Genomic DNA, 72,089 nt, shown 5'->3' on the forward strand with positions numbered 1-72,089 from the left:
ATAAAAAATTATAATGTCATGTTTAAATGTCGCTGATTAATTATTTTGGAGATTGCTTGTACAATAGGGTAATGCCATAATATTTAAAAATAGTTCAATAAGAGGTTAAACTTTACATAAATTTCGTGTGTCAACGTATGTCGATATTTTAAGCTATTGTAAGATTATCCCACCAGTTCTAAAAACATTGATTAATAATTGATGTTCTGCTAAGCTCACCTGTGTTGGTATATTGAATAATTAATGTATTCGCTAAAAATCAACGTGCATTTTAATACATCTTGTATTTGGTTACAAAACACTTTATGCTATTATAATCAGTTTACCAACCTTTTAAAATCCGATACGATATAAGATATTAATGGGGTTTAGATTGCTAACAATTGTGAAAATCAGAAACCTAAATCCTATACAGGTGTTTGAACTTGAAGAGAAGATACATTCACCCGAACAAACCAGTGGCGCAGATTTCTTTTTGACATGGTAGGTGGGGCGGACAAAAATACTTGAAATTTAGTTAGCCCAGCAGTGTTTGGCAACAGAATAAGTTAATGGTACTAAATGCATAGGTGAAATATGGCCCTAAAGTGGAACAATTTCGCGCAAGGTGGCCCAAATGTGGGCAGTTTTTAGTCTACAATGGCCAATTATTATAGCAGCTGTAATATTATTAAGTTTATTTCAATATGTTCGAATTACATAACATTACTTCCATGTAACATTACTTTATCCATTTCATGATCTCTTGTAACTTGTCATGGTTGGCCAAGTGCCTTGGCTGATTCGTTTATGGACCATCGTAACAATGTATTTTTCTTTACTTGGTTAGATGTGATGTCAGGACCGGATTTACCATTGGGCCAGATGGGCCCGGGCCCAGGGCCCCCAAAATTTGGGGCCCCCATAGTTGCCATGTGCATGTTAGCCCGAAAACACCATGTTTTGGACCAAAATATGCCAAAATTGCAAAATGTGCGCGCAAAAGTTCTTTGCATAGCAAAATTCACCTTAAGTTTTGGCTGAAATTGAATTGTTTTCTCATGCTTCGCGCGCAAATGTCCGAGTAAAATAAATCTTACAGTAGGCTCCATATTTGTAAACCAAAACTTAGCCACATGCGTTCCTCACAGTGAGTTTGCGGCCTCCAAATTTGGCCTGACCTTATAAAAGGTAAATCCGGCTCTGTGTGATGTAACCAGACACAGAAAGAGAAACCAATATATTATACAATCTTAAAAGATGCTTAGATACAGTAATAATAACAAATTATAAAAATTACAACATTACCCATAATGCATCAGACATATGACTAAACTCTATTCTTATTGATATCATCTTGGAATGTTTAAAAACAATCCCTATAACAATTATTTAATGTCTTTTTTGGGAGAGAAAAATCATCATGGACACAGCTTCAAAAACTGCACTCAGAGCTATATCATCCGGCTATACCGTCAAAACAAAGTATTCAACCTGATGGACCTGACTTTTCCAATAAAGCACTTGGAAGGAAGAGGGATGGTTGAGCGCTCATAAAACCGGTTTGACCAAGTTATAGAGACCTCAGTGTACACCATACTTTGAAAATAAGCTTCGATGGTGACAGTGTTGATCGATGTTCTACCAATTTCCTCAACGACACTTTCCATAGCTCTACACCAGTCCTGCCTGCCTTTATCATGGTCACATATGTATTATGATCTTTATATATTTTTAAAACTAACAGTAATAGACGCAAACTGTCTTCAAGGACATTCGGTTTTCAAATAATGTGTGGATAGTTCATTAATATATTACAATGAGTAATTGTTTCACAATTACGGTATGTATCTCCATTTCATCAATAATATTTGATTTGATTTGTTCGGGTCCTGACAACCCTGGATAACCCAAGAAAGCCTCTATTGGAGCTTATTTCCATTGGGGTCAATTTGAACACTGGGGTTAACACCCTACTCTTTTCGAAACTGGGTGCGAGATACATGTACAGGTATGGCTATCTGCACATGGGACCGACGACTTAACGTCCCCTCCGAAGGATGGGGTACTTTCATGATTCATTTACCCAATTCTAAATGAACCATGGGGAGAGCGGAAGTCTGAATTTAATCTACAGAGGTTGCCAATTAATTTCATACTTTTTTTCCAAGTCAATATCCCAACATATCCCATATATATTACAGATATTCCTTGTTTTATCAGGTCTGGCCCTCCATCATTTTTCCAGCGGTATACATCACTACACCTAGTATAAGTAGCGCGGTTAATTGAAGATGCATACTAGTTTGCTGACGTGAATAATGATGTAAAATGGAACGAGTGATGGCTGAACATGTTAAAATTACATTAACGTACCATTACTACCACTTGAAATTATAATCAATCCGACCATAATTGATTTCTAATTATCAGATTCATGCCAAAAGTCCATGATTTTTCTCAAGAAATTACCAACCAATATACGTTTTGGGAACGAATAATAAAAAAACAAATAGTATGTAACAAATGCCAAATGAAGCCGATTTTAAATGCGAGGATTCATACTCTTGCTTTTATGAGTTTTGTTTCTTTTTTTTTGTTGCCAACTCCAACGGTTAATTACACATGAATTATTTTCATTTTAACTATTTCGTACCATTTTAGCGACTTTTTTGAAGTGTTATTTAGTATTATTTATCCAGAAGTGTAAGTATGTCTAGCCTAAGTTTGATTACAGCTGGATTGACTTTTTTACCCATTGTGTGCGAGTTAAAAACAACAACAATTTAGTGTAAACCATACGGTCAGCGCCATATCACGAGAAGGTTCAATTGGTCAGCAGGCACAACGTATGTCAGCAATAAGTTGACGGATTTTCGGCATATCGAGATCGTCCCAAGCCAATATTTGCAGAAAACAAGATAGGATGATTGACATCTTAATTACAGCCCCAAGACGGAAAACATATCTCTAAAATCCCTATTTTGATCCAATGGAAGTTGCTATCTATGAAATATTTCGAGAACTCACAATTTATTGATGCAGTAATAATTTTATTATATCGCGTCCAAAAATTGCCAAATACTATTTGACAGAATTCGAAGGAATGCCATGGCGAAGAAAGGTATTAGAAAGCCGAATAAAGATATACATCAAATGACCAAAATACCGAGGACGACAACAGAGGACAGCTGGCCTTTATCCTGCTAAGCTAAGGATTCCATTCCTGTTCTGGGGTTCATGACTCCACAATTAGTAACATACCAGTTGAACCGATATCATTGTATTTTGATCGAACATTGTATTCAAACCTGCAAGTAAGGACCGGGTGGTTTGTCATTTATAGTATAGACGATGTTAAAGCCATATTATAACATTTCTATAAAAATAGATTAGTATTTATTTTCCATAAAATGTTAGCTTTTACTGCACATGTCCCCTTTTAATTTTGAGCCGAACAAGTGAGGTAAAGCATAGAAAATTGGAATTACTACTAGCGCCCATGCATGTTGATAGATAGATAGATAGATTTTATAGGCAAAATTCAACACAATATACAATACGCCAGAACATAATACATATAAAAATTGCAATAAAATACACCACTCAACATATTTATTAAAGAACATACAATGCCAAGGATAGCCCAAGAAAGCCCTACAAAAGGGCTTATTTCCATTGCGGTCCTTTACAGAATCAAACATGAATTACATACAAAAAATTGCACTTTTGGTGACACGACTGCATAATGATAAAACGGATTCAAATCAAGATAAAAAGTGGCTTTTTAACTGCCTTTTTAAATGTTACTGTTACTCCCGCGGTTGTAATACAGTACGATCCTTGGAGTGTGTGTGTATGTGTATCCCGCACGCCGTGTACGTACTGTGCATACGTGTTCGACTAATATTTCCATCGTAATAATAAAATGCCGGTTCCATCGTTTTATTCAAAATCTCGGATTTTGACAAACTACAGCACCTAAAGACTAAAGTCTTGATTTTTGCAGAGTATCTTTATTGACTAAAGTACATTACAATCGTGTCAAAACCAGTGTTCTCCTCAGCAAATGTTATAATATGGCTTTAAGTGATGAATGCCTTGACGGGGATGTTCTTTGACTTCGTTCGAAATACAATACAGTTACAAAGGTTTCCATTACAATCTGCCGTTGTATCATATGAGGTGATGAGGTCACTACTTTGTCAGCGAAATCACTTCTTTGTCAAACCAAGTCAATAAAGTGTTCACCTTCAATGTAAACACACAATGACTAAAAATAGTTTTCATTTCATTTAACCCTTCCTTACATTCCCAAGTGAGAGCATTAAAGGTATGGTTCATACAGTCATGAAACATATAACACCGGTCATCTCTCAGGCCCTTTGGCTGTCGCTTATAAAACCTATTGTGGGGATCACCGAACACCAATTTAATATGGTCATTATTGATGGTCGATACTATTCCCCGTTAAGGTGCTGTGTTAAAAATTGTAGCGCTGGAAATAAGCAAAGAAGATAGACCTACGATTAGCTTTAGACGTTGGGGCATGAATACCCACGTTATTTATGCCAAATAACTTTAAGGGGATGGGTACAATGTGGAAGACCAAGGAAGAGGTGGGCAGATTGAGTAAAGAACGTGAGTAAAACAAGAGATGGGATTACCACATTTCCCCACGACGCTATCAAAGGCATCAGTGGTGGATAAAAGTAAGGTAAGAAGAGGTACAATGTGATCAGACCGTCGTAAATTTTATTCAACAAGACTGGAGCATATTCACATTTTGACCCCCGCATGACTTTTCGTGACTTTTGGTGGTCACCAGGGATCAAATTCAACTTACCCCTACATCTAAAAAAACCAAAAACTTAGGACCGGCTTTTATCACAAAGGTTTCAATGCTTTAGGCTAGCAGCTGCAAATATACGTAATTTGAGATGATAAATGACAAAGTCTAGCCAAAATGTCTTTTCGTTACTGTCAAGTAGCGTTATCGCTACAGCTGTAGCTTACCAAAAAAGAACAAATCCCTTCATAACAAATCAATTCTTTTAGACATCACTTCTTGTCGCTTTCTACATTTGACTTAAACATCCGGCCTCTCTATCAATTGTGTATCAGCAGACGTATCTATATCCATGACGTTTTTGCCTCGTGGTGCTTGGAGATATATCTCTGTCTGTGGAAACTAATAATCGGGTATCACAAATCTACATTCTGTTTTTTTCTCATTCCATGTTGAAACTCATCGATGTATTAGCTCTTTCATCAAAACATGCAAAAGCAATCTGCGAAATTTTTTCCGAAAGTATGGTTGTAAGCTAATATAATCTATTAGACCCATATGAATTTATGCATCATTTTGGGCTACATACGTCCCATTGAATCTTTTGAAATGCTGGCATTAATGTCAATGCACCAGACACATTGTCAGAGCGTATAGCCTATAGATATTGTACTATTAAAAAGTAGATTCCAACAGGCTATCTACTTGTCTGAAAGGTAATCCAATTTTGACTGACGATATGCAAAACACCCAAGGCTTTATAGCAAGTTATTACATGGATATCAAGATGTGCTCATGTACTCAAAATGTAGTAATAACTTGAAAACAAATTACAGATATCAGTGCGAACTAGGACAGGTCACCCACCATACATCAGAATATTGGCGATGTTTCAATATAACATTGGTTAATTTGGAAATTATGTTTAAAGCTTGAATGGCCATGCCAGAATCTAAGACGATTAATTTAATATTCATAAAGGTTTCCTGATTTTTGCGATGTTCGGAATTGAGAAAGGAAGTTATAATTCAATAAAGAGAAGACGTTCAGTTGCCGCCAGTACATACAAACACCACCATATAAGATGTGTTATAATTTCAAAGCCACATAAGTACAATGAACCTTTATTATATAAATATCTACATTTTTTTACTAACCATAATTATTAAGGCAGAACAGTTAAGTGTATGGATAAAAAATATAGGTTTGTTCCACGGGAAATCCCATTTCTCCAGTTATTGCCAACCTGGTTATCGAATAGTATTACAGCATACACATGTCAAGTTGTACCTCCACGACTTTGGTTATGCTACGTAGATTATTATTAACAGATACGGACAGGGCAATTTTTCACACATACTAACAGTATTAGCGATAAAATCAAATTCTCACAAAAGAAGTGCACGGACAACTAACTCGCATTCCATGACTGCCATGTCCAGATTAACAACGAAAGCTCGCAACAGTAGTTTACCGCAAGCCGAACCACAGTGATCACTGCCTACAGTTTGGGTCACACCAACCACTCGTCCACATACACACCCTTCTCTGAAACTATCGTAAGTGAACAAAGTGAAGTTTCTCCTGAGAAAGAGGAGCTCTAAGGAAGTGTGGTTATCCTGACTGGACCTTTGATCAGGCCAAAAGATTTAAAACAAACACTGAAAAATGCTTAGTGATCCCGAAGGATCTAGGAAGATTATAAACAAACCGCTCGTAAAACCCTGATAACTATCCCCTATTGTGCTGGTGTCTCCGAAAAACTCGGCAACCTTGTAAACAGGCCAACCTTGTTTACGGTTTTAAATGTGCGATCCGACTGAACAGAAGCATATCTAGGTGAAACAAAACAATCTCGACTTGGACAGCATGGACGTCCTAGTTGTACTGACTAGCGACCAGATCCCGCTATATACATACTCACGCAAAAACAACCGGACACCAAATTGATACCGATGATTATTATCATCAAAATGTGGAGAGGGGGTTTGAGAAGCTATTTGGGAACGAGTGGATAGGCCATCAAATGAGGGGTCTGAGTTTCATTTGCATAGGATTAATCAATATTCCTTGCCGACTGAGACGTGACTAATCTCCGACTACGATCAATACAAAAGAATCTTTGCATTTGCAAGATGAAGTCCAATAGAATTTGATGAAAATATGCCAAATTTGAAAGGTCAGTCCAGTATTTTATTCATAATCAACCTTCTTGTTATCGAAAGCGTCGGGAATTGCACATCACTTGGCTGTCTGTTTCAGTTTCGGACATTTTAACAAATTCAAAGTATAGAAAGGTTTTACTGGAAACAGTTTGACCTCCTCAGTTTAAACAGATATCTATTCTATGTACTTATTTCATTGTTTTCCACGCAACTGTAATTGTGCGTTTTGCTTTTGATTATGTACCTACAAGATACAAGATGGCGGGCATGTGACCTCTCATTGATAACCTCCATAAGAATGTTGTACAGCAACAAGAAGCAAAATGAAATCAGGTATCACCCTGCAAAGCAGTGGCAGCGCCACGGGGAGGGTTTTTGTTGGTACTCCCCTTGTTAGAACTCTTACCCCGCAGTAAAAGCCTCAAAATACGAACATTTCCACTTTTCTGGCGAAGTTTTGCCCAAAATTGATTGATTTTGCCCCCTGAGATTCACTTTGACCCCGAAGCCCCCAAAAGAAAATCCTGTCACCGACACTGATGCGGAGCATAATCATCAGATGCACATTTTGATGAGTAATCACTACCATTGATGTTTTCATTACATGACTGTTTACATAGCATAAAACTGCCTTTGAATCTTATTATCGTGTATCGCGTTAACGAGATTGATTTAATGCATTATTACCCGAGAAAATATACAATTAGCACTTTTTATTTTCATATGGAGATAAGCGTCATTTATTGTTGTTAGAAAATTGAAGTATCAGGTATCAATCTGGCAAGTATTATAGATTATTAACTATTGTTCGTGTTTAAGTCGTTGTCAGATTATTTATTATTATATTACTGCTTCGACGGGTATTATAATGTTCTAAAACGTATCGAGTGACTATTTCATTAAGATTGAAAGAAAGTACAGTACGTAAAAGAATACATTAAAACTAGTACAGCTAAATAATATTTGAACCTAATCATATCATATTATACCATCTAGGTAAATGAAATAAATGGTATTATTCTATTACACGAGAGACCAGCCACCAACACTCTTATTCAGGAATAAAGATGGCGCTACGACCCTTTAAATGTCCATGATGGTTCTGTTCATCTATTGTAAGATTTCTCGTTTAACAAGGAGTAAAAAGATGAATGCAGTTTCTGATATCATTCAGAAAAGCTTTATGCAGGTAGTCCCGGTTTGTACGCATGTCACTGATGCAGGCATCTGATGCTGGTGAATCGAGCAATGAATTTGTTCTAGGTTGCACTTAGATTAGGACGGTTATCTACGGAAATCAGCGATATCAGAAGGAACGTGTTTTTTTTCTGGCCAGTACAACACCCTTGGACACCACACCTACAGCAGCTGTGTGCATGGGGATACCAGAGACCAAATTGTGTGATTGTGGCAGAAAAGGAGTAAACAGCCCGTAAACTTAAAAGCTTAGGCAATCATCTCATCGGTCGGTAATACAAGTGATAAACCCTCAAATATCTTTCATACTAAAAGTAAAAGTTAAAAATATCTTTGAAGGGAAAGTCGGAAATGAAATATCAGTATTCATTGATACAAATCAAAAATTTGGGTTGATGTTACGTATCTCAATGAGATTTTCGTGCTAAGAAATAAGTCTTTACAAAACTGTCACCGAGGCACGTAATATCAACCCACATGTGGAATTTGTATAAAAGAAAATCTGTTTCACTGACAATCAGATGAACTTATTTTCGGAACGTTTGAATTGTTGTTGTTATTCTGATCACTCACTTTGTTGTACTTTCGAATACGATCGAGCCAAACTTTATAGTTAGTACAAGACATGTGAGGTTTCACTTGCTTTTACGGAGGGTAAATATTTGCTAGCTTAAAGCTATATATATATATATGGTCTTTACAGTTTAACCAGAGTACATACTTTGATTTAACATAGCTAGACAAATGGAACAGTTCTTTCTAAAGGCAATGTTGTTTCTTCTGATGATTCCCGCATGTATATACTTTTGATCAAAATCACCTGGTGTTTACCATTCCCGTATGCATTGGCTACCTGGTTGCTAAAATGTGTTATGCTTTGTCCGTCAAAGTGTATGGTGTGACAGAGCACTGGGGCTATATTGAGCCTTATATATGTGCCATCGTAAAAACTGAATTCAAATTTTATCGTACCATGTTTTGTGATCTGTTTCAGGGAGCTGTTTGAGTATTATGCTTTCCTTGTAATCGAATGCTTAGATTCCCGAATAATTATTTGTCCTTGTGTACGTAGGTTACTTCCATTATCGCTTCAGAACTCTTGAGGTATAATAATTGTTTCTTGGTATTGAGACAAATTACTGGAACCAACTTGACTTGACTTTCAAGTAAATGTGGTCGTTATCCTTTTATTCTATATAAGTGGACAGCGTACGATATGTCTAGATAAACTTAACACACAGTTTATTATTCATATACTTGTCAGTGACAACCTGTCAACATGTCGACCAGACACAAAAGGGCGCCAACGGGCGATTATATATCGGGTTGTGCTACAGTCTGCTTCCAAACTCGACTTAAAGCAATAATGTGTGATTTGCATAAAGAATAGATTCCTATTTAAATGTTTGTTTTCACTGATCACATTATCCCCTTTTAATTTCGAGCCAAACAGATGAGGTATAACGAAGAAAATTGCGATTTCATTCCAGCGCCTACAATGCGTGTACTACGCTCGTCGATCGTAACATGTAATACTGCACAGAGCATCGCGCTCGACGTGTGTACACATACGCTGACATCCACGGGAGATATTAGCAAGCAGTCGATCGATGAACTCTGAATAAAACCGGGTCGACCCGGTTTTAATATAAAAAGTTGAAACAAAGCTTGGATTCTTCCACTTGTCAATTTTCGCTATGAAAATATTTTTCTTACTCTGATGATCTGGATAGTTTTGCATTAGATTTTCCTGTTGCATTTTCCTTCAATCAAAAAAATAATCAATCAGAATTTGTGCATTCTTCCGCCAAATCTGTCAAATTTGTAACTTTTGAAACAGCATCATTTGTCAAAATAACATTATACTTTAAAACAGGTGAATTAATGTCGAATTAAAAAATCTATACAGCCGTTGCAGTGACTTGTTTTCTGCGTATATTGAGTTGAGCTAATTTCAGATGTCCCAGCAAACACAAAAACGTTTTTAAAACGTTTTAAATAAGTTATATTTTGGCTTTTGGTTTAGGTAAAAACGTTTTAATAACATTAAAATGTCGGGTTATATAAAGGTCATGAAAACGTTTTAAAACGTTTTGTATGAAAACACACTATAACAATATTTCTAAAATGTGTTCAAAATGGTATTGTAAACTATTTTTGCAAACATTTTGTGCCAAATATTTTGTCAACACTTAAATAACATTAGCACCCAGCAAACACAGAAATGTTCTTAAAATGTTATTTTCAAAACCGTTACGTTTTAATAACATTTAAATATCGGGTTATATAAAGGTCATGAAAATGTTATGAAAACGTTATTGCAAATATTATGGGCAAATATTTTTCGCAAAATATTTTTTCAACCACAAAATAACATTCTGTTTAGAATGATTTGTATATCATTTTCAAAAATGTTTTTGGAATATTATTAAAACGTTTTTATACCCTTTATATAACCCGACATTTAAACGATTTCTGTAAAACATTTTGTGTTGGCTGGGCAGTGGATTATTAAAAATGTTTTTTAATGTTATGAAAACGTTTTATACCCTTAATATACCCTCTATATAACCCGACATTTAAACGTTTTCTGACAACCTTTTATAACCTTTTGCGAATGATGTCGAAAACGTTTTGTGTTTGCTGGGGTGTTAGTTTAAAACAGAATATTCCTTCACTCTGATCTGGGTTAATGTTTTCTTTAACATTTTCCTGCAATTTACACAATGATCAATCTTTGTTGGAACACAGCTTGGATTCTTCCGCTTGCCAATTTTCGCTATGAAAAATATTTTCCTTACTCTGATGATCTGGATAGTTTTTGCATTAGATTTTCCTGTTACATTTTCCTTCAATTTAAACAATAATCAATCTTTGTTTGAACAAAGCGTGCATTCTTCCGCTTGTCATTTTAAGCATCGAAGAAGAGAAGAATACTTTGTTAATGTAGACAGACCAGATGTAAAAGTATTAGTAAAAAAATCAAACCATTATTTTACAGATCCGTTAAACATTACTAGTAAAGGCACATCAATACATTATGTGAAAATATTATTTAAGCGTGATCAACTGTTAGATTATCTGGTAGTAGCTGACATAACTGAGCCAGTGGTACGTTATAGTATATTATGTGGATAAGGGTATGTGCTCCTACTGCCCCCACCGTTAATTTCTTAACGAATCCTCATCCGATGTGCTTTCAAACCATTTGAATCGACAAAGCAGTCAAAATACTGGGACTGTTTCTTTCTCTTCCGTTCTCTTGTTTGCTTACTTTAAGTAGCAAGATTAAAATCTCTTCAAAATATTTCGCGAAGGGTAAGTAGGGTAAAAGTTTGGTTATTTAATGTCAGGTTTAGTTGGTTTACGAGTTTAAATACATTTTAGCTGTTAATGATGATGTTATCAACTCCTTGTTTAAATATAAATCATGACCTCTTTCCTATTTTGTTTACATGGTCGATGGGCCCATAAAAATCTCTTCCTCGTGCATTATAGCGGGTTCGGATAGAGAAAGAAATTAGTTATCTCGGTTAATTTTAACATGGAAATAAAGTCAATCAAGATCTAGTTATAACTAGTTATAACTGGGTAAATTGGTTATTTGATGGGTGATTATACGAAGGGTGATTTTAGTATTCCAAACACTGATCTTTACACTGTAAGCAAATCAGTGTTCAAATTAACCAACCTTATGAACCTTAGGAATTCATTGATGTTATCAGACATGTCACTACTATTACGAACACGTTTACATAAAAGATATACTGCATGGAAATAATATACACACGATGTGTAATCCTTGTAGTTTAACTTGGGGATCATTAACATTACATAAAGATCGCAAAAAAGGGAAAAATCACACTTATTGTAGGCGTCAACTTTAAACCTGATCGTGTTACGTTTTGGGAAATTTCGCCATTTAAAAGATCATGTGAGTGGAAATGGCGCCGTGACAATCGAGTGCAAGGACATATCGATCGCAAAGTGTCAGTGAATTGGAGCACGCAGTGTATTTGATTCAAATCTGGACGTGCATGCATTGATACAATTTTAAATTGATCAATTTCCTTTTCTTGTTATTTACACCATTTGAGAATTCCAAATACAAAATACGTTAATTTGGTTTCCAATTTTCAACCAATCACGGCAATGTTGTTTGGTTACTCTTAACAATATCTTCTCGCGTAATCTGTCAAATTTGTAACTTTTGAAACAGCATCATTTGTCAAAATAACATTATACTTTAAAACAGGTGAATTAATGTCGAATTAAAAAATCTATACAGCCGTTGCAGTGACCTGTTTGCTGCGTATATTGAGTTGAGCTAATTTCAGATGTCCCAGCAAACACAAAAACGTTTTTACGTTTTACATAAGTTATATTTTGGCTGTTGGTTTAGGTAAAACGTTTTAATAACATTAAAATGTCGGGTTATATAAAGGTCATGAAAACGTTTTAAAACGTTTTGTATGAAAACACACTATAACAATATTTCTAAAATGTGTTCAAAATGGTATTGTAAACTATTTTTACAAACATTTTTTGCCAAATATTTTGTCAACACTTAAATAACATTATGTCAAAATATTAGCACCCAGCAAACACAGAAATGTTCTTAAAATGTTATTTTCTAAACGTTTTAATAACATTTAAATATCGGGTTATATAAAGGTCATGAAAATGTTATGAAAACGTTATTGCAAATATTATGGGCAAATATTTTTCGCAAAATATTTTTTCAACCACAAAATAACATTATGTTTAGAATGTTTTGTATAAAGTTTTCAAAAATGTTTTTGGAATATTATTAAAACGTTTTTATACCCTTTATATAACCCGACATTTAAACGATTTCTGTAAAACATTTTGTGTTGGCTGGGCAGTGGATTATTAAAAAATGTTTGTTAATGTTATGAAAACGTTTCATACCCTTAATATACCCTCTATATAACCCGACATTTAAACGTTTTCTGACAACCTTTTATAACCTTTTGCGAATGATCACTATGATGTCGAAAACGTTTTGTGTTTGCTGGGGTGTTAGTTTAAAACAGAATATTCCTTCACTCTGATCTGGGTTAATGTTTTCTTTAACATTTTCCTGCAATTTACACAATGATCAATCTTTGTTGGAACACAGCTTGGATTCTTCCGCTTGTCAATTTTCGCTATGAAAAATATTTTCCTTACTCTGATGATCTGGATAGTTTTTGCATTAGATTTTCCTGTTACATTTTCCTTCAATTTAATCAATAATCAATCTTTGTTTGAACAAAGCGTGCATTCTTCCGCTTGTCATTTTAAGCATCGAAGAAGAGAAGAATACTTTGTTAATGTAGACAGACCAGATGTAAAAGTATTAGTAAAAAAATCAAACCATTATTTTACAGATCCGTTAAACATTACTAGTAAAGGCACATCAATACATTATGTGAAAATATTATTTAAGCGTGATCAACTGTTAGATTATCTGGTAGTAGCTGACATAACTGAGCCAGTGGTACGTTATAGTATATTATGTGGATAAGGGTATGTGCTCCTACTGCCCCACCGTTAATTTCTTAACGAATCCTCATCCGATGTGCTTTCAAACCATTTGAATCGACAAAGCAGTCAAAATACTGGGACTGTTTCTTTCTCTTCCGTTCTCTTGTTTGCTTACTTTAAGTAGCAAGATTAAAATCTCTTCAAAATATTTCGCGAAGGGTAAGTAGGGTAAAAGTTTGATTATTTAATGTCAGGTTTAGATGGGGCACACATAAGACGGTTATGTCTGGCCTTATTGCAAATAAAGCGTGACTCCAATCGCATTACTATATTGATGGCTAGAAGAATGTGCTATCCCACTCTCTCATTCAATCGAACTAGGGAAGTTGTGGTCGACCATTACACGAATTTAAGACAGTTAATATTTGTTTTATATCACTCATACATAAATTCTATTACTTAACAATACTATTTAAGATAGGGAATACATATTTTCTTCAAAATAATACCATGTTTTGGCGTGACATATTTCACATTTTGGTGTCCACCCCGTAACTAAATCGGCGAGTCTAAAAGTCAGCGCACGGCCTGGCGCAGGCGCAATACTGCGCAGCACTATAATGGTAAAAACTATCACACGGAGAGGCTGATGGTAAAAATGATAAATGGCAGTCAACCAATGAACTGTCTAGAATGTATGTATGAGTGATATAATATAATACTGAATATATAGTTAGCTCAGAGTAAAAAACTTATGAAAGTCAACGAGTAACTAGTAACTCGTATCCAAACTAGTCTCCAATTCCCAGATCTTAGTTTACCACAATGATACTGGTACTGACTGGTATTGGTTGTGAATTGCATTGACCTTGTCAAGTTCGATCACTGCGTTCAACGTTATTTTTGGTCGAACTAATCCAGCAAACAAACAAACAAAGAAATAAACAAACAAACAAACAAACAAACACACAAACAAACAAACAAACAAACAAACAAACAAACAAACAAATGTTTTTAAAACGCTATAAACGCGTTTTGGTTTTGATCAAAAAGCTTCAATAATATTTAAGTGGCGGGATATATATGTCATTAAATATTTTTGGGACGTTTTGTGTATGTGTTTTAAACAACACTATAAGTACATTTTTAAAATGTTGTAAAATGTTATTGACACAATATTTGTTTGTCAAACAATTTTGCAAAATATTTTGTCAACACTGAATAAAAGTAGGTTTTTAACCATTTCAATCTGTTGAATTTGTTTTAAAAATGGTAAATTAAAGCCAACTCTTTGAATCTAACGTGCTAAACAAATTGTCTTTCCAATTTAATAGAGGCCGACTATTTACTACGTTTACCTAATCTGTATAACCTCAATGTTAAGCTGAAAGATAATTACCCCGGTTTACGCAATCAAACTGGATCTATAAAGATAAATTGAATCGAATGAATCCACAAGCCTGCATTTAGTCAACATTATGGACCGTCAAAATGAGTCCTAATTTGATCATGCCTACAAACTGCTTTTCTTAGTTTACCTGAGGACATGAAAGAAGATAATTAAGTTAACCTGCAAGGAAAAGCAGGTCTAGTAGTGGCTGGTACAAATATGTGATGTCATTAAGTTAAATGTGGTGTTTATTGCTTTTGAGATGTGGCTAATAATACTCGTATAGTATTTAACTTCTTTTGTATTTTACTGTTTTCAGCAACACTGAAACTGTAAGTCCAATTGTGGTGGTCGGAAAATAGCACATAAAATGGTAAGCTTGCACCACAACTAACTCACTACTAAACGGTGGAATTGAATTGTGACAAGACCAAATCATTGCTTTATGTGAAATGATCAATTTTGAATATAACTTCTTAAAGAAATGGAATTTCTACCAGGGACTATATAATACAGTTCATTTTAAATGACAGCAAAAAGTTTACCATTTTCTTTTCAATTATTATTTCTTAGCTACCCTGATTTTCATCAGTACCCCTCTTCTTTTTTTTCTTGCAAATTTATAAAGTACATAAATATGTTCATCACCTCATGTCATGAACTTAAAATATATCTACATACAAAGTGTTTTTAAACCATTTTAGTAAGTCATTTTAGCCCTATATATTTTCTGTTAACTGTATCCTAGTAACTGAGATGTGTGTTTCATAACAAAATAATTTTATTCTATTGAACATGTCCAAGTAGAATACATGAATAGAATACATTAAATCCTTTGTTATACTATCTATAGAAATGTACTCACTGATTATAACACTGAATAAATTAAATACGCCTAGTCTCTTCCACATAGACAATTTAATACTACACCATGTATGTATCTTCTATAATGTGTTGTTAGGAAAAGAGATTAAAAAAGGCTATAAGGTCATCAAAGGTCAGGTTATAGGTCAATTGGTTCAGGTCAAATTCAGGCATCAATTTTGAATACATGTGATAGTCTGTGATATCATACATGTCATAATGAGGCATCAATTTTGATATTTTGTCTGTTACTGGATATATAATGGAAATGTGTGAGGTGGATATACTAAAATACCTTGGGATGTAAATGGTGAGTACAATTTAGATTGCCTAGTTGAGATGGACTGGGCAAATAAATATAAAATAGTTACCAAAATCACAAACATGAAGCTTACGGAAAACTACCTAATATGGTGGTATAGGTGACAAAAAATACAATCTTTATCAACATTGCTGTAGTGTGGTTGTGGTAACCTGTTACCTATGGCTTAATTAAGTTTCAGTGAAATAGTGTCGCAAGTTCAAAATACAAAATATAGCTCAACATTGAAAATAGAAGCATTTTAACCGGTTCGTTTTTTGATAGTTGTGGAGCACCAAGTTCATGAAGTCATAAAAGAAATCAGGGACCACTTATTCCCATTTTACATATCAACATTATTCCCCTAATGTGTTAGCAACACATATCCAAAATTTTAACGAAATCCGTTGATAGTAAGCTTTCCAAAATGAAGTGAATTTAAAACATCACTGATGTGCCACTTTTTGGCTTATACCATTAAAAGTATGTACGCGTCATTGATACTGATGCCACCAATTGAACGAGACGATTTGCCCCTTCATTTTGCATACCACTTTGTCCAATTTCTTTTTCTCATTTCTTCACAAAATGCAAAAAATGCAATGGGTGTTAGTAGTACCCCCTTAACTATTGTAAATAGTTGTATTATTTCTGGCTTTCGAAAGAAGTTACATAATTTCCGTGACTACATGTGTTGTTTTTTAATTTGTTTCCCCCATATCAAAATGGTATAACTTACTTCTTCATTTCAGTCATTCACATTATCAAGGTATCCCCATGTATTATTTATTGATCCTTGATGTGTTTAGTTCTTTTCTGTTACCTACTTTCTGTCAATAAAAAATGGCAGATGTAAACTGTTCCCAGAAGAAAGGATTGATCGGTGAAACAACACCGTTTTGGAAATTGTCATCTGTTCATTTTGTATTCAAAGGATATAATACCAGCTGTCTTCATGTCTACAGTGGACTGGATAAGAAAAAATACTTCACTGGAAAAGAAAATATTCACTGGATGGAGTGTTGTTTGTTCCGTATTATATTATCTCAGACCAACATGCACATAAATGTGCAGGCTGTCAATCCGGTATGTCTGTAAGGCCCCGGTGATTTGTTTGGACAATTCGTTGAATCTTAAGTGATGAGTGCCTCGACTGGGATGTTCTTTGCTTTAGATCGAAATGCCTTAACGTTACAAATGCTTCTAGGACAATATGCCTGTATCATATTGGGTCAATACTTTGTCAAAGAAATCATTTCTTTGTCAGTGGAGAGTGGCCTGAAATGTAAGCAAAAAATAACGAAATAACTAGTTTTCATTCAATTGGATCCTTCTTTACATGCAGATCCGTCACTATGTAATGCACCCGACGAAATAAGTATTTTATCATAGGTTTAAAACTACCGATCACTTCCTTGGAGTACATATACATATAATCCTAATCACATCTTAGTAGATACTTGGTGCCCACATTTACCATCTAGGTAAGTGCAAATGAATGGTAGTACATTTTTACTTGAGCAAAATTCCAAGAGACCAGCCACCAACACTCTTATTCAGAAATATAGATGGCGCTATGACCATTTTAAAATGTCCATGATGCTTCTATTCATCTATTGTAAGACTTCTCGATTTAACAAGGAGTAAAAAGATAAATGCAGTGGTATCATTCAGAAAATCGTTAGCTAAAATTAGCTTGTTTTACCACGTTTTGGTTGTAACATTTCATTCAAAGCTCAGCAATTCACCAGGTATTTTACAGTCGAGGATCTAAAGTATGCTTGGGAAAAAATATGCGGACGGGTTGTTGGTAAACCATGGTCTAGGTAGTCCCAATTAGGCGCAAGCCTCTGGTGCAGGCATCTGATGCTGGTGAGTTAAGCTATGAATCTAATGTATTCTATAGGCGGGACCTGGGTTAGGACGGATCCCAGCAAACACAAAACGTTTTCGACATCATTCGCAAAAGGTTATAAAAGGTTGTCAGAAAACGTTTAAATGTCGGGTTACATAAAGGGTATATTAAGAGTATAAAACGTTTTCATAACCTTAAAAAACATTTTTTGATAATCTACTGCTCAGCAAACAAAAATGTTTTACAGAAAACGTTTAAATGTCGGGTTATATAAAGGGTATAAAAACGTTTTAATAGCATTCCAAAAACATTCTTGAAAATTTGATACAAAACATTCTAAACAGAATGTTATTTTGGGGTTGAAAAAATATTTTGCGAAAAATGTTCGCCCAAAATATTTTCAATAACGTTTTAAAAACGTTTTCATGACCTTTATATAACCCGACATTTAAATGTTATTAAAAGGTTTTGAAAAAAACATTTTAAGAACATTTCTGTGTTTGCTGGCTTCAAATATTTAAACTAAATGTTATTTAAGTATTGCCACAATATTTGGCAAAAATGTTTGCAAAAATAGTTTACAATAACATTTTATGAAAACATTTAAAAATATTGTTGTAGTGTGTTTTCATACAAAACGTTTTAAAACGTTATCATGACCTTTATACAACCCGACATTTTAATGTTATTAAAACGTTTTTACCTAAACCAAAAGCCAAAATATAACTTATTTAGAACGTTTTTAAAACGTTTTTGTGTTTGCTGAGATATCTCTACGTGTTAAATCAGTAATATCAGAATCAAATGAAGTATATTCACAATACCAAGACCGTAGTCAGTTCTAGCTTTGGTTGTCAACGCAATTGTACATGCAACGTAACAAGAGCATAATACAATTACAACCTGAGGCAAATATTACCACGGGTACTGATTGAACTCAAGAAAAGTTTTTGGACTAGTACAACACACGTGCACACTACACCTACAGTAGCTCGCCAGGATTATGTGGAATGATAAACTTGCTGGAATTCCAACATCCACCACAATTGATATGCCTGCAGCAGAATGTCTTCCACCGGAATTTTCAGTATCCGTTTAAAACAAATCATAGGCAATATTGTCTCTTTATGCCAATTTTTTGACACTAGGTCACGGAGCGGAATGATGCAAGAAGCGTTGCAGAATGGTGTGGTGTGTAAATTGCATAGCACATACGATCTCATAACACGAAATTAGTTCATTTTTTCAAACCTGCTTTTTTGTTGTTGCATATTTGTAATGTTAACACATGTCCCAACTGGCACCGTGTAAAATATGTGACCGGTAGAAAAATTTGTCAAAAATCTGTGTTGGATCACAGAATTTTCAAGGATTTTTCAACCGATCACAGATTTTTGTCTCCTAGTGAATTATCAGGTTCTACAACAGTCAGGTGTTTTAGTTTAAAACCGAATATTCCTTTACTCTGATATGGGTTAATGTTTTCTTTAACATTTTCCTGCAATTTGCAAAATGATCAATCTTTGTTCGAACAAAGCATGTGTTCTTTCTCTTGTCATTTTGGGTTATGAAGAATATTTTCCATCCAGTTTAAACAATAATCAATCAAGCGTGGATTCTTCCGTTTTTTATTTAAGGCTTCGAAAAAGAGAAGAATTCTTCAACAATCAAGGCTAGGTAAACTATTATATACATAATAACCATACGCAAAGGAGGGGAAAGTGCTACATCCAGTCAAGATTACAAATGCGATGTCATATCAGGTATCCAACCTCACCGTCATGGACTTGTATAATTATGAGCCATTTATTATGTCAGATCCTAGAGAAGAACTAAATTTTGTAGGAACATAGATTTGGCAGTGACTGATCGATCTTATTGGTTATCAATGTCATAACGACATTTTTGGTAAAGTCATAAAGTAGTGGTTCGCCTGAGCCGTCCCTGAAGAATTGTAATTGAATAAGTCCGTTATTTTCCGTTATAAACCAACATTAATTTGGTGCTTTTTGTGAGTGTGTATCATTTAATACGAAAATAAGAAAACTACTAGATGGCACAGTTGTGTGTGAGCAACCACGAATATCTATGCTTGTGACCACCTCCACCCCCCTTACACCTCCACCCACAACGCACCACAAATCCCTCAATCCAACCATAGGTTGATCCAACCTAACACCCCGTAACCCACCGAAACACAAGCTTTCTTTATACAGGGTTAGAACTGGCTCCGTTCCTCTGACCGCGGTGCCCCAATTGCGAGCGCGAAGCGCGGTGCCCCAATTGCGAGCGCGAAGCGCGAGCGCCGCGAAGCGGCGGCGAGCGCGATGGTTTAGGGAGTTGGATTGTCATTATCATGAGCACGTAACCAGTGCTATACAGGGTTACAACATTCAGTGCCTAGCACTGTTTTCCAAGAAGGCCCTGATTTACAGAAATATAGGTACAATTACAAATACAAAGTTCATTCCAAGTAATTGCAGACCTTGTTCTAATACATACTTACATGTAGCTAGTAATATTAATACATAATAAACAAAAAATTCATTTGTCGGCTGGTGTAAACAAATACTCATTCCATAATTAGTGGGCTGTATTCCAAAGTGGCGTATCGTGGGACACGGCAACTTTTCGCAAAAATCGGGTTTTAAGAAATATCAAAATCGAGTTGTGTAAATCAGACATTCATTATATGATATGATTGATTTTTGTTATAAACTAAATATATTTTATGTTTATATAACTTTCAAAAGAAATAAAGATACAGTGTTGCTGGCAAATTAAAAACAATATATACACAACGATACGTCACTATGGAAAACACGCAAAAAGCAATACACTATAGCCTAAACTTTATCCTGATAACCTTACGCCGCCTCGGTCACCGTGAATCTCTACGGCGTTAATTTTCGTCGACTTTATTCCATAGTGGCTCATCAGTCCGATACGCCACTATGAAATGTAGCGAGGTGAAACGACAATGTTTTGCCGATTTTTTATTATAGTTTGTTTACTATTATTGATGTGTATAAAATTTAAGAGTAATACGCCACGCCAATAATTTGCGGTTTAACATCATGTTATGTTGTATTTCACTTACCGATCGAATAACTGGAGAAATGAAACAAGTTGAGCTTTGTTCAATGCCATTGGTAAAAAGGGAAGTGTTGTTCGTGTTAGATAGATAACGACAATTGTCGCCTGTAGGTAGACGACCTATAAAATGTTTCGCGTTAAATGTCTAAAACATTGGACATAGAAATTCCTGCAAAGCTTCTAGGTATTGGATTATATCCTTCCTCAAATGCCAAACTCTCAAATACACAAGTTCTTTAGCTTCAATGTAATATTACTTTAAAATCACCGTTTCAGTATAGAAACTCACAATATGTTTTACGATTTTACTAATACGATTTAGGTGATTTGTCATTCAAGTGACGGGCATTTAAATGTATTACATTTCTCTGGGAGCCCACTGGGTGTCTGTTGAACCCTGCGACCTTTTCTTCTCATATAAAACATGTTTCGTTTTGTTTTGAAGTACCAAGGCACGTCAGTGAGCTAAAACAGGACCAAAATATTGATCCCGAGTAAGCAGTTGGACAACCACATCTTGAAAACATTTTATGGGCATTATCCAATATGATACAATATGATCCGAAGGTCCCAGGTTCAAATCCTGGATGGTCAGTGAAATTTTTTCACTGGCTGTCATTTATGTATGTGGAGACTTGTGTTAAAAACCTTTCTCAGAACTACAATATGATGTTTACTAATCTTTTGGCTTCAGTTTTTAACCGTTTTCGATGTACCAACTCTGTTTCGCTTTAACCTTCTTAACAATCAAAATCCCCTTTTCATCAAATATAAGAGTATAATCATGAGTAATGTCAACTGCCTGGAACTTTAATAAGATAACAGAGATGTGATGATGGCGGTAGAACTTTTTGAATGATCCTCGTACTTTAAAACCGTTTTATTTATCATTAAACAAAGATGTAAATGAAAAAAAGTACAACAACGTTTTTAAAAAGTGTTGTCAAAATGTTATTGCAAAATATGTTTTGGAAACGTTTTGCACAATATTGTTTCAACACAATCGTGTTCTTTACCATTTTAATCTGTTGAACTTGTTTTGAAAATGCCAAATTAAAGCAACAACAACTAAACATCTAAAAAGAGTAACTAACCCCCTAAAGCAATGGTCATTATTCAAAAAGGGGTTATTGTATTTACATCTGTTAAATGCGTTGGAAGCAGATATTATTTCTGCGCGTTTTGACACCTCATTTGATACGATAGCCTAGAAAACAATAAAACACCGGTCAATTTAATAAAGTGAGGTCCAGATTAGAACTGGCTCCGTTCCTCTGACCGCGGTGCCCCAATTGCGAGCGCGAAGCGCGGTGCCCCAATTGCGAGCGCGAAGCGCGAGGGAACTGGAAGTTTAGCAGTGATTTTTATTACCCTCAAAACTGGCTACTAAGTGGGCTCCTGCTGTGGCAATTTGTCAGTCACAAATCAATTTCCTGCATGACCCAAACATTGCAACTCGAGACGACCCACCCACCGTGTTGGCTTGGGATGCTAATTAGCTAAGGCCACATAAGGTCAACTAGGTAAACAACAGCGTTTCATATTTCATCTGCATGATGACTCATGCTTACCGCTGGGTCTCGGGTTGAAAGGTCACTGGGCCAGACCAGCTGATAACATTGTGAACAATGGCGACTGCTGCTGATGTTCGTAAGTGTTGCGTGTGCCGTGAGCATATAATCACGAGAAATTATTCTTCTCTGACTTGCTTCAAGAAGAATACCACCGAGGAGATCAGAAAGAAGAGACGGCACACGCTTCACGTAATAGAAAAGGTCCTGAATCTGGCAATATCAGCGGACAGAACGGCTTTAATTTGCCAGAGATGCACGCGTGTGGTAAACAACATCAGTGTGAACTGGAAAGCACTCGTTGAAGCGCATGGTCATCGTCATGCTGATGATCAAGAAAACACCGTCACGCCAAAGAAATCGCAAGGGGACGGACGTCTGAAAAGAATGGCATCAAGAACCCCATCACAATCTACCGGTACTTCCCCCTCATCAGCAACAGCACCGCGAACCCCTTCTCGGAAGAAGAAGACCCCAAGGACTGCCCTGTCTTTTGGGCAAGAAAATACAATGATGGATACCACTCAGTCTCAGTCTGCTACACGTCCTGTTTATGCCGAGGTAAGATTTACATTTTGATTTTAAAATCATCATAATGACAATGTCCGAGGCTGATTTAAACTCGGAAAATACATGTACAAGTCGAATTTTGCTTTGCGGAAAAATAGTAATTTAAAGGGGGGGCTGGCATTTTCTTCAGAGGGGAGGGGGGTGGGGTGGTCCCAAATGCAGGGCCGGATTTACCTTCCTGGGGGCCCTGGGCCAAGCCAAAATTTGGAGGCCCCAACTCACGTCCGTGAGGCCTCTCTTCAATTTTTCTGGGGGGCGGAGCTTCTGTCTACCCCCATCATGTCCCCCCCCGTAGCGCCTCCACTGTTTCCACAGCCCCTCCCCAATGGATTAAGGGCTGTGCAATAATTACGAGCCCGGGGTGGTAAAATTTCAGAAACGCTCTCCAAAATTCATATGCATATTCAAGCATTTCCGTACTGTTTTCCTAAGCCTTTTTAGAGCGTAAGGCGCCCCATGAATGTGTGCCAAGAATCGCTTCCCCCCCCCTTCTCGGCTTGCCAAATATTGCCCCCCCCCCCTTGGGCTCGCCAAAAAATTGGCTCATAAATTATTGCACAGGCAGCCCCTAATCTAAGCCCTAAACTATTTAGCAAAATTAATGTGCATGCAGGTGCCACGAAGCCAATTATGTCGCGCACTTCATATATTTTCACAGTATAACTAAAAACCACGGGGATGAGCAATTTTACGTAATACTTAACTTCATTCATTTGTAATTACCTACGCAAGATCATTAGTGGTGCTGAAAACGCGGTCGTTGTTGGGGGCGGTATTATATTGAGGCTAGTTGTAAATGTTTACTCGAAGGTTGACATGTGCCTTCACCAACAAAGTAGCAAAATGACTCTCGTGTGACGTCACTTCTACCATCGTGACGTCACAGGTCAAGAATACAGAGCCAATTCAAGATCACTCGGCCTGATGATGCGTCATGGATATGACGTGATACCGTAGCCATCATAAATAGTAAGTCCAGTTGAATAGAATTATAATTTAGTCAACTATTTGATCTACCTGGATGATTGATAATATTCATAAATACATCGGAACTCATTTTGGCAAAGATTGCCTTAATTTGACCCGTGATTTGGAGAAGACGTCGAGGAAATTGGCCGATTATCGTAATCACTTACGGTTCAATTTGAAGTGCCTACACACGGACATTATACCCCGTAGTTTGTGGATAAAACCCCTTGTAAGAGGTCACAGAGCGGACAAAATCATCCTCAGAGCACAGAAAGATCTGATAAACGAGCGGATTAGACAAACAAATTATACCATCGATGTTTTGAAAGGACAGATTGAGAACATTTCCAAGAAATTACATCAGTTGTTGCCTAGCGACGTGTACAAACAGGTGCAAGAGTTTACGACCCGAGGTCAATTAGATCAACATCGGAAGGTGAAAGAAAGGCAACAAAACAAGTATTCGCGATTGCATTTACGCAAATATTCACGTGCCGATAAGGACAAAAATTGGAGGAATAGCGATGGATTAGATCAGGATGGAACAGTAAAAGATCGCTGGGTTAAAATCTATCCAGCAGAACTTTGTCTACGGCAGAAAAGGAGGTTCTATCGCGTGGATTGAATTTCGCGGTGACACCGGATAAGCTTCCTCACGTGGAAATAATTACTGCGACTGAGTCGGCAATACGCAATAACAACTTGGACAGCTGTGCTGCAGAAGAACTTCGCACAAAGGTAAATTCTTGTCTTGTGAACGCTAAGCTTCCCCATTCAAATATCAGCAAGGAACAGCGGGAGGCGATTGTAGCTCTAAACCAAGATTCTGACATCTTAGTACTACCGGCTGATAAAGGTAGATGCACAGTAGTTATTGACAAATCTGACTATGTAAACAAAGCTAACGATCTTTTGAGTGATACCAAAGTTTACCAACCACTCAAGAGAGATCCTACTTCTGGTTACAAGAAGAAAGTTAGTGATTCCCTCAAAGCTTTGGAAGTATCGGAGGCCATCGATCGTGCGTTGTATTACAAACTCAGCCCATCTGAGTCAGTGCCTCGTTTCTACGGCCTACCAAAAATTCATAAACAAAATGTGCCTTTGAGACCAATTGTCAGTTGTATTTCATCTGTGACTTATAATCTCGCAAAGCATTTGGCTGGTATTATTGGGCCCTTAGTTGGCACATCTTGTCACCATGTTGTCAACTCTACCGATCTTGTGGACAAATTGAAGGACATTAAGGTTGAATCAGACGAAACTATCACCTCATACGACGTTTCGGCCTTGTTCACTAGTGTCCCACCGGAGGGCGCTGTAAATGCAGTCAAGGAAGCTTTACACGCTGATAATACCCTAGGTCAACGAACCAACTTGAACGTGGACCAAATTTGTTCACTTTTGGAATTGTGCCTCAATTCAACTTATTTCGTGTTTGAAGGGAAATTTTACAAACAAAATCATGGATGTGCGATGGGATCCCCCGTTTCCCCAATTGTCGCGAACCTTTACATGGAACGCTTTGAACAGACCGCACTAGACTCTTACAGTGGTATTTCACCGTCGCATTGGTTCCGATATGTCGATGACACTCTCGTTAAGATCAAAAAGAGCGAACTAGATCCGTTTTTTGACCACATTAACTCTGTTGACAGCAACATCAAGTTCACCCAAGAAGGTGCGGACAATAACCAGTTACCCTTTTTGGATTGTTTGGTCAAAATTCAGTCAGACGGCACTCTCACAACATCAGTATACAGAAAAGCCACACATACGGACCAATACTTACAGTTTGATTCCCATCATCCACTTATCCACAAACTCGGTGTGATCAAAACGCTCTTTCACCGCGCGGAGACCATCCGTCAACGGACGAAGCTAAAGCTGGTGAACGCGAACATCTGAAGTCGGCCTTAGGTACTTGTGGGTACAAGGACTGGACGTTCCAAAAAGCTTTGAAACCGCAAAAGGACCAAACATCGTCCAAACAATCTTCCACCACCGCTTCGAGCACCCGCAAGTTCGGGATTACTATCCCTTATGTCTCAGATGTTTCTGAGAAGTTAAAGAGGATCTTTGGACAGCACCAGATCCCGGTCTCATTAAAACCTTGTAACACTCTGAGACAAAAGTTAGTCCATCCGAAGGATAAGATCCCGCAACGCAAACAAAGCAATATTGTTTATGCGATTAACTGCCAGGATTTGGACTGTGAGAACTACTACATAGGGGAGACAAAACAACCTCTCCACAAGCGCATGTATCAACATCGTCGCCCTAGTTCAACAGGACTTAACGACTCTGCGGTATACACGCACCTCAAAGCAGCCAAACACAACTTTGAGGACAAGGACGTGATTGTGCTTGATAAAGAACACAGGTGGTACGAAAGAGGGGTGAAAGAAGCGATATATGTTCGCAGGAGGAGCCAACCTTGAATCGCGGAGGGGACTACGCCACAACTTGTCCAAGAGTTACGAACCGACCATCAGGAAGATCTCTCGACGACTCTCGTGTGACGTCACTTCTACCATCGTGACGTCACAGGTCAAGAATACAGAGCCAATTCAAGATCACTCGGCCTGATGATGCGTCATGGATATGACGTGATACCGTAGCCATCATAAATAGTAAGTCCAGTTGAATAGAATTATAATTTAGTCAACAAAATGTTTGTAGTAATGTCAGCCGTAAGTAAATCTGTTACGACTGAAAATAAACAAAATACGGAACACGATCGTGTTTTCAGCAATGTTTTCAATATATTTACGGTCAAGTTAAATACCCACAGAACAGTATTTGTGCTTCCAGGATGAGCGGTGGTTTAGGGAGTTGGATTGTCATTATCATGAGCACGTAACCAGTGCTAGTCCAGATTTAAAAGTTGCACTTACATACAATACAAAAACACTCAGATAAACAAGTTGAGCTTTGTTCAGTGACATTGGTAGAAAGGGAAGTGTTGTTCGTGTTAGATAGATGAAGACAATAGTCGCCTGGAGGTAGACGACCTATAAAATGTTTCGCGTTAAATGTCTAAAACATTGGACATAGAAATTCCTGCAAAGCTTCTAGGTATTGGATTATATCCTTCCTCAAATGCCAACCTCTCAAATACACAGTTCTTTAGCTTCAATGCAGTGTTACTCTAAAATAACCGTTTCAGTATAGAAACTCACAATAAGTTTCACGATTTTACTAATACGATTTAGGTGATTTGTCATTCAAGTGACGGGCATTTCAAATACGTTTCTCTGGGAGCCCACTGGGTGTTTCGACACAATCATTGATCCTAAGTGGGTAGGAATAGTTAAAGAATTATAAAAATGTTATAAAATGGGGGAATATCGAAAACAGATAACTGCGATGTTAATAAGTATTAAAATCTATCGATTTGATTCAACCCATTTTTGTAACAAGAAAAAAAAAGGTTCATGCAGTTATACGTTTTTCAAGGTGCTATAAAATCATTTTTGTTGACACTAAAATCGTTGTTAACTTGCAAATGCTACTCTTCAAAGTAAAATATAAAGGGATTTCCATATGCCGACAGAAAAAAGAGGGGGGATGATCTTCGTGGCTGACAAAGTTAGATATGGGAAGTTTCACAGCAAAGTTACATGATTCAACTGAAAGCAGAAGGCGTGCATCATCTGTATTGATCTGGTAGCCGTAGTTAGTTCATCCAATGGAAAATGGTTGATGTTCCTATTGCTCTGTGATGCCTCCACGGTTGATTTCTTAAAGCATTCGCACCCGGTGTGCTTTCAAACCATTTTAGTCGACAACCCAGTCAAAATACTGGGACTGCTCATTTCTCTACCGTTCTGTTGTTTGCTATTTAATCTCGCAGAAGTAGGGTAAAAAGTTTGGTTATTTAATGTCACGTCAATTAAATAGAGGGGCATACATAAGTCAATTATGTCTTGACTTACTGTAAATAAAGCGTGACTCCAACCATATTACTATAATAGTTTGAAGAATGTTCCCCTTCTACCCCACTCTCTCATTCAATCAAACTAGGTAAGTCGTAGTATCGCGGTTGAAGTAACGTCTATTAAGGAATGAGGTTGAAAATTTCGGGTACGTGCCTGGTTCTTATAGTTTTACCATCGTGAAGCATTTAATTAGTTTCCCCCAAATAATTGTGGCATCTTTCTTTCTGTTTCATCGTTCTATAATGTTTACAAATATACCAGTACCGAACATATAGTTAGCTTAGAGGGCTTAGAGCAAACAACGAGTGAGTATTACCTGTATTGGACATCATGTATGTAATTAAATAACTTGGAATGACAGTGAGTTGTCATTGGGAGTCATTTAAGTGTTTAAAAAAGCAACGCATGAGTTCGTGCACAACTTTCTTCGGGCAAATTCAAGTATTCTGTTGCTCATAATCATATAATCATTCTCCGTGAGTGGCAATACCGATAAAATGTCAGCCTGCAATGATATTGTATTCATTTTTATTTAATCACCACATCAACCTTTTATTGAGTAAACGTTTTGTCCTGTTTTGCTGTTACTGTAACAATTTAGTGGCAAGGTAAAGGATGATCTTGTTATAATTTTTTAAATGAACACGTGGATTGCTTATCTTCAAGTAAATGGCCAGGGAATAGGCAACGGCTATATCGTTTTGTCATATCAAAGTGAAAAATTCATAAGGAAGGAACTACCAATGTAATTCACTTTGAATGCATGCTAGAGTCATTTTTAACGTTCTACCTCCATCATCATATCTTTGTTATTCTACGTGCCATGATATTGAAAACACCCATGATTATACTCTTAGCCCTCGAACTACAGCGCCATATTTTGTAACATGGACACAAATGTCCCATTAAAAACGTCATATACCGTTATATTTACCAATGTGTAGCTATGGCTCTCTTCAGGGAGCTCAAATCGTCGGCAGAGTGCTAGACTATCGTAAGTGACATTTTTGGCCAATTTGAGATGTTGACGAATTATGGAAAGCCATATAAAACCACACATTTTAAACCAGGTTTAATAAAATATAAGTACAATGCAATTTTATTAATGCCTGCAACACTATCGTATGTGCCACTTACAAAAGTCTTGCATGCTAATTTTGTTTTTCCATCTGCTGCAAGACCATCGTATGTGCCACATACGCTACTTTCTTGGATGTAAACAACAAAATAACGGAATGCTACACCATTGTAAGTGCAAAACATTCTCTAACACATCACCTACTGTGCGCTGACGGCTTTAGGCGTTGTCACCAAACTGACTAAGTTCATAGCTCCCATAACTGGTAATAGAGACGACAAATCCGGTGTTTTAATTCTTAGATTCAGTAATAAACCTTGACAGATAACATTGGGGCAAATGATGTCTTGCTATTGTAAATATGCGCCGAAATAAATTAACAGTTGTTAAGTAATTCCATATGTTTTGGAGTTTCTGAGCCGCCCCTGTTGCTTTCCCTATCTGGAGTTTGATATCATCTGTGCAGGATCCCTGTTGGTTGATTGTACCTCCCAGGTAGGTGAACTTTTCAACCTGAGCAAGGTGTTTCCCATTTATATTGATGTTAATTTGCTTTGATATTCTGCTGATGATCTGGACTTCTGTTTTGGCGATGTTGATTTTTAGTCCAAATGCTGAAGTGTTTGGAGATCTTCTTTCTTCTCTGCAATAAGTGCAATATCATCATCAAAACGTAGGTTGTTGATGATCTGGCCTTGGACAGTAACTCCTTTGTCGTTCTCGTGAAGGGCGCATTGCATTACTAGTTCCAGCAGGATGTTAAATTGTTGTGGAGATATTACACAGCCTTGACGCACTCCTACCAGTGTCTTGAACCAATCTGTTAGGTCGCCATTTACTCTTACCGCGCTTGTGGATTTCTGATAAAGAGCCTTCAGGAGTCTTATGATTTTGCTGGAGAAGCCGAAGAAGCTGAGTGCTTTCCAAAGCCCCTCTTGCCACACGGAGTCGAAAGCTTTTTCAAAATCGATATAGCAGCAGTAGAGGTCTTTCTTCATCTCAAGGTATTTTTCCATTATCTGACGAAGTGTGAAGAGCTGGTCGATGGTTGATCTCCCAGGTCTGAATCCTGCTTGTGATTCAGAAAGAATTTACTCTGTTTTATTCATGATACGCCTTTGAATGATGAGGGTATAAAGACGTTGCATGCGTGACTGAGAAGGCTGAACCCTCTGTAGTTGCCGCAGTCCAACTTATCTTCCTTCTTGTAGATGGGTGTGATAATTGCCCTCCCCAGTCATCGGGAAAGGTTTCAGTGTCCCAGATCCTCTTGCAGAGTTGGTGGATAGTTTCAATTCCTATGTCTCCTGCTGCCTTTATTTCCGCAGCGGAGATGCTGTCGTATCCTGATGCCTTTCCTTCGGAGAGCGTCTTTATAGCACTTGTCACTTCATCCCTTCGTATATCTGTTCAGTGTTATTTTTTGGCAGTTGGGGGAACACTGTTTGCAGTGTTCCCGTTGATTGGATTCATTTTGTTATAAAGTTCTTGATAGTTTTCCTTCCATCTTGCTTTGACTTCCTCCATTTCAGTCAGGATTTCCCCCTCCTTACTTTTGACGGTTTGAATCTTGGTTGATGCTTTCTTTGTGATCTTCTTAATTGTGGAGTACGCTTCCTTGGACGTTGCAGCTTGGTGTGCGTTGTCAACTTTGATACACAAATCCTGTAGCCATTTATCATGGCATGCTTTCGTTATCCTTTTGATTTCTCTACTAAGGAAGTTATATCTTCTTTTCAAACGTGGTTCTCGGATCTTCTGCAGCTTTACTTTGCTGCGTTCATTTGCAAGTTCAATAACCTCGTCGCTGATCCATGGCTTTTCTCGCTTTGCTTTCTTGTATCCCATGACTTTCTTTAATGTTTCTTGGGTTACATTGTTTTAAATGTACGCTGTGACGTCAATATTTAGTCAATTGCTACAAATGAGGTGTCGAGATGTGCAGAAATAAATTTTTGAATAATGGTAATTATTTAAGGGGGGTTGGTTATTTTTTTGAGATGTTTATTATATCGATATAACTATTCTCTTCACATACTTAAGCTCGCTAACTGCGCTAAACAAAATTGTCTTTCCCAGTTAACAGAGGCCGAGCATTTACTGCATTTACCCAATCTGTATAACCTTATTGTTAAGCTGAAAGATAATTACACTAGGTAACGCAACCAAACTGGATCTATAAAGATAAATTGAACTGAATGAACCCTTTAGCCTGCAGTTACGCAACATTATGGACAGGTTAAAAGAGTACTAATTTAATCACGCCTACATACTGCTTGTTCTTGGTATACCTCAGGGCGTGAATCAAGATAATTAAGTGAACGTCAAGGGAAACGCAGGTCTAGTAGAGGCTGGCACAAATGTATGCGACGTATTCAAGCTGAATAGTATTTAACTTTTATTGTCCTGAGCAACACTAAAACCTTCAAATCATTAGAGCAAGAAAAGGCTCTAATTAAAATAATAAGAATCGTAACAAATCCAAAAATAGTGTTCAGACACCCGGATTAGACATGTCTCTACAAAGATGAGAGCAGACAGTTTCCAAGTTTCTTTCCATTATATTACTTACCGTAATATGCAATATTAATTAATATCAGGGCATGGTCATTATTCATCTGTATCTCATTCGCACCACGTCTTATTTGAGGTCGATGTCAACTTGTGCGATTATGTATCTCTGGAGTTCATCAAGGTCTGCAGGAGGACTTGTGAAAACCTTTTGCTTTCAGATAGCCCCATAAGAAGAAATCCAGACGTGCAAGATCAGGATATATTAGTGGCCATTCCACTTGGTGCTTCAAATCAACCACATGATTGCCAAACAATTCTACGAGGTGCTCTGTCAAATACTGTAAGGAAAGGGGTGAAACTGTGATTTACATGTTATCTTGATTGACTTCGCGCAACTGCTTTTTACACGGCCCACAACAATAGCCGCTGAGTCCTTATTAATGGCCACACACCAGTGATTTTACAGTTGTTGGAGGACAAGATGTTGATTCATCTATCAAACAAAGTATTTTGACCAAATACGTTTTGATCTAGTGGCATTTTTCGAACTGTATATTTTGATACACCCTGTGAGTTAATATACCATGATTAGCAGGTTCAGGTTGTGTTTTTGTCAAATCACATTAAATGTTTTACGTAACCTTTGTATTGAATTTAAAAGGCACAATAAAGTGGAAATATGATATATTCCACAGGAGACATTTTTTCAATGATGAGGAAAATGCTGGCCTTGAACCCTTGGGCTATAGCAATAGCAATTTCAACTTTGAGAAATTATTCTTTGAAATTCAATGAAGTTGTTTTCGGACCACCCGGTATAATGAAAATATGACGGGAAAATAGTTTTACTGATCATATACTATATTAACCATTTTGTTGTGCCGTGTTTATAAAAAAAGAGGCACGATTGATAGAGAAAACGCTGTCTTTGAGTCGGGCGTTGAGCATGTTGAGTGTAGGCACATATATATAACAGTAGCAATACTTTTTACGGGTTCGGTATACGACGGACGTTATTGAAACGTAACCGATTTGACTTCAAAATTTACCAGAAAGGCTTGTGGATTTTTTGATTAAATGTCTATCTATCCGCCAATTTTGGGAACAGAAACACCAGACCATCAAATTTGATAAAGTAACAGTGTGGAGTACGAGTTACGTAAAGTATTTTATGCACAGATTGCTAGTTTGTATCGATATTTGAAGCTTTTTATTACATCAATCCAACTTTTCACTGCATTTCTTCCTCTGAATATCCCACATGCATGGTGATATTCAAAACAGAGTATATAGCTTTCTTTTTCTTTTATAGCTTTCCTTTTCACATTCAACGTGCGAGTTTCAATGTTATCCCCTAAGGCCAGCGTAGCGATGTCAAGTTGCCGTTGATGCTCTCATTCACGTGGATACTGTCAATCCTTTCCCGAAACCGATCACTTGCACTACGAAAGCCGAATGCTTGTGGTTCATTGTACCACATCATCATATGCTTCCGCTTAGCGGTGTAAGTTTTAGGTTTGCCTTCAGGTTTCAATGATGCATGATAATTGTCAACGGGAAAGGAATTGTTTGTTTAAGGAACAGAATTAGGTCATGGTGCCTATGGGACAAACCATCAAATTTGCCGGTAATTTGAATGTTCCAAATTTTAGTAGCTATAGTGCAGTCCGCTGTAACATTATGTTGCTTGTGATTTACTATGTTTGTTTTAAAAATGGCTTAACTTCTGGGAGCATTGGATAAGGATACTTTGCTGATCATCATTTACATCAAAGACGGAAGAGACATTGGTTTTTTGTGTTCAATCGAGTACGGAGGAATCTTTCGGCAAAATGTGGATTGTGGAAGTGGATAAATTTTGATCAACCTCACCAAAAATGGTTGAAATTTGTATCAAAATCAGACTTTTTCATAATATCTGTGCAAAATGTAGCATTTGTCAGCCATTTGTTTGTTACGTGACCGAAAATAATTGATTTTTTTCTAATCTAATCTCAATACAGGGTGTATCAAAATTAAGTATACAGTTTGAAAAATGCCGCTAGATTAAAAAGTATGAGGTCTATGGTCAAAATTCTCTAGTTGATAACTTAATCAACATCTTGTATTCCTATAGCTGAGAAATTACTGGCGTGTGACCAATAATAAGGATTTGGTTGCTACTTTTGTGAACCGAGTACAAAAAGCAGTTGCGCGAAGTCAATTAAAATCAAAACAACATACAAATGTAAAAAGTCTCTCCATTTATTTTACTGTTTACAGTTATTGACAGTTTTAGTCTTCCATATGCCCACATTTCTTCTGTATGCAGATTTCGGCTCTTCTCAACATGGCGTTCACACCACGTATAATGAGAGGTCTGCCCTGCCTGAGAATGTAAACTTGTAAACTCTGCTCCATCGCTATTTATGAAATCTTCCAGGAAACGTAGAGAACGGGCAAGAAGCCACTGAGAGACCACAGTGCGACGTTGGTGATCTGCATGCTGAAGTTGATGTCTCCTTATCGTCTGATAGGGATGAAATCGCAAGTCATAAACGAGTTATTCTGTTAAAGGTTATCCAGTTATCTGATACTTCGCAACATATTTGTAACTTTGCGCCACGTGAAGGGGGCGTACATTTGGGTACTGCTGACGGAATCTCCGAAGCACTTCTGCTGGACTCTGGGTGCGTTGATACACTGTAACAAGGAAGGCCATTTGCTCTGGTGTGTACTGTGGAGTATACATTTTATTGTTGCTATTCTCCTTGTCAAGTAAAACCAAGCATATTGTAAGGAGGTAGTTGCCTAGATTTACCAAAAGCCACGTGTTATGTAACTCACACATGCATAGGATCGGAACCCTAACAAAGAGGACAAATGATCTGTACACCTGCATGTTTCTCTTGGCTGCACAGTAATAACACGCACCGGGCATTTAAACCCAATTGACTTCGCGCAACTGCTTTTTGTACTCGGCTCACAAAAGTAGCCACCAAATCCTAATTAATGGTCACACGCCAGTGATGTTTCAGCTGTAGGAGGACAAGATGTTGATTAAGTTATCAACTAGAGAATTTTGACCAAAGATTTCATACTTTTTAATCTAGCGGCATTTTTCAAACTGTATACTTAATTTTGATACACCCTGTATTAATAAAGATAATAATAACCACGGGTATTCAAAAAACATACGCATATCGTTACAGGTAGTTCATTGAACGCAAAACATTGCTCTAAATAAATGTCATCTGGAATTATCTTTTATTTCACTATCACAACGATGTAGGTAAGTTGGAATTTTGCTGTCGGCAGACACTTTCAAAAGTCGTGACATTTGATCTAGGAGTCGTCACTAGAAATTATGTTAACTACGAGCTAGATATAAATATAAACATAAAACCAACTTTTCACATTGCATTTGAAATGTCTCTTGAAAGTCCTGCATATGTCAGTCAATCTGTCAATGTGTCTTCCTGTTTTATACATTTCACATTTTTAGAGATCATTGTCAGATTTTAAATATGACCCGAAATACGACCAACAGGAGGCAGTGATTTGGAAGTCAATGCCCGGAATCAACCTAGTTTGTCTTTACTGTAAAGTATGGGTGACTGTCGTTTAGCTACGGCTGGCGGGACTTCTGGAGAAAAAAAGGTAAAAAGGTTTGAAAATGCAGGATAAAAGATATAGGTGAAATCACAAATAGTTTGTTCGAATATAATTCACAAGTTGTCCTTGTTTCGCGTTCAACATGTGTTCAAAGACACCAAACCTCCATCCACGATATCACGAAGAAATTTAAGCCACGGCTGTAAACATGCCCATCCCCCTACACTCACACCCCCACACTCCCCACCACACACACCCCCACCTCACACTTTAATAATTATGAAGTCCTGCATGTCATCGCTGATCAAAGGGGCCCGTGCGTGCATTTTACCCACGGGCCTGAAATGCCTTTCGGCAGCACTGCGGAATACCTTGCTTTTTGCCCAAATAAAGAACAATTTTATAAATTAGGGTAGGCCTATGCTGAATGCAAATATTTTGTCTGGCAAGCTGTATTTGAACCCTGTGACCCTAAAAAGACCCACCAAACCACCACATGATCATACAGATACAGGGGGCGAAAATGAAATATGCTCCGAACTAAAAGTTTAAGAGATTCAGTAAAAGAATAGTTTTTACTATATATCTGCGATGTGAAGTTCAGAATTCACATACTTTTTGAATTTTGACAATTGACCACTCCGTTTTTGAAATAAACGAATTTTATGAAAGAACCTCATTTTCAATTCGTTCTTGCTGATAATCCATGCTGTATTTTTTTGTTTTCACTTGATGTTCAAATAAATTGATTGAGCGCTATGCAACCTTAAGTAACATCGAATTAATTGGCAAAAGTTTGACTTATTTTAACTCATTCCATAAAGAAATATTGCCACCGAAACCGGTGGACGAATAGTAGACATTTTTGGTTACGCGCCAACCAATGGCATGGCTTTTTCCAACGTGTGTCTTTAGTTGTTAATATTATTGAATTATTTTAACGACCGTGTTTTTTACTGATATTAGGTATGATACCACCATGTACAAGATGAGTATTTTGCATCATAGTTTGGATTAATAAATCCTTAATCAGGATAAAAATTTCAACAACAACTTAGTAAATTAAGTAGTGAAATGGGCACTGCTACATTTGTATTCCCCTGGCGTGCGTAATATGTAACTGATAGCTGTCAAATATGGTACGTAACACACCGCCTCTTCAACTATTATCGTTCGATTTTGAATCCGTTTTATCGCTAAAAACAACCAACCAAGACATATGTATAATTAGTTGTATATAAATTAGGATTTCGAAAAAAAAAAATCCGAGTTGGTTAATACAAAGATACTCAATAATATTATTGAGTATCTTTGATTAAAACAATGAAATCCGAACAATTTGACGAATGCAGTATAGGAATTCAAAAATATAAAGTATGCGCCCAGAGCGTTAATATATCAGTCACCGTGATGGAAGGTATTGTTATAAAGCATGATATTGAAGACGTCGTGGAGATGCAATGTCGAATGAAACAGTAGCAAAAGAGTATCTCATTTCAGTTTTTTGTTTGATATAGAATGAATGTAATGAAAGTTTTAATGAACAAAGCTATCAAGATCCTGGAAAGAAAGGAATAAGAGACAGGTAACAGCGTGGTATCTATTGGATCTTGTATTCAAGAAGACGTGGTTCAGGTGTGTCTCTAATGATTTAGTCACAATATTGATATAAAACGTTGTAATGGTGGAGTGTTATTCTTTGGTGGGATCATTAACCCAGTTTTGAATAATTTCTATTCAGTATGAATAAATATCTCAATTTTAAAAATGTTTAGAATAATAAAACTTATATTGATTTATCACAAGTTTCTCGGTATAATGTGCATCTCGCATGAGTCGTGTAAAGTCTTCGCGCTACTTAAAACATTCGTAGACATTCCACGAGAAGCATAATAATTATAGAGAATTCGAGGGAAAATATGGCAACCTTTCAAAGCGCTATGGTATTATGATACATATTTCTTCACAAAGGGCCAAGACTAATCTAAAATGGGTCTGCATAAACCGCACGCGTTAAATATATTTATTGGGGTGTGTTAGGAGATGGAGCCAAATAATTTTTGATAGAAAATGTCCTTTCCATGAGTTTACATTATTGTGCTCACAATGTAGTGCATTTGCCTAAAATGGCGGATTTAAGGAGGCTGAATTTGAGCAAATGCACTACATTATGAGCACCATAATGTAAATTCACGGAAAGCACATTTTCTATCAAAAATACTTTGACACCATCTCCCGACACACCCCAATAAATATATAACCCGCGCGGTTTATGCAGACCCATTTCAGATTAGTCTTGGCAGTTCGTGAAGAAATATTCCATACTAAATGTCAAGTCTGGTAAACCTTTACTAGATCTGAAAATCTGATCTGATGGTTTTTAAAACGTTTTATACCCTTTATATAAATCAACATTTAAACAAATTCAGTAAAGCGTAGTCATTCGTCTTTTTAGCTTAAGGGTACACGATTGTTGGTCGGAGCAAAAAAAAAAAAATCAAATTTTGCCAAAGCTCACTACCGTTCGCAAGATGCTGTGAACTACCAAATCGCAACACTTTAAAATAGTTGCTAGCCTCAAGAAACTGCTTAGCAATGACTAGCTGGAATCAAAATCACAAAAGGCAAGAGATCAACAAGATTAACCTTATTACAGGCAGCCCTGATGCATTAGTCACTTTATACTCAGAAAACGTATATCACTTTGTCAAACACAAACAATCTTTGAAAAATTAAATCAGCACTAGTACCTCTTATAGCCTCAATAAACTAATAAGTAGTCTATATTACCATAGCACCCCTGGTTAAGCTGCATTAAAAGAGTGCAGAGCAGTTTTTGTAAGCCCTTAAGTGAGGCAATATTCACAGGTTTAGGGTCACATCACCTACTATTGATCGATTTAAAGAGTAAACCTATACTAAAAGGCTCAGCGATACTAACATTTACATGATTTATTATGCGTTTTAAAGAAAATTCCCGTTAATACATTTCATCCATATAGATATTTTAAAAGTGGACAAACAAGTGGGTTCAATCAAAGTAAAGTGACTTGGGTTCTTTTTATATTTTCAGTTTTCTTTTTCAGTTTCGGATCTCATTGTTATTTTGAAGTGTTTGACTGTTAGGTGTGGTAAATCCTTTTATTCTAGGCAGTCTGTGCCTCTCTGAAAAGTTGAAGGAAGTGCATTTTCGTTTACGGTTTCGTGGGTTATGTACATTTCTGATATAAAAACTGGAGTTGAGAGGGTTACGTACTCATCTAAATAAAGAAGTACCCCAGATTACGGTCTAAAAATTCGAAAAAGTTGCATTACCATTGATTTGTATTTACTCAAGCATAGACTGGAGTTATTTTTAAATATAGTCGAAATCATAATTCTACCCGTGATTGCAAAGAAGTGTAGTCGGGATAATGTTGCGTCAAATCACGAAAAGTGGGTCATATGATTCTCTATGGTGTTGAAATGGGGACTGATGTAGACCAATAGAGTTCCAAAGTCGCGTATGTGGTGGTATACAACATAAAATAATTGCATTCAATTGCTATTTCTAATCTGTAAAATTGCTTCAGCCTAGAATGCCAGACTTGAATTTATTTTTATTTTATTTTATTTTATTTTTTGGTGATTTTTTTTCGTTTTGTTTTTTTGGACGAAAGCGACGAAAGGCAGACACTCTGCCCGGAAATTGATTTGACTTACTTAGTGTTTTTGATTAAAGCGAAATAATCCAGACGCCATCCATCAACAAAATTCAAACAGATAAGTTACCGATACTTACTTACTGCTTACTGCTCCCTTAACCGGCTTGGTTGTCGGGGCACCACTGATGACTTCTTAACAATCTCTCTCCATCTGTTCCTGTCTTCCACTGCCCTCTGCGAGGTGGCAACGTTCAGGCCAGTCCATTCTTTTATATTATCTTCCCATCTCTTTTTCTGTCTTCCTCTTTTTCTTGAACCATTCACTGTACCCTGTAGGATTGTCTTTGCTAACCCAGAGGAGCGATAGATGTGGCCGTACCAACGTAGTTTACGTTGTCTGACTGTTGTTAGTAGGTCGTCATAGGGACCAATGGCTTGTTTCACCCTGGTACGTACCTCCTCGTTGGCTGAGGTTGGCTGAGATGTTGGGGATCTTACGGAAACACCTCAGCTCCAGTGCTTGTACTCTCCTTTCCAGGTCAGCTGTCAGTGTCCACGATTCGCAAGCATACAGAAAGATGGATATGGCAAGGGTGCGCATTAGTTTGATTTTTGATCCCAGAGAGATGTTCTTGTCATTTCACAATGGCTTTAATTTTGCCATGGCACTGGTTGTTTGTGCGATCCTGGAGAGCACTTCAGTTTTTGACCTTTCATCTGATATCATTGCACCGATACCAGCGTATTATTGTAAGGCCAATCTATATTTTCATATTTACAGCTGTTTCGTATTAATTTGATATTCATCAAAAACACCATAATTATGCTTGTAGACGATGTTTTATGGTATATTGGCTATAACTCTTGACAAATGATATTTCTGGCATGTTGTAAACTAAGGTTTCAAACTAAATAACACCGGTTTGTAGATTTGATTCATACAATCTTTTGGTGTGTCAACTGTCTTAAACAAATATATATTTATATCTCATATTATTTTGGTAATACGAAGATCACTAATCAGTGATTTAAATCAAATTGCTTAAACTTGCTTAGTACGTGTTAAAGAGAGGTTTATTTAATCAATAGATAACAGTTGAACTATGATAATCCCTACCCAATCCTGTGTAAGGCAGGAAACTAATTGACCCATGCTGTACTCCATCTGCTGATCCAATGATGGAAGTATATAATGAAATAAGTTAGGTTTGGCCAATGGCGTTGGTAGAAATGGAAGTGTCGTCCGGTTACATAGATAACGCCAATCATAGCTTCTGGGTAGATGACCTTTTAAAATGTCTCACTTTAAGTGTCTGAAACACCGGACATGAATAATTTAGCAAAGCTACAAACCTTCCAAATATTGGACAAGGATATTTCCTGCTTCAAATGCCAACCTCTCAAACACACATCTCTTGAACTTCAACATTTCTATATTATTAAGGCTAGATAACTTCACAACAGCTTTCACGAGTTTGCTGATACATTTAGGTGACTGTTAAGGGCTGTAACGGGTAGTTTAAATACACGTATCCGAGAGCCTCACCGGGAGTTCTGATCCATTTGTTTAAAGGTACTGTCGATCATTCCAGCGATAGTGACAACAAATTAAACTAGGCAGGTATAGCTAAACACTGAAGTATTAGTCAGTAAAAATGTCAATATAAATCATGTTCTTTTTATATCATGAAAAAAGGCAAAAAGCAAAAAGCAAAAAAAAAAAAAAAATACACACACACACACACACAAAACAAACAGCAGCGCATGCTAAATTATGGATCTTAAATCAATTAAATGTACATTGCTCAAAAAGCTGTGTTCAGTGTTATGGTGTGTGGAATAGACCAAGAGCGGCAAATATTAGGCGATTATGTTAAAAACTGCTCGTTGTATCTGTGACAATAAACCCTTTTTGAATAATGGACTTTATTTAAGGGCGGTTAGTTACTTTTTTGAGATGTTTACGAAATTAAAATAATTACGAAGAAGGCGTCAGTTAAGGTAACTTTAACACCCATCCAGTTGACCAGGCAAACTTACACGGCCAACCCAATTAAGTAGGCTTAAAATATAATCAAGTCAATGTTCACCTCTATACCAACAAACTCTACACAGCTCCCAACTTAATGTGTTTTCCAGATATTTGGAGTGGCCTTTAAGCAAAATAATCCAAATATTACCGTTCTGCGTTAATATTATAGTCTCCATCAAATAACTACAGTTTCATTCTTCCTGTACATGTACCCTCTAACTCCCTAAGTTAAAATGACACTGGTTAAGAAGAAAAGTTATCAAATTAATCACTGTTTAAAGTCACGTCTTTCAACTGGGTTGTCTATAGGCTCTAGAACCGACAATCTGCAGATTGTTTAAAAAACGTCAAATCCGTCGAATATAGCGGATTGGTTTAAAGTTTTAATCCATAGGCCTAGTTGTATGGAAACAGCGCAGTGATGGCAAGTCGACGACTTGTGTTTGCTATTTTTGTTCTCTTAGAAATCGTCCAATTACATATATGTTAGAGAAACTGAATGTTCTACTATACTTTTAGATGACTTCATTATACCATCTGTTTTTAATTTTACACACTCCCAGCAAAATAAGCAATAGTCCGTCACAGGATACAAATTGGAATCACACAATTGGCACTTGTATGGCATACGGCAGACAGGTAAACAAGACAGATAATGTTTACCTGTCTCCGGGACATATAGACTGCTATAGACCCTTTTTCCTCTTTCCCATCATGCACTATTCCAGGGGGTATGAGTGTCGAAAAATGCATCATCTCCCATGTTCGTTACATTCTGGAATACGGACATTTCGGCTGGTGCCTTCATCACAAAAAAGGAATTACCGATATTCATGATAATGGCGCACGATCACTAATGCCTTTCGGGGGCAAAAAACAACATTTATATGCCTTATTGACATGGTGTCGTCGCGAAAAAAAAGTGTCCTGTTATTGAAACCTAACTTTGTATATATTTTATAGACCTAGAGGTGAAAAACTGATGAAGGGACACGCAGTGAAATTTTGTCGGCATCCTTTTCACTTTTTTCGGAGGTAAAAATAAAACGTAAACAAAATCTCTTACACAGATGTTCTGCATCGCTCCGTAATTGCATCATCACTCGTGTATTCAATAATTGCATAATTAGTAACATCGATGGCCTTTACGATAATTCGCATATATGGAATCAGTATGCCCATGTTAAGACAAATTATTGCTGAACTACCCCCCTGAAATAGTGCATTGTGGGATAGAGGGAAAAAGGTCGATTGAAAATAGCCATCACAGAGAAACGGAATAGAATTGAGTAAGAATTGTTGTTTTGATGCAGGTGTAAACACGGATAGGTGGGCAAAAGATAGACATTGACAACATTGTTTGATTATCATGTCGTCTACCGCGCAATAATTGACTATGCCTGTTCCAATGTCAGTGACAATTATTTCAAACCCGGTTTCAAGGTTGCATGTACCAATGCAGAGTTAAAACCTGTTGAGCGCAGTTATTTTGATAGTTAGTAACGTAGAACGATCAATCAATCACTGGTCAAACGAAAGCAATAGTATCAATCCGACAAAAGTAATATAGCATTCAAGAAGATAAAGGTGTTCTGACTTACATATTTGTGACGTCCCATGTCAAAACCAGACACTTTTGGGCAGGATCGTAAATAGAGAAATAGCCAAGAATCTGCCCGGGTGATTTGTTCACAATTTGGGTTTGTGATGTTATTAATGTTTAAAATATTGTCTGATAAGTTCAGATCGGAATATAACTGGCATCTTGTATTTTTTGAGACATTTTTCAAAGTAATTCCTACTCTCAACATTGTCAATAATGTTTTTAAAGGTCTATATCTGAATTTACAATTTTATAATACCATAACTTACGAACTCAATATCTTCGCTTAGGAATGTCCGATTTCATTGGGGAAAACGGCGTTGTGGAGCATGGAGCAAAATATCTCTTTAGTTAAGATATGTAAAAACCTCAAAATTGGTAACCTGCCCAAAAGTGTCTCGTTTTGACATGGGACGTCACATTTATCCTGGACATTCTAAATAGAGCATTAATTATTATAAACATAATATTGATCTACCTTTGGACTATCATTCAATTTGACACGAGTAACACGAGTAACAGCTTTGCTTTTGAGAAGAAGTCACATCCAATGTTGTACAACAACATACACAATTTTGACAATATGTTTGAATAGCGACCATGCTGCTCGCAATCTAGACGGCTCTTGAGCTTCCGTTATCAGCTGGTCGTTGATGGCGACTTTCCTCTTGGCAGGGTAGGTTTAAGCCCTTTTTTTCTCCTAAAATTAGGAGAATATGAAATTAATAGCTCTTTTTCCCATGTAAGGTCGGGCTGAATGAAAGTATTAGTATTGAGCTAATGTTCATCCAGTAATGCACAACAATATTGCGTTTAGTTCTTATAAACTCGTTCCGGATTATTGTGACATCGGCAGTAGAATATACATGATGAGAATCTCAAATATAAGGGAGACATAGGTTAAACTTCTCATGCCCTATTTCGTAGTGTCACGTTTATTATTAATTTTATCACCGAGGGTTTAGCACTGGCATAGACGAGTAATAAAAAGTCTTTGAATCTGAAGATATATAAGCAAATGTGACAATAATAGTTAAGAATAGCTAAGCGACTGTTTGTTATAAAAGCCCGATGTAGCAAACCAAAATACAACCTACTTTTAGAACATTAGGCAATTTATAACATTCAGTCTATATAATGTATGACTAATCACGTGTCAACTGCTAAAAGCTGCAATAACACATCAGTATATTATGAAGCTTACGGGTAAACAGTTTATCGTTTGATTTACGCTGTTAATATTTTAGTCAGATGTAATAGCTCTAATAGTCTAACGAGACAAATGAGAAAGAAAAGGAAGAAAAGGAGAAAGCGTATAATTAAAGCCGAACTTTCTTTATATAATATTATAATAACCGGAAAACTGGGTCGTTTAGAAATAAGGTAATCACAATATTATTTAGGGCCAACGGGTGGTGTTGTCTTTTTAAACGGTTGATTGATATTTTTATAACCATTCATATTTTTATAACCAGTGTTACGGATAATAAAACAAATTAGGCTAAAGCAGTATACAGACTTTTTATTGTACGTACAATATTTGATGACGTAAAATCGATAATATATTTCTGCTAGATATTGTATGTAACATATTATCGATTTTTCGTCATCAAACATTCGTTAGAACTTAAACATTACTGGAAATAGAATGGCAATAGATTAAATAACGTACACATTGTACATACAATATTGTACGTACAATACTCGGAGTCTGAAGCGCGCTTAAGAAAACGTAACAACTGTTTAATGAATATTAACCATATAACTACGAGGGGGGGGGGGGGTGTACCACCCTAATATATCTATCCGTCATAAAAAAAACAACGAACGTTCACGCCCAAACGACCTAAGCTAATTGTAGATCCATGCAAGTTTAACCCCAGCACCTTATCTGGGGGTAGAACCGGCCATCAAACAGTAGACTTCGGTTATATATATATAAATGCGCTTTTATAAATGCGCACGTGACCAGATGGCCAGCGCCATATTTGCATTACATCACTGTCAATCACTGAAATGGCGATCATTGAAGGAGTGGCTACAGTTGTGACCTTGTTTCGTGGCTAACACTGGCAAGGAACATTGGCTGGAGGTTCGATGCTATAAATTTGCAAGGATAAATCATGGATATCAAAGGATCATGATTATTGCACAGCACCCCCATGTACAAACATAACTAATATTTATTTATTTATTTTATTTATTTATTTATTTATTTATTTATTTATTTATTTATTTATTTATTTATTTATTTATTTATTTATTTATTTATTTATTTATTTATTTATTTATTTATTTACTTATGCGACGAAAAACGAAAACCCTGTTCTATTTTGAACAAATTGGGAAAAAATTTTTTTTTGTATTTTCTCAAATTGAAATTTATTTACAAATTTGTGTGATTGTTTGGGTTATTTAAAAATTTAAAAAAAAATACCAACCGACCGACCGACCCTACTTGAAAGGTCCGTTCGCCCGTAGAACAGAGTTTCTCTCTTTCTCGCCTTACTTATAATTTTATAAATATTATTTGTCCCCCCCCCCTTCCCCCAAAACCACACCTCCCCCCTTTTACCTTCCGTGTAAAGTAAAACTTTATAAGCCGGTTGAATCAACCTGAACAAAATTGACGTATACAATTACAATATAATACCATGACAATAATGTGTATGACGGATCTAACTTACTAGCTGAATAAACCTCAAACCATGCATCACATACGTGATTGTACGTCAAATTGTCATATAACGTATGAGCGTGATGTATAGTATACGAGTCTTCCTCAACATCTTCCAGCCGGGATGATTAGATCATGTACAATCATCTACGTGTTTATACTCTAAATTGTACGTCAAAGGGTGACAAAGGGTGCACAGATTACCGATTTAGCATGGGGGACACAAAAAGGTGCTTAAAAACACATTTTGAATTTGTTTTTTGTCCATTTGCGAGCGAATGAGTAAGTTAGAGTTGAGGAGGTCGGACGGGAACATCTAGCCTATTAGTTTGAGAGGGTCATTATGCCGAAAAGGGCTAAAGTTATAGTTTCCTCAATTTACGTTATAATTAGAGTTAAAATTAGGGTCAGAGTTATGTTCATTGGCGGCACTACGGGGGGGGAATACTTATCTTGACTCCCAAATAAATAAATCCATGACCCCTTCCTTCCGAAGAAAATGACAGCCCCCCTAAGTTCCCTACGTGCAAACATTATCAAATAACATCATCGGCAGCTACCCAGTTCTGACCTTAATGCCAGTAAGAATCACATTTCGTCATCAATATGGCCAATTGCCACGCCCATTTAGCACGGAAATAATGAAATATAACTTTTTAAATCAGCTATATCTAGCTTTTCCGTCATAATTTTTTTTTCCATAATGGAAAATCCAAATAAAGAGTTTATGTTTCGGGTCAAATTATTTTGCCCTTTGCAATGAATGCCACTATTTTGCAAAGCCAATTTTCCTTGTAACCTGTCATTTTCGCCTATACTTTTGCGTGTGGAATTTGTGCACATCCGGGTACCTTACATCGTTGAACACGGTATGGCGAAATTGTAGATGTCATGTGCGCATTTATATATGCGCATTTATATATATACCCGAAGTCCACTGTCAAAGATGGCTATAGAGGAGGTAGTTGAGGCATACCATTTGTTTCTACAGTAAAATCAATGATTTTCATTTCGCTCTTGTAAACATTTTCAAAGAGCTACTGGCTTTTTACTTGTTAGTAAACTTAAAATAGTCAGTTCCTTTTATATTGAGGAGAAAATCAATTTTGCTTATACTTTTGTATATGTCATAGCGACATTATGTGGGGAATGCTTGTACTTTTTTAATATCACTGGATAGAGGAGACCCATAGTTATACATTAGTATCAAATAAAACGGTATCTGACGTTTATAATTGAACATATTAGGAATATTAGAGCCCTTTCGTAGTTCGTGTTGCAAAATATGGCTCAGTAGTTCTTGGGTTAAAGACATAATACTCACAATGTATACTTACAGCTTTCTCTGTTTCATTCAGTGTGCGAGTTTCAGTTTTGAACCCAAAGGCCAGCGTAAACGATGTCAAGTTGCTTTTAATGCTCGTAGACGTGTATACCAGGAAACCATTCTCAAAATTGTTGTACCAAGTGTCGCACATTGTTTATCGTGTCACACCAACCGATTTTTTTAAAGTGGTGTTAGGTTCGCCTTCTCGCGGCAATTTGACAGGATTGTAAATGGAGCAGGAGAAACATATTTCGGTGATACAGAGTGGTCCAAAAACAACTTTACCCCATCAAAGTTTCATATCTCAAAATTGAAAAGTTTGTTTCAAATTGTTGTTACAAATTCTTAATTACCATCTTTCCAAGAGTTTTCGATGAAAAATTAATGAAAAAGAATTTAAATTGCAAATGTGGTGGCAGTTTTAACTCAAAGGGTACAAATTTGCCAAAGCTGCAATACCAGACAAGTCTAATATGATACTTACAGGTCACCGTCTGTTGTTTAATAAACGCGTATCAAAATAATTATATCGTTTGATTTGCGCTATTAATGAAAATACTGCCAAAAAGTAACAAAGCCGTTATAAATACGCCTATAGTTTCAGAACTATTAATTTTCTTCACAATGTTTTGACATAGAAAGAAGGACGGTGTATTCGCGCATTTTGATACCCCATTTGTCTAATATTGTTCAATATCAACAACACAGTAGTGCTGTTCAAGAAAAATACACGAATTTAAACGTTACAATTACACTGATGGAAGATGATAAACTCTGTGTGGAGTTTCTTTTTTAGTTTCCGCTCTAGACCAATTTTACCTGTAAAATCAATCAAATAAATAAATTAACAAACCTTGTTTGCTTACCTCAAAAAGCAAAGTACCTGATTGGAATGAACACAGTTCTTGACAAAAACTGAAAATTTCTGAATGACAACCAGAATGTTTTAATATGATTTGTTCAATAATAACTACACGTATTTTGGGAATTAAGCACTTTATGTCAAATAAAGCCCAATAAAACCCTAGATAGTGTCCCATGTTACATATAAGGAAACCATTGATGAATACTAAGTCTACATTTATTTACACACACTAGTCGATTTGTTGATATTGTATATTTAATTTGTTCTGGTAGAATTGACTAGCGAAGCGACGTTAATGTACCTCCGAGTATACGTTTGCTGCAATGAATTTGAAACCAGCTGTATATACTTATTGCGAAGAATGTGTTACCACGTTGCTAATGCTTAAATAGATTCAGAATGTATTCGTGGTTCATGATGTAGCTTGCCCTGAATGCCAACAAATACTAATTTCCCTTCAATGTCCTTAAATAAACTGAGCTCAAAAAGAAACTTATAATTTTTCACAACTTGTGAATCAGACGGTCATATCTTAAAATCCTGTTCATCAAAATGAACCACAATTACACACATGATTACGTTAATACTCATGTCAGTTACCAAGCAGTTGTCCAACTGACACAACAGCAAAATACACTGACACGGAACAGCTTCCTGGACTACTTTTAGAGCCCAATATTTGCCACCCAGCACAATAAATCTGTGAGAATGCATACAAAATCCTTGCACAGATGATAAACGGTGCTGCTTTCTGCTTTTCACGCACTTTCTTCAAGAAACACGTCTTGTTTCACACTGTTCCACTTACTCTTTGGAAATTATCATATGTGCAAGGATCTTGTACTCATTCTCACAGATTTCTTGTGTTGGGTGCCAATTATTGGGCTGTGAATGTGGTTCAGAAAGCTGTTTCATGTCAGTGCATTTTGCTGTTGTGTCAGTTGAACAACTTCTTGGTTACTAACATTGTGTTTAGAATAGAGTATTGAAGCAATATAGTGTGTAATTTTGGTTCATTTTGATGGACAAGATTTTAAGATATCACCGAGTGAAAAAAAGTTTCATTTTGAGCTCAGTTTATATAATAAAGCAGAATAATAACGTCTACAATTCCTGCAACTGCAAAGCATAAACCATCTCACGAAAAATTGGACAAACCAAAATTGTATGTTAGGCATGGTCACATTCTAACATGTGAGGGCGGGCTTCATTAAGCTTATTGTGATCCAAGATCCTGCCTTAACTGTGTAATCCAATAGGAAAATGAAGAAAAATTGGATTTTGACCCTCAAAACTCCAACCTGCAATTTTTTAGAAAAAATGCATCTGTGGAATACTATTTACTATCAAGTAGTGAAAACCACATTTCATGAAACATTTTTGTAAAATGGCCCTTCGTGCTCAAAAATTTCGTGCCATAAAATACATACACACATGTTAAGACATATGAAGCCATTGATAATGCTGGGACACGAAATTTGGGACATTCAGGCGAGCATACTTTTTCTCATAACATTGTCAATAGTAGGCCTACATACATGATTGACCCCTCATTTTTTAAGTTAAATGATTCTCTTTTTAATGAAAGCAATTTTATGAACATGCCTATGTATGTACCTGATCGTATTCTGTATTCTCTATATTTTACTCTGTTTTAACTTTTTAAATTATGGAATACTGATTCGGGAGGGATACATGAAAAACATGCTTAGATAAAATTTTGAAATTACAAAAATGCGTTGTGAGGACAATTATAGTAAATGGTCATTATAGAAGCCATACTGCTCCTTTATTTACCAACTACAATATATTACTTCTTGCAGACACCTACAAGCTTGAAATGGGGGTATTTACATGTATGTACAAGTGCAGTAATAATGAATTACCTGGCGTATTTGATGAATTGTCTACATTACGTTCCAATATTCATAATTACCAAACAAAAAACGCCCGTAAATTCAACGTAATGATGAATAATCAAACCTGGTCCTATATTATGTAATCCATTGCCAAACTCAATAAAAACGGCCAATTCAGTGAAACATTTCCGAAAAATCTACAGACGTGATCTGATTTTAAGTCATTCATAAATCTTAAATTATCCGTTAAAATATGAAACTAAGGATTTTCCTCCACATAATTGAAACAATAGAATCTCTAGTTATGTGAAAGCACATGATATCGCCTGCAATTAATTCATGGAAGAACTTGTGTGCAAGCTTGCCAGCTACACTGTTAGAACAAAACTAAACAAGTTGTTGAACATTTTAAACAACTGCTGTTTACCGGGTGCATTGCTCAATCTTGTTTAAGAATTCAACAACTTGTTTACCAACTAAATAACTTGTTTAAAAGTTCAAGTAACATTAATGGTTTAGATTTCTAAACAAATCTGGCAAGTTGTAAAATTTATAAACAACATTGTTTAAAACCTTGTTTTTAAACAAGGTTTTAAACAATGTTGTCTTAAAAGACAACATGTTATAACAAATAAACTGAACAAAAAACCTGAAGAATGTTGTTTATAACTTCAAACAACATCACTTCAAACCAAAACAATGTCTTTTTAAACAGCAAAATTTAAAGCAATGTTTTAACAGTGTAGCGAATCCTCCGCCCATACGAAGAATGCATTTTCGCTACATTATTTGAAACATTTGACATTCTTTTAATGGCTCTTGATAACTCGGAATATATATTGATCGCGATTGGCATAAACATGTTTAACTTCGTTTTCACTATGAAATCTATCTGGAGTATTTAACCTGTCTATTTTAGACATTTTATACTCGCTATTGTGATGATGTCTTCAAGTACTCACCGTAAATAAACACATATACACGAATATAACTAGATCAGCATATACATTATATGAAATACATAATTGTAAGCAAATAAGAAACAGTAAACGAAACGTATGTATTTAGGGAGTTTTCATAAATACTTTGGTGGGGTGGAAGAGTTAGAACCTCCGACATGAAAATGTTAGAGACTATAAATATACTCCCACCATTTACCAGCGGCATGGCATATTCCCACTTAGATCTTTTTGTTAATTTAACTTTCTACGAACGTGTTTTTTCATCCAGTAGTATAGATATACCAACATGAACATTTTACATTATATATTGGTTTAATAAAACAGGAGGAATATCATATCACAGGTATAAACCAAAACGCTATCAAATGAGTAGTGAAATACACTGTAAGTCCAAGTGTTTAGGGTTTCTGTAACACTTTTTAAACACTACAAGGTGTTTAATTTTCCATTTACACAGTAAAGGTATAGGACACCTAAACACCTAAAAACAACAGTAAACACATAAGCACAAAGAGTAAACACGTAAGAGTATTTAGATTCTAAACATTCAACATGTTTACTTTCATATTGTTCGGAATATAAATGCACATGTGTTTACTTTGTAAAAAATTGGTGTGTTTACTTTCTAAACAATTTTGAAAGTAAACATGTTGAATGTTTAGAATCTAAATACTCTCATATGTTTACTCTTTGTGTTTATGTGTTTACCATGTGTTTGCTTGGATTTACAGTGTGGGCGCTGCACTATTTTGATCCCCATTCATGCGAAATAAGTAATAGCTGTAAGATCTGGTACGTATCACACCGCCCCTGCAACTTTTATCTTGCAACCTGAAATCCGCATTTTAATAATACAGGGTTCAAAAGAAATAACTCCCCCCTAAAATTACAAAACATTTCTTTGCATAACTTGATATTTATTTTAAAAGGTGTAAATAGAGGAATCGTTTTTCAACCCTCACAAAGTTGTTTCATTTGCAAAAGCAATATTTTTGGTCAACAATAATCACATTTCCCAAAAATGATGCTTTCAGAAAAAGTTGTACTTTACCAAATTTTGTACAAAACGTTCTCGATATTAATGTTAAGGTTGATTTAATTCTTGTTTTTGTCCTTCACTTTTCTGTCTCTGATCCTTCAGGCACCCATGCAACCACCATTCAGTGCAAAACAAAGATTTGTTGAACTTAATTTTGGCGTAAAATGAGATTTTCTTTGATGTTTTTAATCAGCAGTTCAAAATGATAAAATCACTAGGAAGGAGAAATGAGCTCTCCACGCATAAATTTGAAAAAAAAAGGTGAACATTTACCTGTATTGGGTCAGTTGAAGCATCTTGCATTTTGATTTAAAATGATGGCTTTCTTGGATAAAGTATATCACTCATGATGTGGCCACAAGAGATTGGCTGCATGCAGTTAATTGGCTGGATGCTGACTTCCAACCTCCAATCTTTGTTGGCCATTTCTTCATTGTCATGTACGCCTTTATTCAAAAGAGCCGTTGCTATAGGTCTTTGCAACCGTTTCAGTCTACCATTTGCAAGTAAATTTTTCATCTCTTCTAGCCATCGAAAGAAATAATCATCACACTACAAACCATATTAAATACTCCTATAGTGATTTTACGATTTTTGAAGCACCGACTGAAAACCCCATTCATGTCAAAATCCATGTCAATGAATCATTGTTTTATACTGAAAGATGATTGCATGGGTGACTGGGTAATCGGATACACAAAATTTAAGAAAATGAACTAACAATTAAATCAATCAAAACATTGATCACGTTGATATCGAGAACATTTTTGTACATTACATGTATAGGATGTTGAAAAGTGCAACTTTTTCTGAAAGCATCATTTTTGGAAAATGTGATAATTTTTAACCAACAAAAATGATTTTCCAAAAAAGTAAATTGGGAGGGTAGCAAAAGATTCCTCTATTTACAGGTTTTAAATTTTTCAAATCAACTAAATGGGGGGGGGGGTATTTCTTTTGAACCCTTTATATCCGCACATATATGGTCGAATCCAATGAAAAGTGTACACGGCATGTTCAGGGCCATAACTTAAAAGTATTAATCAATTGGCATTCGTTTTTGTATTGTGTTTATTCGCCTTGATCATACACTTCGCGCCATATAATAAGACCCCCTTCTGTGAAAAACTTAGACACAGAGACCCCAAAACATGCTATTTTTACCAATTTTTTCAAAATATTTCTTAAAGTATTTTTAAAAACGTCTAAATCAGTTATGAAAAGAAGTCATTGGATTGAATCTAAATTGATTTCCTGAAAGGCGTGTATTCAAAGATTGCCTGTTCAATTTTTCACATATTTGTACATAATTATGAATTTTTTGTGATCATTTTTGAGTGGTATTTTTTACATTACCTACGAATACAATTTTTCATAGCACTAGATATATCTTTAAAAATGGAAATCACTAATAAATGCGCAATTGATACAAGCTTTGATATGTCCAATACTGAAATGCATTGCATTCGGGCATCTTTATTATTATTGTGTTTAGCTGCCAGAAATTCTAAATGGCACAAAGGTAGGTTTGGTAAAAAATATGCATTACCTCCGAATACATGTTAAAAGCTGTGTCATTTCCACAAAGTGAGAGAATAGTAAACAATAGTTAAGCAATAGGTGCAGGGTAATACACTCTTTATTTCTACCAAGTTTCAATAGCCGGCGTTTAAATATTTCTGAGATGTCAACAATAAAAGCAAGTATTCGTAGGTAAATTTCGGTAACCGAATGTTACCTACGAATACAATTTGACATCATGACAGTATTGTGAAACACCGCCATTCATGCCAATGCCCATATTGGTACATAACGAAGGCCTGTATGTTTGCTATCAAATCGTATGTCAATGAAAGTTGCGAATTCACATACATGCCCACCATGCAAAACTGAATACGGCTTAATTGTTGAAAAATATGTACTGAAATAGACGACGGTCTGCTCATTTGAAAGAAAAATCAGATTCAAAGAAGATTAGAAGGGATAAATACTTGGATTTGTCAACTGTCATGTGTGCTTCATTTTAAATGTTTACCGACCTTCTGGTGTCTGAGTAATTTGTGTCCAAATTGATTTATTCGAAGGTAACTTTTGACGTTTTCGCTAAGGTTACCTACGAATACCATGGAAAAAAAACAACTGTTCTCATTGTCTCATGATCTAGACAACATAATGATGGACCCTGGTATAAAGCTAATTGTAGTTGCCCTCAAACGAAAGGCCACAAGACGTAACTGACTCCAAGATGGACTTCACAAGTCTGCAATAACGGTTTTGAGCGAGTTGTGTGCAATTAAGCAAATTAAAGTCACTTTAGTGCCTTTGTTTCTTACTTCAATACTCTTTCAACCGCTGTGAACCGACATTATTAATACATGATAGGGTTTAAAGCATCAATAAACGCACATAAAGAAAATGATACATTCAAAGTGCTTTATAAAATGAAGTTTTGATTGGGATATCCACCAAAAGTCTAATTCTTACCTACAAATACTGAAATGTTACTTACGAATACAGCATAATACATGACATGTGTAATGAAGTGTCGCTACCAATGGAAATTAATTGTCAAAATTTAAGCGGTACCCCAGGACACTATTATTACCCATATACGGATTCATTCAACAATTATTTATTATGTAAAATTGCTGATTAACTACTTGTATATCAAAATGAAGTGGTCAAAATCTTGCTAAAAGCATCAAAAATTTTTGATCTAAGGTAATAGCATTTATTCATTTGGACGTACCATCTGAAAGAGATCTAAAACTACCATTTTATTAATTCATTACCATAATAGCAAACTTTAAACCTCTAAACTCAATATAGATATTGTTAAATCGCTCATGTTACCTACGAATACCCGGGTTTGTTCACCTTTTCATTGTATAAAGCGTTAGGTGTATGCTTATAATTCCTAATATTCTTGAAAACATATATCCTACTCGTTCTTATACAATGTGTTAATTGATTCATACTCATTTGATAAATAAAATACAGAAACTGACCTAAACTTCATTTTCAAAAATAAACTAGCATAAATTGGCTAAGATCATATTGATCGCGTTATAAAAATAAAACAAATATTTTCTGGTTGAGCTAGCATTTTCCTGACACCCTGTGGTCTACATTACACGAAAAAAGCGTTAATGGGAATATTCCATTTGTTTTAGGTTGATTAGTATTGCGATAGTGAAAGCATCCTAGTGGTATTCGTAGGTAACATTGGGTTTTGATATCACATTTACTATCACACGTCCTGGATTTATTTTTCAAGATTAGTAATGGCACTTTTGGTTCCTATAAGGCCAATATGTCATCAATCAATGGGCAAAAGGAAACAATTGTGGAGACATTTTTATTTCGGACTTTTATTTTTGGCCCGTGGACACTTTTGGTTGGATTCGACCATATACAAGTAATCGTTATGAAACAAAAGATTTACAAATATTGAAAATGTCATAGAGCTGTTATGAAGAATAAAACAGTACAGAAAGATTAGCTCGTAAAAATGTGTTGCTTGATCAATGCTACGTACCATATAAGGATGTAGGATGAATGTCATGAAAATATTAATGAATTACACAAATCAAAATTCTGGGGATAAATAAATAAGAGACAGGTGTCAACGTGGAATATATTCAAGATTCAGGGATTTAGTGACAATGGCGATATAAAACGCCGTAATGGCGGCGCGGTATTCTTAGGTGCGATCATTAGCTTAATGTTGTATGATTTGCCTACAGTATTAATGCATATATCATATTTGAAAATATAGCAATAATACACAAAACAACATTAATATATGACAATTTATAGTCTGCACAATCACTTGAGTCTTACCCAAAGAGAAAGCCTTTTGGAATTTGCACACTTGCAATAACGCTTTGATATTATAATTATGATGCCTTGCTTATGCGATTGAATCATCGTTTTTTCGTCCATTTTGAAGGCATATCATGGATATATTCATCAGGTTTGTTCAGTAAATAAACATTTATTTACATTTGGATATGTTTTAAGTTATAATATGTGATAAGTGATAATATGATAAAGTTTAAATCAATACCTTTTACAAAAAGTTAGCCGAGGTGGGAGCTTTTTAAACTTGCTGCTTTGTTTATGTTGTCAACGTTTTTTTGGGTAGATTTGATTTACCACGTTGCTGTAATGTAAAGTATTTTGTATGACTATAGAGGGGGTAATCATTGTTTTCAGCACGGAAATTCAAGTTATTCAGATTACTGGGTTTTGACTGATTTACAACCTGTTATAGTTTATATATTTAACTGTTTTGAGCTCGTACGTGTTTGCCGGCAAACGAGGACACATGCAAGACAAATTGCGGACTTACTTCCAACCGAGGACAGTCATCAGTCTCAAACTAACTGCAAAAGACCTCAAATGCATACCGATACCGTTTCGTATTATAAACAAACAAATCCGCCATTTTAGTCCACGGTTAGGCGATGAAAACACGATACACACGTCCTCGGTTAGATAGCAATACACACTGTCTTAGGTTGGCGGCAAACACAGACAGGGGTGTGTTTGAGTGTGTTTCGATGTCAACTTATCCTGAGAGCTCATCAAACACACCAAATTGCATTCTGAATAGGGAGAATATCCTTCTGATATCAATTTTTTTTTTTGAAATTCGCGATATAACGTTATGGCAAATTATAAAATATTGATATATATTTTTTTGTTGAATATTTTACGAAAGATCAAAATTTTCATATGTTCCTTCCAGTTATATACTATTTAAAGGGGTAACCCTATTGGTTTTGGATATGGATGGTCTTTAAAACTACATAATAATATCAAATATCGTCCCCTTTATGCTGCTTCGTGAAAAAACGAGAGCATTTTCAGCGTAAATGTGAATAAATAGCAAAATTGGCAATCCAATACCTTGGTATGCGTGAACTGCATTCTGGGCAGGCAAGCAACAACAACATGTGCCGTAATTCCCTTCGTCATGTGCCGTGCGTGCGTGGTGCACTGACATGACAATCAAGCTCCACTAGTCACGTTCCGATACTAAGTTGTGACACTAGTTTTAATAATTATAATAGGCCTACCACTAACCACAACCAGATTCGTCTTTATATCGTTCATGATAGATTTTTGTGTATAAATGATGGCAATAGCCATGCCATTATCGCCGAAAACAAATCAGACCTGACGACAATGCTGCAAATGCACGTACATGTATTGAACGGATTTTTTTTGTTTTTAACTCTTTTTTGTACCATTTCAGAAAAACTTTGGGTTAAAAATGGAGAGGAAAAAGAAAACTATTACCGGGTATTGAACCGGGTACCTCATGGGTAAAACGTAACGCGCTAACCAATTGAGCTATTTAGCCCGTTTTGACCATGACGGAATTTTTAGAGATTATATACTACCGCCGTAAAGCTGTCTCCCGGGGAGTCTCCTCAGCAGTTAGTGTGGTTCGCTCTTTTCACAGAATGAGAATGACGCGAAACAAAAGTAGCTGTTGAGGAGACTGATTATTCATTCATAATTCCCTACCCAGAAATTCGAAGTACTATTTGGTATTTAGAAATTGGTAGCCTGTAAAGGCCGATGTTTTTCATGATTTCTCCGGAAATACATCGACTTGGGCGTCAAATTTCAGGATAGTAATGAGAAAAATAGTATCTATTATGTGATACCAAAACCTCATCAACAATGAAAAATATCGGGTGGATGATGCTGTCGATCGGGTTACGGACCTTTAAGTACATATCATTGAATTTATTAAGTTTACTTCAAGGACTGATAAATATAAATAATATAACAAATAAAAATTTGTAATAATTTACCATAAAAATTTTATTATATCGCGAATTTCAAAAAATCTAAATTATTTGATATCAGAAGGACGTTCCTCGTATTCAGAATGTAATTTGATGTGTCTGATGTGTTCTTATGTTCCACAAAAAATACTGTGCAAACGTTGCTATCCGATCCCTTTACCCTGGAATTATATGGAAACAATTGGGCCTCATAACTGCTAACTTGTTGGTCTAAAGTATAGAAAAGTATACATATTTAGAATGACACATACTTGACAAATCTATTAGTTATAGGTCAAAGTTGAGCAAAAGTGATAATACCAAATTGGTTGTGAATTAATTTCGTGTCAGATCTCGATCCTATCGAGTTGCTAAGAACGACAAGTATTCAGAATAAAAACAGTTAAATATTGACCAACCCAGTACATCGACAATCCGTGATTTATACCAATCAGTCAGTTAGTGCGCAAGCTTTTCTGTGTACGTTAAGTTGGACTGAACTAAAGGTATCAGTATTAAACTAAGTGTCATCTGGCAATTCGCGATGATATTTTTTTTTTGAGTTTACATAAACTATTTATGTTTTTTTTTTCAAATCTGGAGAAGGCTCTACACGTATAATAAAAATGGAAGAAAATAGGTTAAACTGTCCCATTTCGTGATGGCATGCCTATTATTAATTTCATCACCAGGAGCTCTGAATAGCTTAGAGCATTAGCAAGTGTGACAATAATATTTACGCGTAGATAAGCGAATGTTTGTAATAAAAGCAAAATACAACCTACTTTCAGATCACCAGTCTAGTTATCACATTCAACCTGTCTATTACACGAAGCCTCATGTGTCAATATTTCAGTTGCCAGAAGCTGTAATAGAACGTCAAATGTGGATCTATATTAAACAGTATATAAATTTAGTTTTATTTACAACTAGTAGTTTAATTTCAGGTATGGGTTGTCTAATAATCTGATGATATTTCCAATATTATATCGATATTTTTTGTAACATTCCGTCGATTTTAGGAACATAAGAATCAGACCCGCCAATTTTCGCACATTACGTAACGTACCGTATTTTATGCCACTCTTTTTTTATCGATAGTTGGAAGATTTCATTTATAATTATATCGCTACCTTTTCTCCACCGTTTTCCCCTCTCTGAATATGTTTGTATTGCATCAAATGTAATACGAAAGATAGACTACTAATGCAATGTACTTACAGTTTTCTTCTCACATTTAGCGCGCAAGTTTAAATTTTATACCCTTAGGCCGCATAAACGATGTTAAGTTGCTTTTGGTGGTCTCATTGACGTACAAACTGTCAATCCTCTTCCGAAACATATCACTTGCACGGAAACCGAATGGTTCTTTTTATCGTGCCATAGCGGTCGATAACTTTTAGGTTTGCACTCAGGTTGCAACATGACAGAATAATTGTCATTGAGATAGAAATATATTGTTTGAGAAACAGATTTCGGTCATGACCCAGTTCTGTAAACTACAGCGCTGTAACTGTGTTTGGGATTAACTATGGAATAAAATGGTTTAACCCTAGAACTACTGAACCATGTTTTGTAACATGGACTAAGAGGGGGAGGGTGGACGTCATATATCATTGTATTTGGTACTAATGTATATTGTATAACTATGAGTCTCCGCTATGAAGTGATACCACAAGAAGTACAAACATTCCCATTATAATGTCGCTATGTAGAATATAAGCGCACCCTTTCAAAATTAGGACATTTTGGATATGTACAAAAGTATCAGCAAAATTGATTTTGGCTAAAATTCTACGAACATGCGATTTCCACCGAGTTTTCTCCTAAATCTAAAAAGGAAATGACTATTTGAAACCTAACGTGGTATTATTTCTTAAAATAATGTCACAAGAGCGAAATGAAAAACATTCATGACGGCATTACAACACGCGAATAACATCATAATTATAGGAGGCAAAATAGCACTATTAGCCACCTATTGTATATACCCGGGATATGTTATCCGAATCGTCACGTGGTTTCAGTATCGCCCATCCCATTATAGAAATCCCTGCTTAGGATTGTCAGACAACCTGAACTTGTCAATGAAGAACGAACTCCAAGATGAAACGTTGAAATGCAGGAAATGAAAGATACCACATGCAACAATAGCAGTTATTTGAAGGCAGATGTCTAAAAATTAAATAAAATGAAAAAACGTTTGATTTATTTTAGACTTGGTAAGTCACACATATATTACTGAATCTGGACAATAGATGGCTAAAAACTAACATTCACATTTTGAGAACGTCCAGTTTTATTGGAATCTAACATCGATACGGGACTGAATGACCACATACTCTGCAACCCAATCCGCACAAGACACAACCCGCACTGCAACCCAAGCCTGACATCTTTCGCAAATAGAAACACATCACAAAACTGGCTGCAACCAACCCCATGATGAGGATGGTACCTGAGGTTAGTCAGTCAGTTAGTCAGCCAGGTTCCAGGGTTCTACTTTGCTTAACTCTCTTCACGCGGGAGTCGACTGCAGACGACAAGTTTCAATTGTTTTTGAAAAAATTCAAAAATTTCAGAAATGTAAATTTTCATGACCATGTTTGGAATCAGCATGAAAAATGCATTAAAATGAGTACAAACAAGCCTAGTATTGATTCAGTAGTTTTTAAGATAGCTCTTGATATTTTGAGAAAATGTTTCAAAACGTTTCAAAACAAAAAGTAACGCAGCTGTTATAAATACGCCTATAGCTTCATAACTAATAATAGTTTTCACAATATTTCAGCATAGAAAAAAGGGCGATTTATTTACGCGCATTTTGATACCCCATTTGTCAAATGTCGTTCAAAGTTAACAACACAGTAAGGCTTTTAAAGTAAAATACCAGAATTTAAAAGTTGCAGTTTACAGCAATCAATGGTTATTACACAAGCATTATGGGACATAAAGCCCTCCATTATCTTCGCGCTGACTTCAAATCAATACAAATAGCTGCAACTTTTAAATTCGGGTATTTTTTCCTTTCAAAACAATGTTTTGTTGTTAATATTGAACAAAATTGGACAAATAGGGTTTCAAAATGCGCGTAAATAAATCACCCTTCCTATGTATTATGTAAAAATACTGTGAAAACAATAATTAGAGCTGAAGCTATAAGCGTATTTATAACAGCTGCGTTACTTTTTGTGCAGACTTTGTATCACGTATGTCGTTTTAAATTTTCAACTGAATCAACAAATGCATACTAAAGGCCCATTCATTGATCCCAACACAAGTGTGAACAAATTTAAGACTGGTCTGCTGTATAAATCAAATAAGTGTTGGCAGACTTCAAAAAATGATTTTTCTTCAAAATTTGTGCATGGATGCACCTTGGGTCAAAGTCAACAGGAATGACATTCATGTCGCCTCTGCACCTTTGGTTGCCATGGCAACCGCCAAAATGTAAATTTGCCCAATTTTCAGCATTTTCACATGTAACAAAATGTAGAAATATCAGGTCAGATTTCAGGATGAAGGAAATCATGTTCAGTACCCTTCTTTTATACAGTGAATAAGATATCCTTCCTCTCTATTAACATTATGTAAACACAAACAAATCTCTTTCAGAAGTGGGTGAAACCATTAAATAAAATAGGGGTGTTTTTCATTATTTTCGGCCATGCCAAAACTTGTGTTGGGAAAATTGATGTAACCCCCAAAGTAACACTTTTCTCACAATTATCTGCTCAGGGTAAGTAGATAAGATGTTGGTCTAGTAATATCATGAAAAAAAAGTTTTGGTAATTTTCATATGTGGGAGCAGTGTTGCCAGGAAAATTGCACAATTTTCAGTTTTTTAATATAATATATTATGAAAAATAAGGGCTTTTATCCACCTAGGGGATGATGATGCATTTTATGATATTAGTATGAAGACATTACCAACTGTAGTGCATGAGTATCAAGTATTTCTGCCTAAGTGTTGCCAGAAACCTCACTTTTGTGACGTTTGAGATTTTATTTACAATGGAAAATGCTGATTTTAACAGACAACTCTCTTGTTAATTTTATGCAACACTCTAGTATTGTTATTTGGATTAAGTACATGGTGTGACATGATTTACATTGGTTTCAACACCAGTGTTGCCAGTAGCGTTGCCTTTTCAGGTTCTGTTATAAAGTAATTTTCATACGTGGGAGCAGTGTTGCCAGGAAAATTGCATAATTTTCAGTTTTATAATATATTAAAATAAATACCTGAAAATTGTGCAATTTTCTTGGCAACACTGCTCCCACGTATGAAAATTACTTTATAACAGCACCTGAAAAGGCAACGCTACTGGCAACACTGGTGTTGAAACCAATGCAAATCATGTCCCTGTCACACCAACATCTTATCTACCTACCCTGAACAGATAATTGTGAGAAAAGTGTTACTTTGGGGTTACATCTATTTTCCCAACACAAGTTTTGGCATTGCCGAAAATAATGAAAAACACCCCTATTTTACATAATAGTTTCACCCATTTTTGAAAATGATTTGTTTGTTTCAACTGCTTGAAAGTGATACAAGCTGGAAAGTGGACAGTGCTGAAAACCTTAGTGTTGATCAAGTTATTCAGCTATTAAGCTTCTGCCTCAATACTACGTACTTTGTGTTTAGGGGACAAAATTACCAGAAAAAAGATGGGTGTGCGATGGGCAGCCCTTGTAGCCCGTTGGCAGCGAATGCTTACATGGAGCACTTTGAACGTATTGCTCTAGCGTCTGCTCCTCACCCACCGCGTACGTGGTATCGTTATGTGGGCGATACATTCTGCGTAATTAAATCGGCGCATGTGGAAGAGTTCACAAATCACATAAACAGTCAGGACCCTAATATCAAATTCACGCGCGAGGAAGAGGGAGACGGGCAACTCCCTTTCCTCGATACGCTAATTTCACGAACAAAGGACGGATCGGTGAAAATCCAAGTATACCGTAAGCCTACTCACACGGATCAGTATTTGAACTTTAGCTCGCACCATCCGCTGGAACACAGACTGAGTGTTGTGAGAACTTTGTTATACAGAGCGGAGACGGTTGTTACTGATCCTGACGACAGATCTAAGGAGATAAGACACGTGAAGGAGGTGCTACACGAGAGCGGCTATCAAGACTGGACATTGTTCAGGGCTCGTCCAAAACAGAAAGAACAAAATAAGGACAGCGACGAAGATAGCAATAAGAAGGGCATATTTGTTACCTTGCCTTACGTGGAAGGACTTTCGGAACGGCTGCGCAGGGCTTTCAACTCTGCAGGTGCTAGCACAGCTTTTAAACCTCAGAATACTCTGCGCAGAGCTCTTGTCTCCCCAAAGGACAAAACTGAACAAGAAAAGCAATCTGGTGTCATGTACAGCATCCCTTGCAAAGACTGTGACTCCCTATACATTGGCGAGTCTGGACGCAAGCTCGAAAAGAGGCTAACAGAACATAAATCCAAAGCGGCCAGTTCCAAGTCAGCGATCAAGGAACACGTTGACAGGAGCAAAGGACACCAGATTGACTGGGAGAACGTAAAAGTGTTAGAAAGGGAGTCCAAGGACTTCCCTCGCAGGGTCTTGGAAGCAATCCATATCAGAACTAAAATACCCAGACTGGACCGTGACAAAGGGTTGGACATCGACCCTGTCTGGGACAACCTCCTGACGCCCCGGAACCAAGGGGGCGGCACAACATCTTCAAGTTAGACGTCATCAACATCTGTGACGTCATCGGAGGTGTCCTAGTACTACATCACTAGCAACAACAATCTTCAGAGCAATAACATCCGCTGAAGACGCCGGTTGACCCGGTGAAAGCGTTCCGGTGAGTGTACCAAATTTGAGTAGCGTAGAAGTATAAATTTGCTTTCTATTTACGTTTACCGCTACGTATGAATATACATCATGATTTGTTTGTGTCTTATTCACTGTATAAAAGAAGGGTACTGAACATTATTTCCTTCATCCTGAAATCTGACCTGATATTTCTACATTTTGATACATGGGAAAATGCTAAAAATGCTGAAAATTGGGCAAATTGACATTTTCGCTGTTGCCATGGTAACCAAGGGTTTAGAGGCGATATGACTGTCACTCCTGTAGACTCTGACCCAAGGTGCATCCACACACAAAGTATTAAGAAAAATCATTTTTTGAAGTCTGCCAACATTTTTTGAAAATATTTGATTTTTACTGCATAGTGTTCTTAAATTGTTTATAAATTGCTTTAGAGTGAAGGATAAGTCATTAAAATTGTCATTTGATATTTTTGAAATGAAAAAATTGGCAACAAAATGAAGAAAACAGCAGTATTGACGAATTCAAATACATATACTGTCAGTGTGTAAATTACAGATTCATGTAAAATGTCTTATTTTGCTTTAAATATATGACTTTCCACTAGCAGACTATGTTAGCACATCTATGACAAGGACAAAAAGGTACCAAAATCTGAATTATGATGATTTTTATGATCGTCCGGATAAGCAAATCACTGAATGGGGATTTCATTTGTTAGCAATGAGAGAATGTGAATAATAAGGAAGATATGGAGGGAGAGGGGTGGAGGAGGAGTTCGAATGAGAGAGTGAATGAGATCTAGACGATACATCGAGGATTGAGAACCAGAAAACGGTAACTCGAAACGAGATAGAGCGAGAGCAGAGACTTACTGATGATGTTTATAGGAATCACAACAATAACAAACATACTTAAATGATTTCCTTATGTATAATTCTTAATTCTTATCAATTTAAATTTAATTCTGGTTATTTAATAAACTTACGCATGTCTTTATTATTGTTTCAGGCAGTTAATCGCACACAAAAACATTGCAGGTATTATAAATATATGTCACTTGGAATTTAATTTAGTCTCATAAACGCAACAAAGCAGGTATAGTTGATTAATATGTCTAATAAACTATGAGTATAACGATTGAACCACCTTTACACGTATACTTTTCACTGTCTCTTGAACAGCTTACATTTGTCAGTCAACTGTCAATGTTTCTTTGCTGGTTTCTTCTCCTCGAGTATATTACGGGGATCAGTGTCAGATCTAAAATATGACACGGAATGCGATATGACACAGAGTTGACATCAGTTTTTATTCACTATTAAGTCAATAACCAGGGATTGATACCTGTGTTTCTCAAGTTTCTCATGCATAGCGTCGGCGCCGCGGAACGAAATATTAATTGATATCAGGAACTCTATTGAGTATTATGTGAAGTTCGCAAAATACGGACGTTTTAAACCAATTGGAATTAATACATTTTCCTAAGTATTTCAATAAAACCAGAATCTATATACGACTAAAAAAAGAACAAGAAAAACGAAACCAACAAACAAACATGAACTATAATAAACCAAAAATATAATAAAAGGTATAACAGTTCAGAGTAGATATACCTGTTACACGATACATAATTTGGATTAAAATGATAGAAAATGTTGAGAAATGCTTCAAAGATTAGGTTCTGAGCTAATAAGAATCACTCAGAAACCTTTAATAACAATTATGGGAATTGAAATTAGGTTGTCTGCAAAAATGTCAACCCTGGGTTAAGCAGTGAGGGCGTTTTTTTTCCAAAATGGCCGCCAGAATACCACATAATGGCATTTTAATAAAAATTTTACATCATTGTGAGAATGTTTATTTTATTTTATTTGCAAATATGAAAAACAACGGTAGAGGGCGCTTTTTCAAAATGTCCGCCAACATGCCTTGACATCCAATACAATGGCATTTAAATAGCAATCTTAAGTAATTCACAACATATGCTTTCATTGCTATGCGGACGACATACAGCTTTATGCTGCTTTTGAACCCAAAGTCAGTGGTGACTGTGAGCGTGTGCTCAATAACATGTCTGCTTGCTTTGCAGATATTAATTCTTGGATTTTTTTTATCATTGCCACCATAGAGCTCTCAATAAGCTTCCCGTCATTGAACTGAACTTGGGCAACCACTCCATCAAACCATCTGCCAATGTTAAGAATTTAGGTGTTGTTTTTGATGGAGCTCTAAATATGTCTTCCCATATTAGTAATCTTTGTAAAATTCTCAACTTTCACATCTGTAACTTATGGCGGGTAGGACGCTTTCTTAGCCAGGATGCGCGTAATCATGCTGTCAGAGCACTTGTCTTGTCTCGCATAGATTATGCCAACTCCCTCATGTGTGGTGCCCATGAAATAGACCTAAAACGGCTGCAGCGTCTTCAAAATAAGGCAGCCAGACTGATCTTTGCATGTGGACGAGATAGGTGCTTTGTTAAATTGTTGAATACCCTCCATTGGCTCCCGGTGAAAGAAAGAATGAATTTCAAAATCTTGTTACACATATACAACTGCATATCAGGTACTGCCCCGGCTTATTTACAACATCTTGTCACACTTTATAATCACCCAGCTTCACTGATGGTCTAGAAGCAGTCACAGGCTTCGCGCATCATCTGACAAAACAAGGCTCTGTACAGTTCGCTCCAATAAAAGAGCCGGGGATTGCTGTTTCACCGTTTTCGGGCCCCAGCTCTGGAACAAGCTCCCTGTTTATGTTAGAGAAGCGGAATCTGCGGCTTCTTTTAAGCGGCTTCTGAAGACATTCCTTTTTCCTAATGTGTAATTTTTTGTTGCTGTTTCCATATGTATTTTGTCACGTTCGTTTTGGAGCAAAAGTGCTGTGTATTTTGTCATGTTCGTTTTGGAGCAAAAGCGTTATGTAATTTGTAGAGCGCTGTTGAAATGTGCTTTAATAATAATAATAATAATAATAATAATAATAATAATAATAATAATAATAATAATAATAATAATAATAATAATAATAATAATAATGTACTACAAATCTAGCTATTTTTAAAGCTATTACCAGAGCCTTTGTGTAATTTGGCACTCAAATAATTTCTTTCGTCTTTTTTTCAACAAGTCACAGACTGGAAATATGCATTACATGTCTATACAAAGGTCACTTGGATTGTATCTTCCCTCTTTATGGCATAAAACTCATGCCATTGTCCAGATAAAAACAGGTTAAATGAGAAAAGCAGTTATTGAATGAGCGCTTCTTGGTGTACTTAATTTATGCCGGGATATAATCCCAAAGAAAAACTAATAATATCATATTATTTTATTAATGTTAGGTTGATTGTCACAATTTTGCTGGCTGCATACACTGCTTGAGTGCCCTTTGTCTCCAAAATCCCTATAGGGTAACTAACATTAATACATGTAATCAGATATTATCTTATTTAATTTTTTTTTAACTTCATGAACAGACAAAAGGGAAATGTATAGCGTTACGGAAGCTTGCGTGAAATCGAATGCATGACAAAAACTACATACAACTTTGCAACATTTTAATAAGTTATATGTTGATTTCGCTCTTAAAGATAATATTACGCAGAAACCAGAGAAATTTGACTTTAAATTTAAACGCCAACCAGATTCAGAAGGCCTTTTGGCATGAATTGTTTGAACGATAATGTTTCTCCCTATAGTAGATATATAGCATACAGCATGAACATTTTTGATTTATATTTTGGATTAAAGAAATGTCAAACAGGGGGAACATCCGGCACAAATTTAAATAAAAACGTAACCAATGAGTTCTACCGCATTTGGATACCCCAGGCGTGTGAACTGATAGCATTCAGTTCGGATTCGTAGCACACCGCTTCTGCAACTTTTATTTAACTCTCGAAACCACTCCAAGTCTAAAAACAACCAAAATAGTACTAGACAACGTACTAAAAATTTACAACCTATAATTAAATGAAAACAACAAAATCAAAACGTTTTGACGAATGAAGTGATATTAAATAATCTTTTAATCTATAAATATATACAGTTGTAGTTTGAGCCCGACGCGTTAACATTTATATAATGCATGTCTACGTTATGAGAAGCGGTGTTATAAGCTGATATTGAAGATGCCATAAAGATGCTATGAAGAATGAAACAGTGGAGCAAAAAAGAGTATCTCATTTCAACCAGTTCGTTTGACCAATGCTACCATACATTATTAAAGAGTATGGGATGAATGAGATGAAAGTATTAATGAACAACGCAATCCAAACCTGGGAGACAAATAAATAAGAGGCAGGTGTCGGTGAGGTATATATTGGATCTTGTGTACATGAAGAAGTGGTTCAGGTGGGTCTTTTGGGACTATTAACATATTGATATGGAACGCTGTAATGGCAGAGTTATTTCTAGTTATATCATTAGTTAAATTATGTATGATTTGCCTTTTAAGGCAAATCATAATGTAAAATAATACTGTTTTCTTTAAATTAATAATGCAATATAATTGCAAAACTGGCCAAATAAATGAGGTTAATTTGGTCAGACACCCACATCCAGACGTCAACATTGGATATGATTGAGGGGGGGAGGGGTTATCCCCACCCCCATCCCAGGATCTACGCCTATGGTATAATGTAGAAGATGATGGAATAACCCCGTGATATCTGAAGAATGAGTATCCAGAGACGGCATATTATTCAACTGGTATCGTGTTGTTAGGAAAGAAACTTCCAGAAATGCTGAAACTAATTATGTGGTGGTTTGTGGGTAAATCACGTTCCATGTATCCTATTTGTTGCGTAGGCAACTGGTGTTATCAAAGCGAGTAACGAATTTGTATATTGTCAACAATGAGGCTTAGCAGAACCAAGGTATTCGAAATATAATCACAATACTAAGACCGTTGTCAGTTCTCGCCAAGGTTGTCAACAAAATTGCAACCTTTTATATATAATAATTACAGTCAACCGAAGCTAAATAAAAACAAGGGCTGAAAGCCACTTGCTCCTGAGACAAAATAGAGTTCCTTCTCACGGCCTGTACGATGCAAGTCTATGTTGTAAGCCCCACAGATGTTTTAAACTCCGCAAATTTACATGTTGGCTTGCTTATTTTACTCAAATTGTTGCAAATGTTATTACAATAGATCTAAATAGTGATTAATGGAATGGTGTATTGTTTCCTTTCTCATCTTTCAAGGAATGTCAGATTTGTTTTTTTGTAACATGTGATCACACGTGTCAGTTTACTTTCGAATTTGTTCAATGTAAAAAATGTTATTTTGTAAAGACCTCTGCGGTTTCACATGCAGGGTAAATATTTGGTTGCACCATTTAACACAATTTATATTAATATAGAGACTTTTAGGTTAACATATCTAGACAAATAGAACATTTTATTTTCCAAAAGGCAGTCTTCTGATTCCCGCGTGTATTTTTGATCAAATCACCTGATGTGTTTATTCTATTCCAGTTTGTTCCAGTGCTGTGTTTGTTTAAGTGTTAACACTTTGTTCTTCAAACTTTATGGCGTGCCAGAGCTCAAAGTTATAGTTGAAGTGCCTTTTCCATCGTAAAAACTACAATTTTCTCTTATATGTACTTTTCGTGTTTACTGTGGATAGTATTCGCAAAAGTGTTACTATACAGTGGCGTAGCATGTGTCATCCCATTGTGGGGGGGTGGAGGAGGTAACGACCATGATGGGGGGTCTGATGGGGGCGCAAGCCGTTTTTCGGCAATTTTCCTGTGGGATTCTTTAAATTTTGAGATCGATTGGGCGACACGTGCACCACCCCCCCCCCACCACCACCACCACGTGCCCTTATGACGCTACGCCACTGTTACTATGTTTAGTGAGTAGTGAAAATTGTACTGAACCAGCAATCCAAAATGATTCTGATACATTGGATGTATAAATATACGCATGATGCAGTCATGTCTACAGTAGAATTCATCTCGACCTTTGCAGGACTTAAACCCCATTAAAAGCTATTAAACCAAGATAACACTCATTGAAGCAGCTCAACTGATTAAATCAGATCTTCTCTGGTTGTGCACAAGTGTCTGTTTTCAATGTGCGACATCGCAATAAAGCTGGTATTATAGCTTCAGTTGGGTAACCGATTATAAAGGAAACGAAAGGAAACAATGGTATGTGTACCTTTGTTCTCGAAATGAGACAAAGACCTGCTTTTTGTTAACCAGCATTCTTGAAAATGAGCAACATAATGATTGTTGACTTAACACGGTTTGGAAATAATTTCTTCATATTTTTGGTGTTATCTGTCGTTTACATATCCTTCCTAAAACACAAAAGTGCGACCCTCTCCAAACATCTAAATTAGCTAAAATTTAGGACATGTTACAAAACTATATTTTCTAGAACCTGTTTAGAATAGTTAAAATGTAGCTTGTACCGTTTTTTTGTGGCATCCTTCAGAAGTGAGCGGTCCGATACCAATATTTTCGGTCAAATCTCCATTCAATTAACACGGGGAGTTGGCTAGCTATGCCTTGCCCTCACTCATATTTTACAAAAGTGCGACTATTTCTGAACATCTAACCTAGCTGTAATTTTAGGTCATGTTAGAGAAATATATTTGCTAGAAGTTTGGAGAATAGCTAAAATATTGGCTGGTTATTTTTCACACAGTGATGTTAACTAGGCAAGTGCCCATTCTTCCAACGTACATCATTTGTAGAGGTCACGCGTCAATGGTGAGAGCACTGTGTATTGTGTATAGGAAAACGGACAGTAACTGCAGTATGGGTTAGGTCGATTGCGATTTATAAAATGCAGATTATCGGTCTAGGCATTGTTCTTCACATGGCGAAGAGTATTGACAGCACAAGGCTGGATTATAATCGTATCAGCGAAAGTACCTCCTTCGGTCCTCCCCCAAAAGATCATATTCTTAAATTAGTATTGTTTCTTTTTAACTCAATACCTTGTTTGTTACTCTAACACTTCATCATTTCGGAGTATCAATCAGGTGCTACTCAGTGCATGGTTCCTCGAACGCTTCATCGGTATTGTATGTGCGTCTGACGTTATTAATTCAACATGTTTGGTGAGTGTCTTAGTGTTTTTGTATGTGTCTCAGTGTCTTGGTCTCTCGCTTTATGCCTTAATCTTACGATTTAATTTCCACTTGATTTATACCAATTTAGGACAACTTTTTATACCAAAGCCCGTCGTGTTATAACATTTGCTTTAACATTTGAAGATACATTTAGTTGTGCACCCCAAATCGAATGTGTATCTGCAGCTGTATCTAGTTTATGTAGTTTCAATAACACACCCATTACAAATGAACGGTTATACCAGTCAATCGGCGTGTTTACAACGAGCACTCTGTATTTTTACCCGATATTACCTGGGGTAACCCACAATCCGGTTCAGGCAAGAACCAGCACGTTTCTACTGATGCTTAAAATAAGGGTTGTGGTGTGTACCGGAAGTACTGAAAATATTTTCCTGACCCTAAGCTGCTTTTAAGATCACGATGTGATACATAAAATGTACATAAAAGAAGTTCAACACTCAGCAACCGTTAACCGTTGTGTTTCCACTGACCGGGTGTCACACCTCATGGTCTACCTCATGAGGTGGATCACGGTTGCCGGTAACACTCTAAACTAAACCACATTACCCGCCAATCGTTCCTCAGTAGAAACACGCCCCGGGAAACACGCAGAATAACTAGAGAGTAGTGGGTGCCGGCGCAGCCCACTATTCCTTCACACATTATTCTATGAGTGATATAATGAAATAGAGATATGTTATTACAGATGTTGTTAATACAATAAAGCGTTTAGAACAAACAAACAAATAACCGTAATGTACAATATCACATACATGTAATGCATTTAAAAAAAAACCTTCTAATCAGCATCGATTTTGCATTCAAATCCACTCTTGGTCATATCTTCAGGACTTTCAGTGGCATATTTGCTTACTTATACTTCTAGGTTGAACTAATGTCAGGTATGTTCTGATCTGGGTTAACGTTTCTTTAACATTTAGCTACAATTTACACAATGATCACTCTTTGTTTGAACAAGATAGTGACTCTTCCGCTTGTCGTTTGGGCACCGAAGAAGAATAATACATAGGTAATGAAGACATTTCTGTACAGACCAGACATGGTACCTAAACGTTAATGGTGTTGATAATCAGGACTTCATGTAAAAAGTAATTATGTAAAGTTCCGTCAAACATCAATCATGAAGCAACACCAAAACATCATAGCGATAACAAGAATAACCTACTAAAGTTAATTAGAAAACCGCATAGTGTACAGGGTAGGTATATGCTATTGAGCATATAACATCAAACTATCAACATGGCGATAAGTACAGTGCTGCCTTGATAAGAAATTTGAAGAACATGGTGATCTCAGGTATTCAACCTTATGGAATAATAGTATTTTTTCATGTGGAATTTAAGAAAAACACAGAATTAAAATGTTGTCGGTACTAAATACACACTTAGGCCTGACAACGACATATCAGTAGAATCAGTTATATCATAAGGAGATATTTTCGGAAGGAGAGTCATTTTAATAAATTGATAATTTATCTGAAGCGTCCCTGTGATTTGTAAGTGGACAGTCTTGTCTAAAAAGTTCGAAGTAATTATGTATTCAACCACTGCTGTCATAAGTTTTTTTTTCTATATAAAGATAATAGTTAGTGACAACATTTCATCTTAAGTTGCTAGTTCAATATACTGACTTAAAACATTAATGTGTTGTCGCAACCGTAAATACGCTTGTGAATAGTAAAATAACGGCGATGTATACCTTTCTCCATATTATATTACATAGAAATTGCATACAATTCCGTGAGAAAAGCGTTAATATAAGCAAAAAGTGTTGTATTTCTATTGCATTTATAGCTTAAGATGTTTTAACCCCTGGTCAGAGGTGTTAAATGTTTCAATATGATTTTCCACTTGTCTTGTTCACGTTGCATTTATTGAAATAAGAATGCTGCAAGAAAACTTTTTTCTTACTTATGCTATGCTCAAATCAATATACGTGTGGCATACTTGTGAAACAAGTCAAACATAAACACCAATGCTTGA

The 72,089-nt window shown here is 36.2% G+C and overlaps 1 protein-coding gene across 1 annotated transcript; it reads left to right on the forward strand.

The window, feature by feature from the left end:
- The first annotated feature begins 22,754 nt into the window (after positions 1-22,754).
- On the forward strand, positions 22,755-26,677 carry LOC140160032 (uncharacterized). Its single transcript, XM_072183301.1, has 3 exons — positions 22,755-23,258; positions 24,840-25,917; positions 26,289-26,677. Exons 1-3 carry the CDS (start codon positions 22,755-22,757, stop codon positions 26,675-26,677), a joined length of 1,971 nt encoding a protein of 656 aa, XP_072039402.1.
- Positions 26,678-72,089: the final 45,412 nt, after the last annotated feature.

This window comes from Amphiura filiformis, chromosome 9, assembly GCF_039555335.1.
Source record: "Amphiura filiformis chromosome 9, Afil_fr2py, whole genome shotgun sequence".
NCBI lineage: Eukaryota > Metazoa > Echinodermata > Ophiuroidea > Amphilepidida > Amphiuridae > Amphiura > Amphiura filiformis.

Bases quoted from the DNA above. Each gene is read 5' to 3' on its own strand.
- LOC140160032 (XM_072183301.1), top strand. From the start codon at position 22,755: ATGGCGACTGCTGCTGATGTTCGTAAGTGTTGCGTGTGCCGTGAGCAT. The intron at 23,259-24,839 runs GTAAGATTTACA...ACGGCAGAAAAG, and splicing joins CACGTCCTGTTTATGCCGAG to GAGGTTCTATCGCGTGGATT. The intron at 25,918-26,288 runs GTGCGGACAATA...CTTATGTCTCAG, and splicing joins CATCAAGTTCACCCAAGAAG to ATGTTTCTGAGAAGTTAAAG.